Source organism: Triticum aestivum, chromosome 1D (assembly GCF_018294505.1).
Source record: "Triticum aestivum cultivar Chinese Spring chromosome 1D, IWGSC CS RefSeq v2.1, whole genome shotgun sequence".
NCBI classification, from domain to species: Eukaryota; Viridiplantae; Streptophyta; class Magnoliopsida; order Poales; family Poaceae; genus Triticum; species Triticum aestivum.
In genome coordinates, this window is record NC_057796.1 from 478,823,480 (window position 1) to 478,895,568 (window position 72,089).

A 72,089-nucleotide genomic window follows, 5' to 3' on the forward strand; every position below is an offset into this window, starting at 1 on the left:
GGGGGCCAAGAGAGGAGCGCGAGCGCCCTGGGAGAGGCGCCGAGGAGCCTGCATCATCGGTGGCGGGCGGAACAACCGGGGGTACCTGGTGAAACGGAAACACATGCTCATCAAAGTAAACGTGCCGGAAAGTGAACACACGGTGGGAGACGGGATCATAGCACCGATAGCCCTTGGAGTTGGAGGGGTAACCGATGAAGATGCAAGCGACAGAACGAGGTGCGAGTTTGTGAGGAGCGGAGTCGGCAGTGCTAGGATAGCAAAGGCACCCGCAAATACGCAAGCCATCATAAGATGGGGGCGTACCGAAGAGAAGATGGTGAGGTGCATAGTTCCACCGTGGGCGGCAAGGGCGAAGGTTCAGGAGAAGAGAAGCAGTAGCGAGTGCGTCCGGCCAGAAACGAGGCGTCACGTTAGCATGGAACGGGAGCGTGTCGAACGCAGTCGTTCAGAGTGCGAAGGACGCGTTCGGCTCGACCGTTCTACTGGGAAGTATACGGGCATGTGAGACGAAAAACGGTGTCGTGGTGCGACAGAAAAGTGCGAAAAGTAAGGTTGTCGAACTCTTTTCCATTGTCAGTCTGAAGAGCAAGGATGGGACGCCAAAACTGCGTGCTGACATAGGAGTAAAAGGCCGGTAAAGTAGAGAGTGCATCCGACTTTCTGTGCAAAGGAAAAGTCCACACATAATGAGAATAATCATCAAGGATAACCAGATAATATAAATAGCCCGAATTACTAGGAACCGGAGAGGTCCACACATCGCTATGAATCAACTGAAAAGGAAAAGAAGCTATGGTGGTGGAGTTATTAAACGGGAGGCGAACATGTTTGCCGACACGACAGGCATGACAGGTGTGATCCTCTATCTTATGACAACTGAAACTGAAACTCTTAAGAATATGACGAAGTGTGACGGGGTTGGGATGACCCAAACGAGCGTCCCAGAGATCGACGCCGGCGGAGAGAGCAACCGGTGCGGTGGTGGAGGTGGACGGCGAATGCACCGGATAGAGCTCGTCGAGACTGTCACATCGGTGAAGTACCATCCTGGTTCGAGCGTCCTTGACACAAAACCCAAGCTCGTCAAATTCAACAGTAATAGGATTTTCACGAGTTAAACAACGAACGGAAACAAGGTTCTTAATAAAATGAGGTGACACAAGTATGTTAGACAAAGTAATAGACACGGAATTAGAAGAAAAAAAAGTGTGCCCGACATGTGTGATAGGGAGTGTGGAACCGTCGCCGACAATGTGCGGCGGTCGATGGTGACGGGAGTGAAGGAGGCAAGATTACCAGGATGAGCAAACATGTGAGCCGTAGCCCCGGTGTCCATCTACCAATCATCACCTTCAGTGGAGTTGTTCGGCGTAGGAGCGGCGGGCAGCGCGGCGAAGAGCACCGTGTCCCAGGGCGCTGGCGGCAAGGCCGGCGAGGGGGACGGAGACACCATGGTGTAAGCAGGAATGAGACCGGTCCATGGGTGTAGCCGGAGGCCCAAGCTGTGGTTGCTGCTGCTGACGAGGTGCACCGACGTCCTGCTGCTGCGGCTGCTGGCCGCCGTGCCTGCCACCGCGCCGGCCCCCGCGGCGCCTTTCAGCCGGAAGGGCGGGAGGCGGCGCATAAAAAACCGGGGGTGAAGGACCACTCGGCACTACGGACAAAGCCACCTGCTCCGTCGATGCACCGTCGTAGGGCGCTCCGTACGAAGCGGGCGCACCGTAAGGAGACGCAGGCACCGAGGTTGGCGGGTAGGCGTAGGCCAATGGGGCAGCGTGGCCATAGGACTGCTGCAGCGCAGAGGGAGCCGGCTACTGGCTTGCCGGCACGGCGCCGTAGGAGCCGGCCACCGGCGGCTGAGCAGGGGAGTCGCCGAAGACCGGCACGGTGACGCGGCGGAGACCCGGGCAGTGGCTGCCATGGAGGCGCAGGCCAGGGAGAGCAGCGGCGGAGAAGCCAAAAAGACGGGTGTAGTAATTAGAATTAGCGCTAGCGATCCAGCAGCGGCAGTATTTAGCGATCAGCAGCGACGCGGCTTGGCGGGCGGCCTACACATGATGGACAGCAGCAGTAGTACCACAGAGGACAAGTGATTGATTGACTGGGTTTTCACGTGGAGATGTAGCAGCGGCAATGGATATCTCGGCGGATATCTCCTCCTGAGCTGCTGCGTCGCTGATCGTCTCGGGACTGCGGCAACTCGCGGATCCGGCTGCAACCGCGATTTGTACGCTTGAACGCGTACATACAGCAGACCGACTCCCTGTCGATCTTGGACACGGGCGGCGACTTTGGCGGAAACTGCGGTTCGACGGATCGCAAGATGGCGGCGGCTGGCGCGGGAGACGCGCGGGCAGCTGCGGCTGGGTGGCGGCGGCGCGGAGGAGGTGCATGGCGGCGGCGGCGGAGTGGCGGCGGCGGCGGAGTGGCGGCGGCGGCGGCGCGTGGGAGTCACGTGGCGGCGGCGGTGGCGGGGGCGGAAGCTAGGATTAGAACCCGGAAACTGATACCATGTATGTTGTGAGAATTGCACGATGTATTGCTCTCCGTGCATAGGCACGTATATATGATGTACAAAAGGTGGGCCATGGACCTCAACTATACAATGAAGTAGGAGGCGGGCGCAATACACTATATGCACATAACACATATACTCAACAGTGGTTGCATGCATCGAGATGCAGAGGCCTCCTTTTCTAAAAAAAATAAAAAATCCAGAAGTAACAGAAAGAGGGTTTGGTGGGCTGTGCGCAAGATGCATCACTCTCATTTGATGCTCGTGACGCGCTCTCGTTGTAATCAACATCCCCAAAGTCGGAGTGATCAGTGAATGGAGCAGCATTGAAACGCAAAAGGCAGCCTCTACAGCAACCGCGAGAGGAGAGTCAAACGAAGGCGAAGGCGATCGGTCACGGGCCACGCACCGGCGTCCATCGGCGATCGGCATCGGTGTCCATCGGCGATCGAAGATGATCCAACGCAGGGCGGATTCTAGAAGCTTGGACACACGGCACCGATCAAGCAGCGATCACACACGAAGCAGCTACGGCAAGGCTCGTACGTACGTCCCACGAGTTCTATGCCGGAGATTAGCAGCAAGAAGAGTAGTGGTAGTTCAAGGCGGTCAAAACCGATTGACAAGGACGCAGCGCGGCGTTGCCGTCGAGACCCGCGTACGTGTCCGTCAGGAGCACCGCCCGCGGCCGCCCCCGCGCTCGCGACGCGAACAGCGAAGCAGTCGTCGCCGTCGGGCCAGCACGGCGCCGGACACGGCCAATAGAACGCTTTTTCCCTTCCCGACAACGAGTCGCCGGTCACCAGCACCCCTTCCTCACATGGCTCCCCTTGGGCCGCATTTACCAGATCGGACGAGACAGACGCGACGAGGCGATGATGGAACCACCGGCGATACAGGTCACAGGTGTCAGCCGCGCGGCCGAGAGGTCGGCTGCCGCCGCTCTGTGGCTCGGCGTACGTCGGTCTCGGAATGGTGTCTTTGGTCAAAACCGGGGGAAAACGCTGGCGCCGATGGACGCCGATGCCGATGCCGATCGCGACCGTGCCGTGCCGCGTCGCCGGGCTGCGCGATCGATCGTCCCGTCAATATGCTCTTCCGTGATTGCTAGCAGCTGTTTGTTGAGAGGAGGCCCGACAATTAAGTCAGCCATTGATGTGCACGCTGCCGCTGCGCGTCGTCTCGGCCGGGACGTACGTGGCGTCCCCGCGGGGAAGAAGTGGGAGTTGCCCGCAAGATTGATGATTGAGCTTTTTTTTTCCTTTAGCAACTGATGATCGAGCTGTGTGTTGCTGTCTTTTCTTTTTTTTGAGCAACTGATGATTTGAGAGTTTTTTAAAAGACGTGACGCGAACACACGTAATATGGATATATACAGTGCTACAAGGAAAAGAATGTGCAAAAAAATCTTATGTCTGTAGAAATATCTCTAAAAAAATAGTCTCGTCAATGTTTTTTTTTGAATTGTTTGAATTGCTTGCCACATGTGTCACATGGTTAGTCAATGTTTTTTAAAAGTATACCGCGACCATTATTAATAAACTAACCAGAGCACATCACACAAACAGCAAATATTACATTATAGGTAAACCTAAAACTTATTTGGCAGATCTTCAAAGTTGTCATCTTTAGTTTCACCTTTTGCATCCAAATGTTAAAAAAAAAATGTAAGGCTTTGTTTGGATTATCACTTTCCCTCTAAATACACTTGTAAAAAATACATGTGTCCACCTGTTGTTTTAGTTTCCAGCTTGAAATAGCTCTGGACCGGTAAGTTACACCCATAAGTTAAATATACACATGTATTAAATTACATCTATACCAAGGGCGGCTAAAACTCTTCTTTGTTTATTTTTTTCCCGGTGATTTGGCACATGTCAAGAACATTTTTGGCACGAGCTTGTGCTGCAAGGCCGGGAAATAAACAGACCTTGCGAATCAAAAGTATTACCTCTGTATGCTAATACAAATTGTTTACATCACTACTTTGTTTACACAGGCAGTGCTAATGAAAAGCGAGACGGTGAGTGAGTGGGCCTGTGCGTTCTAGAAGCAGGTAGAGCGGTCAAGGAGTGTGTAGGACGATCATACGGACAGACAAGTGTGATTGTGTGAAGTCCAACTCAAAAACAAAGTCCAAGCACGCACGGAAGCATTGATTGAGGTTGAAGAGGCCGTGGGTCATTCCATTGAAAACTACTAAGGTACACGTGCAGTGCATGTAGAAGTTTAGATGACCAAAATATGAACAAATATAGACATACCACACTATAACACGTAAACATGTAGGATTGGAGTCATATATGCACATTGTAGATGTAAATTTCATTCTCGTAGTTCATCCCATTGAAAATCATAGTACAGCTATAAAATATTCAAGGATTGCATGGTATAATACTACATGAATCTCATGTGAAATATATCGAACATATTTGTCTAGGTATCTCGTATTGCAGTGTTTGGTGGCTAGTGTTGCTTCTTCAAAGAAATGAAATTTATGAAGGTGTTGGCGTAGCCTTGAAAAAACATAATATAGTAAAAGTGAATGGTAATTCTTTTTGAAGAATTGTTTTGGGGGAATTAAAGTATAAAAAGCGTAAAACAAATAAGAAGTTCATGTGACGTGAGGTTTTTGTATAAAAGGAATGGTAATTCACTTACGAAAAAAAATGTTGGATAATTCAAGTAGGATGATTCTAGAACAAAGGAGAAGTGCTTATATTTTGGTGCTTGTGCATTGTGCTTATGCTCAAGCTCAAGTGCTCAACCATGGAATCTTCTAGATATGCCTATGTCTCGCTTCAAACAAGACAGTTGGATGTCCCCCTAAAGGCCTGATTGTGCCGGTCAAGCATAGACACAGGCTTTCAGTGCTTTTTTCTTTCATTTTTTCAATTTTTTGCATTCGTTTTTGTTTTATTTTATTACTTTTACTTATATTTCGAAATATTCTGAGTATGTTTTATTATAAAAATAAATATATATACAAAATTTTAAAAATGTTAGTCGTGCATTAAAAAATATTAATTGTGTATAAAAACAATATTTCTGGCGTATCCAAAAAATGTACAATGCGTATGGAAAAAAGTGGAAATATAAAAAACAATCTTTTTTTCTAAAAACGTTGATCATGCACTTAAAAATGTCAATGGTGTATAGAAAACATGTTTCCGATGTATACGAAAAATGTACAATGTGTATGCAAAAAAGTAGGCATAAAGAAATATAAGTGTTCAAAAATGTTAATCATGCAATTGGATGATGTTAAATGTGCATATACAAAATGTTCCCAATGTATACAATAAATTTAGAATGTGTATGGAAAAGGTAGACATAAAAAATATGTGTTTTAAATTATTTTAATAATGAATTGTAAAATGTTAAATGTGTATACCTAAAATGTTGCTGATGTATAAAAAAATGTACAATATTTGTGGAAAAATTAGATATAAAAAATAAATGCTTTTTTAAATCTTAAACATGTATTTTCAAAACGCTAAACTTGTATATAAAAATGTTTCTTGTGTATACCAAAAAATATACAATTTGTATGAAAAAGTAGATATCAAAAAATATAAATTGTCAAGCATGTTAATCACGTATTTGAAAAAATTAAACGTGTATATGAAAATTGTTCCTGGTGTATATGAAAATGTTCAAAGAATAAAAAGGAAAACAATAAAAACTGAAAAGGACGGACAAAAAAGGAAACCAAGAAAGGAAGGGAAAATACCAATAAAAATTGAAAAATAAAGTTACAATAAAAACCAACAAAAACTGTGAAATATACAAAGAAAAATGATAAAAAAAACTGAAGAATACCGATGAATAAGAAAAGGAAATTGAAAGAGTAAAAAATAAGTAAAAAAATGAAACCATACATAAAACGAGCGAGCGAGCGAACAGACTAATGAGAGCAAAATGGACTAACGCGCTGGCGCATATGCGCTAGCCCTTCAAGCGAGATATTTCATTTGCAGAGAGCGGCGTGCTTATGGGATATCTTGCCTTCAGCGAGACCTAAGGGACGCTCGCTGAAGGGGAGCGAGATGGACCAGCCCAGGAGCGCGGGAGGCCACATCCTCCTTTTTTATTCTTTAAACTGTTTTAATCTATATATTAGAAAAAACGCTATCTAAAACGTTTGTAAAACGGTAATGTTTGTAAATAAAATGTTTATCACATATATATGAAATGTTTATAAATATTTTGATCATTTATCTAAAAAATCTTAATCAAGCATTTGAAATTTTGTTGAACAAGTATTTCAAAAATGTTGATCAACCATTTGAAAAATGTGATATGTGTATAGTAAAAATGCTGACCATGTAAAAAATATAGACCTAGTATTTGAAAAATCTTACTCAAGCATTCAAAAAAATGTGCATAGAAGAAAAGTTGACCATATAAAAAAATGTAGATGTGGTGTTTCAAAAAGTAACTCAAGCATTTGAAAAAAATATTAAATGTGTATGGGAAAAATGTTGACCATGTATTAAAAAAATATAGATATGGTTTTTGAAAAATGATACTCGAGCATCTGAAAATTGTTAAATGCATATAGAACTTTTTGGACCATATATTAAAAATATTGTAGATCTGGTATTTGAAAAAATGTTATTCAAGCATTTGAAAAAATTTAAATGTGTATAAAATATATAGACCATGTATTAAAAAAAAGTTAATCTTGTATTTGAATAATGTTAATCAAGCAATTGAAAAATTCAAAACGTATATCAAAAAAATGTTGATCGTGTATTCAATAAATGTTAATCTTCTATTTGAGAAATATTAAACCTGAATTAGAACAATGTATTAGATATATAACGAAAATGTATATAGAAAAACAATAAAAACCCAAGAGAAAACAAAAGAAAACCAATGTAAATGAGGAAAAACCAAAGAAAAATGAAGAGAAAAGAAAAAGGCTAGTGTAAATTGAGAAAAGAAATAAAGATAACCAACGAGAAAGAATGTTAAAGGAAGAAAATAAAAAAATATGTGAAAATAGAGAAAAAACATCAAAAAACAAAAGAAAATGCGTAAACAAAAAACCCAGAAAAACCTGTGGTAAGTCGCCTTATTTTGCCTCAAGTACAAGGCGCCTGTATGGTTCATGATGAACTCAAGCCTATCTTAGTGGCTAAGAGCATCTCTAGCAGATCCCGCAAACCGGCAGTTACGGAGGTCGTTTTGCCGACCCGAAAAGATTCCCCAAATTCGGGCTTTCTGAATTTTTCTTTGTGGGATCCCGAATTCGGATGCTCATCTCCTTCATATCTACAGGATTTGAGCTCTTTTTTGCAAGTACCTGAAAACATAGAAATGGTTGGCGGGAGGGATTTACAGCTCCCGCCACGGTCTTCCCCGAGCACGACCTTGGCGAAACGCATCGACGCCGGCGACACCGGACGCTAGCTGTTGCCCCGCGAGCTGTTGCCGATGTTGGAGCTGCCCCACGAGGTGTCGCCGCTGCTCGAGCCGCGAGCTGCGGCCGCAAGAGCGCCCGAGCTGTGGCCACGGGCTACACGAGCTAGCTACCTGTCGTCCCCGCCGCTAGTTAGCTGCTGCTGCTGCTGCCTGCTCCTCACGTCAGGCCCCGCGCTCCTTGTCCTGCTCCATGACGGTGACGTCACCGACAAGACACGCGCTCCTCCTTGCGCTACGGCACCTCCGGCCCAGCCCGTGCTTCGTCTGCGGATGGGGAGACGCGGCGAGGAAGATGTACCCAATTGTAATTTAGCAGACATTTTTGTGGGGGATTGGTGCAGTTTAGTTGGGACCATGAAATATTTTTATGGGATCTGTTCTGTCGAAGCAAAATTCATATCGAAAAAATGTTTTGCGGTATCCTCACTGCCCGGTCGTTTCTATTTTCCTTTATAAGCGTGTGTGAGTGGACCGGCCTGTTACCGTATCCTCGTGCAGCGAGAGTTGATTCCGTCACTTTTTTTTCGGAAAGATTCCGTCTCGTTTAATGCAAGATATAGTCGCCGCCCTCCTATAAGGCGTCTCCTGCGCCGTGAAACCAGCTAGCACTCACTGCAGCGCTCAGTTCGGCCGGCCCATGAAAAGCAAGTGCAGCGAACTTACAGCGCGTGAAAAGCGCAATTATTTTTAGCTTTGTCCAGGATTCAAACTCGAATGGTTGGATTCCCGTACAAGTTCTACAAACCACTAGAGACACTGAATTGCACTGATTGAAAAGAGCGCCAATAGTATAAGAACTACTATGGTCGCACTATCTATACTGTATCGCTTAGATTTTGATATTATTAGAAAAATGAATTTAAAAAAGTTCATCGATTTGGAAGAAGGTTCATCATTTTATAAGAAATAAGTTCATTAATTTCTAAAAATAACAAATTGAAAAAAGTTCAACGAATTGCAAAAAATGTTCACCGACTTTCAAAAAAAGTTTACCACTTTGAAAAAAGTTTATCAATTTTTCAAATAAGTCATCCCTTTTAAAGTAAAACTTTGACATTTTTAAAACAAGTTCATAGATTTTGACCAAAAAAATCATTCAGATTTGGAACAAAATCATAGATTTTTAAAAAATATCATTGATTTGAAAAAAGTTCATCCATTTTGAAAAAAAGTTCACCAATTTTGAAAAACATATCATTGTTTTGAAAATATTTTGTTCAATTTTGAAAAAAAATCATACAATTGAGGAAAAATAAAAACCAACATAACTGTTCCAATAAAAAATTAACAAGAAAAAGAAAAAAGAAGAAACGGAGGAAAAAGATGGAACTTTACACATCAGGTGTGGGTGGTGGGGTGGTTAGGGCAGTTTAAGCAAGAGCAGGAGGCTGCTCGAAACTTACCCGTCGCATAGTATTTTCATGTTAAAAATAGAAAAAGCAAGGGGAGGATGGGCCAGCCCAGCACGGAGGATAGGGTGTGCGCCCGTTTGCGAGCTAGGAAGGAATGTGCGCTTAAGGCGTCGTTTAGGATTTGCCTTCATTCGCAGAGAGCGGCCGCTTCAGGTAGTGAACTTGGCTAGCGTGGGCCGTGACCAATAGCAAGCGAATGGCCTGGGCGGCTTGCTCGCTCGACCGGTTTTTTATAGATAAACAATTGGTACATTCAAAAAATGTTTGCACATTTAAAAAAAAATCATGAATTGAAAAGGTGTTTGCTAATCTGAAAACATTTTGCTGTAGGTATTTGGTTAGTCTATCCCCCCCCCCCTATTTTGGTTGTTAGTTTCTCCTAGGTAATTCTCCATGCATTACAATGTGATATAAATATTCTAGTGCGTTAGACAGTGATTTGTGTACCAATTTAATGTGATTTGTTAATAAATATTTATCAAATCAACTCATGAATTACCTACCTAAATAAATTTTAGGATCTACCTAGTAACCCTTGGGTAAGAATTTATTGGCTCACTCAAGGAAAAGTATTTTTTATTTGATAATTCAATAATTTGTTGGATAGTTTATTTGATAATTAAAAGAATACTATGAAAGAAACAAAGATAGGAGAATAGGAGGAAAAAACGTCAAAACAAAGAGAGAACGAGGGAAAATAAGGTTGGACAATTTGCTTTGCCACCCAAGAAAAGGAACATACTCTCTTTTTTATGTAGTAGTATATCTAATTACTCGTAAAAAAATCGGCCATTTCGATGATTTATTGGTCGATTTTTCACTACTCGGGGGTCCGGGGGCGGCAATATTATTATGTCGATTTATCACTACTCGGGGTCACTATTAATCGGTTGGGCCAATTTATCGCTACGACAAACGGTTAATCAAGAATCTAGTGATTAATCGGTTGTACTGCTATTTGCTAACAATTTACTTTAGTTGTGATAACCTCGGATTTTAGTGATATACAAGCATTCAAATTTAAAGAATCGGGGTAATACTTCTATCCAATATTGTTTTGTGATGAATATAGTATATTTTAGTGTTGGGAACTTGGGATCTGCAAAAACAAAGACCGATTAATAGTCGACCGATAGAATCGATTAATCTCCCAATTTCTGATTAATCTCTAAGTTCCAACCGACCGGAACGCTAATGATAACTGATATGCTGAACATTTATATCTACTACTACCTATAAAAGCACGAGTTTGGTGAATCCAAATGATCCGAGACATCCAACCACCTATATCCAACGTTTCATTCTGCTTCAGTGATGTATCCATCCTATCATCAATAATTTAGAGATATATTAATTGCATTAATTCTAATATGCACAACATATTGTATTAAATGCAATTAACCTTGAAATCAACATTAATCTTGAAATCAACATTACTATAAAACGGACGTGCATGCACGTACAAAATTACCAATACCACATTTGTCCTTGTTTACTACTCCCCCTTGTATTTTGAGACATATTTTTGGTCATTGTTCTAACTAATAAAATGTAAGTTATACATTGCAAAAAAAATTATCATTGGATACTACATTTAAATACAAATTCAACAATATATATTTTTTTTAGAAGCATTAACATTTTACTAGTCAAATATATGGTCAAATTTGATCCAAAATATGATGGGGACTAATAAACATGGGTGGAGGTAGTAGAGATAAAGAAGACACTATGGTTGTGGTTTTTGTTAGAGCAACCACTATGGTTGTGGTATTATTAGTCCCCATCGGACACTAATGTCTTCTTTATCTCTACTACCTTTGAAATTAGAGAAATTATGAAAGAAATCAAGTTGAGATCAGAGAAGCTTTGGGCAAATTATCAAAGAAATCAAGTTGAGATCAGAGAATTTCGGTTGCACCTTTTGTAATGAAGACGAGCTTCTAACTTTGAAGCTCATTCATTAGCCAAGTTCTCTTTAAAGCTTGAGGCCACCATGTATTGGCTCGTGCAACCCCACGATATCTTTTGTACTCCAAACTATGTAACATTTGAGAAATAAAGACTTGGCTTTCCTCAAAATCTAGCTGGTTTCTGGAACTTTTACTAGTTCTTTTCACCGGTTTTCTGATTTTTTTTCTTTTGTTCTTTTCATCGATTTCTTTGCCTGGTCTCTAGATTTTGAGAAGTTTTGTTTTCTTCAAACATTTTGAGCTGGTTTCTAGAATCTTCCATTTGTTTTTTTCACTGGTTTTCTTTGTCTAGTTTTCTGGTTTCTTGATCGTTTTTTTATTTTCCTCTGTATCTTCGCATAGTTGTTTTTTCATAAAATGTTTAGCTTGCATTTTAATATTATGCGTTGTGTATTAGAAAAAAGTTCATCGTGTATTAAAAATGTTCAATCATACATAGTAAATGTATATAAAAGATTGTACATCATATATTTATTTTTTTAGTTCTGTGTGTATTTGATAAAAAGTTCACCACATATTAAATTTTTTGTTCAGTGTGTATTTCAGAAAATATTCACCATATACTGAAAATATGTTGAGTGTGTATTTGAAAAAAAATTCATGGTATATTAAAAAATCGATGTGTATTTTTGGATCAATGTGTATTTTTGGAAAATGTTTCACCATATATTAGAAATATGTATGCACTACAGAAAACTATATAAAAAAATTAAGATTACCAAAGAAAACGGTACCTAGAAGAGAAATTTTAAAATATAAAAAAAGGATAAAACCCAAAAATTATACATATACTCAAGTTTGGAGACACCTCGCGTGCGGAACAAAGCCCATGTTGCCGCTTGCAATATGAGCGACGGGACACTTGTTGCTCGAGTCAAGTGATACATATCATGGCCCGAGGACGTCGCCCACAAGACCTCCTAAATTTTCAAAATAGTCATGAATTAATTCTTTTGTGAATTAAAAATATCTTCATGAATTCAAGATAATATTTGTGAATTTTAAAAAATGTAGAGTGGTGGGGTGGAGACCGAACGCACACCTGTCCCCGCGGAACGCTAAACTGGGACGGTCCAAATAAGATAGCGAGCACTTTGTCTGGTATTTTTTATCACCTTTTACAAAACAATTAATATGGGTTTCCACTCGGTTTGATTTTGATAGGTTTTCTATTATGTACTTTTAAAAAATTATGTCAACTAAAAAAATCATGAATTCAAAAAAATGTTCACCAATTTACAAAAATGTTCCAAATTTCTCTTTTTATTGCTGATTCCAAAATATGTTTGCTCAAAAAATGGTTGTAAATATTAAAAAAAATTGAATTTGTAGAGCAACTCACAGATTCAAAAAAAATTAGAAATTTATAAAATGATCTGAATTTAGAAACAATTCTTAGATTAAAGTTTTTTTGCAAAGGTTAAAAAATATTCTTGAAAACAAAATTGTTTAAGAAAAATGAAAAATGCTTGAAATTTTTTGAAAAATCTTGAGATTCAAAAAATGTTCACAAATTTTAAAAATGATAAAATACATAAAAAGGAAAAACTAAAAATGAAAGGAAACCAATAGTAAACTAGAAAAACCCGATAAAGACCAGGGAGATAAAAGGCAGAAACCCGCAAACGGGCCGGTCCATATTGCACACGTAGCGTTCTTAGAGGTGTGCGTATATGTAGTGCGGTACACACGGAATAGGAATCAAGTCGCCAACTCCCTGAGTATCTTGAATCCGAAGCACTCCTACTATACAATTAGTGAATCTTTTTTGGGCGAATGTATTATACATATCGTGAATCACATGCCATTGCCCAACTATCGTGAAGCTATCGAGAGCTTTCCTTTGGACAAGTATGGATAAAGTTTATGGTGGCCAATGCAAGATAAATCGGCACCTAGTTTGTAGGTCAACCAACCTTGGGTGGCAGGGAATCCTTGATCTCGACAAATACTCAACGGCACTTTGATTGAGATAGACATGGCTCAAATGTAGAGACGCAACAAGATCGTGGGTCTTTTTAGAAAATCCATGTGGCGAGACAGGCATAGACATTTTTCTCTCTGTTGACATCAGTAACCCTTGATGATGGTCAAATTGGCAAATTCTGGCATATTCCATGGCTCGAGAGGTGCAGGCCAAAGGACATCGCCTTGACCATTGTCGTTGTCTCAAAGGCCACCAATGGTAATGTTAAGAAGGCTCTCCCGGAGGATGTTTGGATAAGCAACATAAATACCTTTGATGATATTAGCGTGGCTCAATTGCAAGAATTCTCATCCTTTCGACGATGCTTCAGCATGTGAACCTAAATGAAGATGTAGGCTCTATCTAATGGAAGCCTACTTCTAGTGACAACTACTCGACTTCATTGGCTTACCATGCACAATTTGAAGGCACTACTTTGGTTGTCATGATGCCAGTTATTTGAAAGAACAAGGCTAGTTATAGGATCTACGATCCGGGATGTGGCTACATCTCACAAGACACAAGTTTGACCACTCACACTTGGGCAAACTACAACTCTCTCTTTGAATGGTTGTTTTCTGTGACTCCTTTGGCCGGAGTAAAGTTATGACAACTTTAGTCATGCTGGTCTGGTGGGAGATTTGGAATAAAAAAAAGTGCGGGTATTTTGGAATCACTTTACAGTGCCGCCTATGCTTGTTTCTAAGATTAAAGAAGAAGCCGGAGATTGGTCCACTGACGAGGCCAAACACATGAGTTACATTACTATCCTGCGAGAGTAGGGCCTTGTTCGATTTGGAGGAAATGAAAACGTAGGATTTAGAAATAATACAGAAAGTTGATATGATGACACTTGTCATTTTAAAGAATTGCATTGCCTCGTTCTTATGCATAAAATGACCTTTGAGTGGATGTGTAGATTCCTCAAAAAATATAGAAAATGGATAGTATTCATACGAAATATTCGCACGGCTTTCCTGCAAACCGGATGCATTATAGGAAATTAAATTTTCCTCTGGAATATTTGTTCCTATGCTTTTCCTGTAAAAAATCCTTCAAAACGAATGAGGCCCTAGGCTTTTGCTGTTTCCGCTGCCTTTGGGGTTTGGGCGTTGCTATGTTCATCAGTTCATGTCTAAACTCATTTATTAATAATCAATGAGAAGTGACAAAGCTTTTGCCCCCCAAAAAAAAGTTCTTATAATTGTTATCGTCGCCGTCATCCTCGATTCTGTAGGCGACGGCCGAAAATCTTTTCCCGGCCTCGCAGTCCTGAATAAATGTCGCCGGAGATCCCCTACTGCGCACGTGCATGCCTACAGCTTGCGAGTAGTTTTCAATTTTTGAACTCAAAACCGGGGCCAGTCGCTTCCTCTCCTCTCACCGTGAGAACATCCCTGCTGCTCCCTGAGCATCGACTACAGCTTTGTATAAATAAAACTAGCGAAAAACACTGGACAATTTTCTTTCACACCCACTCATCTTCACCGTCATCGATCCCCGGAGTTGAAGCCCCACGGTGACCGGCCGGAGATCTTTTCCCGGCCCGAATAAATGTCGCCGTAATGTACAGACTACTTACTAGCTAGTGCACGCGCGCGTGCCTACGGAATCTAAATTACTCCTACATCTGCACCTCGCTGCCGATGGCCGCACGACGCCCTACCCTGCTCTTGAGCCGCTTCAGCTCGACCACGACGACGCTGATGTTGTCCTTGCTGCCGCGGGTGATGGCGAGCTCGGCCAGCAGCGCGGCGGCGTCGGCGGCGCTGCGCCCGGACACGGACTCCGGGAAGGCGGCGGCGGCGCGGCCGGTGAGGCAGCTCCGCGCCACACGGCACGCCTCCTGGTTGGACACCACGTCCCACAGGCCGTCGCTGGCCAGCACCAGGAACTCGTCCTTGCCCGTCCTCTCCACCGCCATCACCTCCGGCTCCGCGCTCACGTACGGCTTCAGGTAGTAGTCCCCTGCAAACGAGGAATCCAGATCACAATGTCACTCATTTGATAGAGATGAAAACAGAGGCAATAAATGCTGCTAGCGCTTGAGATGATACTTCTCCCTTCGTTCCTAAATATAAGTCTTTCCGGAGATTCTAACACGAACTACGTATGAATATATATATAGACGCATTTAAGTCTTTCTAGAGATTCTAATAAGCACTACATACCAAGCAAAATGAGTGAATCTACGCTCTAAACTGCGTCTATATATATTCATATGTAGTCCGTGTTAAAATCTCTAGAAAAACTTATATCTAGAAAGACTTATATTTAGCAATGGAGGAAGTATATCGGAGTGGAAATGGAGGAAGTACCTATGGATCTGGAGGTGGATAGAACCCCTAGGACACGGGACCCGTTCCAGTTGATCACCCTGCCGCCAGCCGCTTCCACTCTCTGCAGCTCGTCCGGTCGATCTGGCTGCCATGGCAAAGTAAACTCTCATTAGAACATGATGGTAAATCTTTTGTTGAACATTGGAGTACGCTAGATCACAAACAAAACAAAAATCACTGGAGCGATGCTTGTTAATTTGCTGGGTTCAGAGCTCATAGCCAAAGTGGCACTGTACATTGCTGCAAAAGAAAATAGTATAATTTTGTTGCATTTAGCACACAGTTGCGTGCAAAAACATTTTCTTTATCAAGAAGAATAAAGTTGCATCTTTAGCACAATAAAGAACAACAAAGTTGCATCTTTAGCACTAGTCAGTCACAAAATAATGTTTGCACCCCCAAGGTGCAGCAGGCAGTTCATTTCTGGACACAAGTTTCACTGAACGACACGATCCAGAAGTTAAACGACCACGATTTCTCATGGTGTTTCACCATGATACCAGATCCGAGGACAGATAAGATCATGTGGAGTGTAGCATTTGAACACACGAGGGACACATGGCCACCGATATTATTCTGCATTGGGTAGCTAAACTAGTTTGCGTCCGAGGTAGGGGGGTCCTAGTAAAGAGATTCCGTACGTGTGGACGTGTGGTGTACCTTGTGGTCAGTGGAGAGCGGCACGGCCACGCCACCGCGGGACAGCACGGCGCGCGAGTCGCCGCAGTTGGCCACCACGATGCGGCGGCGCCCCACCACGGCCACCACGGCGGTGGACCCCACGGTGCGGGAGCGCGACTCCTCGCCGTCGTCGGCGCCCGCGCCCGCCACGACCTCGCCGTCCACCCTCGCGAAGCTGGCCTCCAGGGCCTCCTTCCAGCCGCGCGCGCCGGGGCGGCACCGCAGCCGCCCCACCTCCTCGGCCAGCACCACGTGCATCCGCTCCCGGCACGCCTCCGCCACCCGCGCCCCGCCGTGCCCGTCGTACACCGCGAAGAAGTCCTCCTCCCCGCCGCCGCCCTCGTCGCCTCCCTCGCACGAGGACGGCGAGGCCAGGAAGGTGCGCTCGACGGCCACGGCGTCCTCCATCTCCCGGCGCCGGCCGATCACGGACACCGCGCCGTGCGACAGGGACGCCGGCAGCCAGATCCCGCGGCCCACGTCCGCGGAGGACTCGGACTCGGACCCGTCCGTCGCCTTCCTCGCCGGCTCGACCTCGCCCGACGCCACCTTCCTCCCGTGCCGGCGGCGACGGCGCGCGGCCGTCGCCCCGTCGGCGTCCCCAGCCGCCACGACGACCTTCCGCGACAGCCCCTCCTCACCGGCGCCCACCGCCTGCCTCATAGCAGCATGCCCCTGGCTCGCTCGACCGACCGGACCGGAGATGAGTAGCCTAGGCGGCCACGGAGGAGGGCTCGGCGGCTTTAATACGGCGAGGGGTGATGGGAGGTGAAAGCTCGGAGACGCCGGTGGATGGGGAACGGACGGGCGGATGCGCGACAGCGCCGCGCGGGTGGTACCGGGACGTGGACGGGGGAGATCGTCGGTGGCGCGTGGCGTGGAGCCCCGGATGCGCTGCTTCAGATACCGGGGACCGAGGGGGCGCGCCCCTGCGCCCGGTCCATGCACCCGAATGCCATGGCACGGTCGCTTCGGAGACGCGGGCGTTAGTGGGGGGACGCGGCTTGCCTGCGGCCGCTGCGTGCGACCATCCGTGCGGCGTGTCCATCGCACGGCCCTGGCTCCACGGATGCCCCGCTCCACGCACGCAACGATTGATCCTGATTTTAAGTGAAAAAAAAACAAAATACACATCGTAATACTGAATGCCTTCTTCAATACACTTCTATCCACATCTTTCCCCTTCTGTCTGAACAGAGCTCGAGCTGAAGCCTTACAACCTACCATATCTCATCCCGTCCCCGCTCGGCTGGTCGCCGCCCGCGTGCGCTTGCCGGACCTGACCGTGCAGCAGCTTGGCCGGCACCGAAGCCCCCATCGGGGTCGGCCGGACCTGCGTCGCTTGGCTGGCCGCGGCCCATGTGCGCTTGCCGGACCTAGCCGTGCTGCAGCTTGGCCAGAATCGGCGCCTAAATCGACGTCGAGCGGACGGCGGACCAGCGTCGCCACCTAGTGGCGCGGAGGTTGGTGAGCCAGCACGGGGCGACTACACAAGAGGGCGGCGCCTCGGCCTTGTGGAGGAGCTTGGAGGAGGGGTCGAGGGAGCGAGATGAAGGACGTCGAGGACCGCAGCTAGAGCGCCATGGATTTGATATGCCCTTGGAGAGGAAGAAGGGGGACGGGGATGCTTGGAGGGGGAGAGGGACTGCAATCTTTGTCTCCAGCTCGGGTCGTCAATTCCGTCCTCAAGAAAGCCGCCGGGCTGCAGTTCGTGTACTCAACATCACCTACACAGGACACAGGTAAATCTCGTTTTCTTTTTGTGTTGCTCCCATCTAATGCAAATTGAATTGGGATAAAGCTGAGAGCAAATCCAAATTGATCTGTTCTCTGCTTGCTCTATGCCTCTAGGTTTGACATTTGGATAGATGGTTATGTCTGCACTTTTGTCAATAGAATTAAAATTGATTCCTGCCATCCCTATCATCATACGTAAACTGAAGGATAGCTGACAGGTCAGATGCGCATGATGCATGTGGACATTGTGCATAGATAATTCTGTGAACGATTATATTTGACTGGGGAGATGGAGTAGCATTCAAAAAGAAAAAAAACTGGTTCATACAAGTTCAAATAAAAATCACTTGTAGCTTGGAAGTCTAACACACATGCGATAAAACTATTCCTTTTACAGAATAGATTAGGTTGGCTTCGGTTGATTGAGAAAGAATTGATTTTGTCCTGTCATCAAACTAGAGTCAGAGGTCCCAATGCTCCCTTGCAGTGAGGAATTCAGCGTGGAATGTTGCTGTTGTAAATATGTATACATGTAATTTGTTGGATGACCCTGTGCAAAAAATTAGAGAAGTTTAGTTTCATTGAAGTTCTAAAACTATACTTGAAATGAAAGTGTGGACTGCTTATACCACTGGAGTATTGCCGTGTTCTTGGATCTGCGGTGGCATTGGGATGGTATGACCACTGGATTGCAGCATTGAAGCATTTAGGATAGATGTTGGATTCGGTTGATGGAGGAAGTCTTGATTTTCTCCTGTCATCAAACCAGAGTTAGAGGCCCCAACGTACCCTGCAGCGAGGTGTACATGTTATTTGTCGGATGGCCCTGTAGAGAAAGCAAAGTTCAGTTGCACTGAAGTTTAAAAAAATAGGAAAAATGAAAGTGTGGACTGCTTCTACCATTGCTGTATTGTATGGTTGGAATCCAGCCAACAGTTGTTGGGTCTGTGGTGGCATAGGGATGGCATTACCAATTGATGGTTGCATTGAAGCACTTAGCATAGCATTATAGTGTAATTGATATGCAGCCATTTGATTTGTGAAAAATTCCTTAGGACCCTATAGAAAATGATAGAGAAAGGTCAGTACAGTTGAGGTTTTATAAGAAACAAGCAACATTGTATTATTACCGTCGGCGGGTCATGAGGCTGTAGTTGTATAATATCATTTGTGTTCTTTTTCTTCTTTAAAGTTGCTTTCTTCAAAGGACCCTATCGAAAATGATAGAGAAAGGTCAACACATTAAATATTTTATACGAATCGAGTGACTAAATATTATACCGTTGAGGGGCCACGAGGCTCTAGATGCACAGTATCATTTGTGTTCTTTTTCTTCTTTGAAGTTGCTTTCTCAAATCCACCAACGGGTCTTTTTGATCCTTTCACAGTCTTCTCCTTGACCTTCATACCTTTTGGTTTTGCAAGCCCCTCACCGTGTTTTGAAATTCTACTAGAGGCGATGTTCGTTCCTGCCAGTATAATGCCAAATATCAGTCGTTGTTCAACAATAGTGTAGGTAATTATTGTTAGTATAGTTTGTACCTTCTTTAGTACTGGAGTTACCCAAATCTGGATTAGCACTAACCAAATCTGGATCAGCGCGAACCAAATCCGGATCAACATGAACCAAATGTGGATCGACGCTAACCAAATCTGGATCAGCTCTAATCTTCAAGCATTTCTCCACATCTTGTGCTAATTGCTCTGCACACTTAGCAGCCTTATAGTATGATTCTTCAGACTCAGCGGCACGAGCAGCTATTTTCACAAATATTCTGCATAGTTCCTTGTAGCGGTTAGACATTCTTGCTTTTAGGTTATCACGCGGGTTGCATTTGCTTGTTATATCTAGAACTTTGGCATCAATTGTCCATCTTTTCAAGATATATTCCCCAGGGATATGCTTGATATTGTTAATATCAAGTACCTTTAAGCAATGAGAGCAAAGAATTCCAGCAAACTCAAACCTTTTGCAACTGCAGCTAACCTTTTCTTCTTTTGGAATGAATCTAACAACATGTTCACGTTGTGTGCCATGAAATTTTACTACATAAATCTTCACCTTTGTGTCACTTTCATCACAAAGCATTGTGTCATAGTTCAGAGTCCGAAGCACTTGATCTTGAACCATCTTGAATATTGCTGGAGTATATGTAGCTGCAGCTTGTTTTAACATATAGCTAGATTCAGCCTTCAACTTGGGAGTAGTCTGTGTTGCTTTAAAGTCATACTTCACCTCTTCACATCTTTTATCCGAAACTAGCCGTTCAAAATGCTTAAAGAAAGTAAGCATGTCATATTTAATACTAATGTATCTCTTCAGTTCATTGTTCATGCTTTCACTTCTTTGGGTAGTGCTCATGTGGGCAGAGAACGTATTTTTACCGTACACTAGTGCCCAGTGTTCCTTTTTCTCAAATAGCCTTTGCAGCCATTCATTGTCACGCAGTCCATACTTGTCAATCATTTTATCCCATGCACCTACAAATTCATCCTCCTCTTCTATATCATATATACAGTGCTGAAAATCAACATTAAACTTCTTATATTCGTCAACAACTCCGGCGAGGTGCTTGCAAGCATTTTGATTCATATGCCACACACAAAGTCTATGGTGAGAGTGAGGAAAGACTTCACAAATTGCCTTCGCCATTGCTGCATCTTCATCGGTGAGAATTGTACGTGGATGTTTTCCTGACATAACTTTTAGGAAAGTTCTGAAAAGCCAAGCAAAACTAGCAGCGGTTTCATCATACAGAAGTGCAGCACCAAAGACAATAGTTTTCTTATGATTATTCACCCCGACAATCAAACCAAATGGACGTCCATCATCTAGTTTTCTGTATGTGGTGTCAAAGCATATAACATCGCCGAACATTGCATAGTCTGAAACCATTTTGGAGTCGGCCCAAAAAATATTAGTTATCAACTCATCCTCATCCACTTGAATTGAATAGAAGAAGTTGACATCTTCTGAGACCTTTTTCTCCATGTATTCTAATACCCCCCCTGTGTCACCTACCTTTGCTTTTATTGTTCTCTTTGAGTACAAACAATTTTTCATATCTTGAGGTGTAAAGCCAAGGTTTTCACTTCCACCTGCTTCTTTAGCCATCAAATCGATTGTTGCTTTATTTGAAATGCCAACTGACTTTGCAACCTCTGCGTTTGCTATCTGTGCTTCTGTCACTTTTCTCTGGGATCTCAAGTATTGGGCCATGAGTCCATTAGCAAGAGTGTGGTTATGTGACGCCTCGAATTCATACACATAATAAAATCCATCTCTAAGGCTAATCTTCATACGGGCATCACAACCACATCGTGTTTCAGGCCTACTGTAAGTGAATGTCTCCTCTCTTTTATCTTCCCGGCGATGGCCTATAAGTTGTTGTAATTGTCTTAGAGCATAAATAAATGATTATAATTTTTAAAAATGAAAATAACCCATACCTTGACGAGAGCATGTAAATGTCCGTTGCTGAAATGTAGAAGAGTTCATCACTTTATGACCACTGCTTCTTCTGATGCTAAAACCGATGGTTTTAGCATACTTGTTATAAAATAAATAAGCTTCCTCTTCAGATAAAAATTTCATGCCATGCTTTGGTACCCTTTCATCGGTGTGATCTACTGTAGTTTCTTGATCCTATATCAGTTAGGATTCAATTTAGTTAATACACACATATAGCAATCATATTTGCCTATCATGAGTTTTTATGAACTGCATCATAAATCATATTTATATCTCTTGCAATCGTATTTGTCTTAAGAAACATGGAGTGCATTGAGACATCAGGAGTCTTAAGTTTTAGAGAAGAAATCATGATGCACTCTAGAATCCTTGTTCTGTTTATATTTCATATCTGTACACGGTTTGTGCAAGTATATTCAACTATCTCTTATGTTTGTCCATGAACTATATGTATTGTAAAAAGAATAGAAAAAACTGTAGTGCATGTTTTCCAAAACCTGAAATCAGAGATGGTACAAGAACGTCTGAAATTGGCTACTGTACATGACACTGCTTTGTTTTTCTAAATTAAAAAAAAAACTAACTTTCCATTGTTGTTTGGCTTTTGCAGAATGCGGTCACAGATTCCTGTAGAAGTTCTACAAGGGTGCAGCACACTGCTTTTTCCCGGCCAACACTCTGGATCGTGTCACAGTTGATGGAAAGTGGATCTTTTAGGCAAACATATTTGTGTGCACTGCTGGATGAGAAGTCTCCCGCAATGGTTCAAAACAAAGAAATTAGAGAATTTGCCGCAGATTCATCGTCAGAACCGAATGAGATTTCTTACTTTTGGTGCATGAGATTGTTCGTCAGTGTCCTGGTTCCCTGGAACACTCCTCGGAGAAGTCATCAGGGATGCAAGACTCTGAGAAGCCATCAGGGACGCGGATTCCTTTGCTGCTCAATTGAAGAGAAGAGTTTCCTGATTCCTGGTTAAGCCGCTATTGATAATTGTGCGCTTTAAGGCTGTAAGGTCACTTCCGCCTCATATGAGATGTAGATCTTGCATTTTGGCGCCTTTTTGTGTATTCTGTGGTTCTTTTGGCGGGTATTGAAGAAGGAATCAGTATTACGATGTGTATTTTGTTTTTTTTTTAAACTTAAAATCAGGATCAATCGTTGCGTGCGTGGAGCGGGGCATCCGTGGAGCCAGGGCCGTGCGATGGACACGCCGCACGGATGGTCGCACGCAGCGGCCGCAGGCAAGCCGCGTCCTTAGTGGGGAGGGTGCAGGGCGGGTTGAAAGGGTTGTTTGGACCGTTCGGTAGGCGTGGGGCCCGGGGGGCGTGGGGCAGGGGGGTTACGTGGAGGGGGCGAGGGGACGGGTGGGGCATGGCCTGCGGTGCCGTGCGATTTGACTGCTCCCGGGCGCACAAACCTTACGTGCAACTGCAAGGAAGCACGTAGTACTACTCCATAGCCAGAGAGAGAGAGATTGTGGCGAAACTCTACAAGTTGTCCGTGTAATATTTTTCAAGCTATGGTGAGACAGATGTGACACGGCGGCGCGTGCGAGCGTGCGTGATTTTATTCGCGCTCAAAGGTAACCGGGGCGACGCCGCAACCATCTGGTCCATGGAAAAGAGAGAGAGAGATGAATAGAGAATGCCACGCGTAGGTGCCGGTGGTGACCCCCTTCCATGCCCATGTCCATGTCCATGGCCGAGAAAAGATCTCCGTGTGACACACCAGAGTGCGCGCAGAGCGCCGGGGCGGGCTGGCCACCGGGGCATGGGAGCCGGCGGGCGGAGGGGGGCGCGTGGCGCGGCACCAGTAGTCGGCGCTGTCCGAGTGGAAGAGCCGCCTCGGGGCGCGGGCTGGCTCTGCGTCCGGCCACTTCATGGGTCACTGACTGACTGCTCTGCTCTGCCTCTGCGCGGCGTGCGCTACGAACGTCGACGTGGAGCGCTGCGCCGTGATCGCGGAGGCATGTCCCTATCAAAAACCGAGAGCTAATAGCACTCCAGGTACCCTAACTTGCACACAATGTGATGATTTAGTCTTAAAGTTGCAAAACTTAACTCCACCATATCCCAACTTGTTGCATCTCATGTGATGATTTAGTCCCAGGCCAATCATAGCTCGCCAATTGGCTGGACCAGTCAGCGCACGCAGTTTTGCACGAAACCTCCTGCCGTTTCCTTTTCTAAAACCACACCGCCACTTGAGAAGATACTACCACACCCCTGTCCTCTGCCTCAAATGGATCACGGCGGAGGAGGTCGTGGGATGGCAGGGTACGAGGCGGCTGCGGCGGCGGCTTCCACCAACCAGAGGACCGAAAGCTTCGGAGGCTGATGTGGGGTAGCTGCGCAAGGTTAGGCAGAATTTGTGTTACGGTGGATAATACTGCAACACAAATAGGTTGGAGTTAAGCCGGCGTACACTGAAAGCAAGCGGTTAGCATTCCCTATTGAATGGCCAGCTGATAAGGTTTTCCCTTTCTGGATGTTAGTTACACTACTTTCTCTGTCTCTTTCATCTCGCTTCACTGGAAAGAGATGGCAGTTGACATTTCGTAGCAGATAGCACCTCCAACTTTATTTCTAAGGTGCTGCGTGCATGTAAATAGGCCTATACTAGGTTGGTCATACACAAGGTTACACCGGAGAAAGTCAATTTGGTAACTGGGATTAATCGTTCATGGTCTAGATGACATATTACAACATTGAGAGGTTAACCAAAATATCTTGCGGTATAAGATGTTGGATAGAAATTCATGTAAATATGTAGAGATGTTGAGGTACATGAACCTGGCGCATGTAGCAACCTGAAATTGTATTCGATAGATATATGGATTTATTTTTTTCTTTTCGAAAAGGGGATTGCCCGGTCTCTGCATCATAGGATGCACACAGCCATATACTAGATATGGAGTTGTATGCATGTGAAATTGGCAAGGTGTAGTTCCGATGCCTGCCATTCAGTTTTTCCATATCTCAAACATGCATAAAACTTATTTAGCCAAAAGGTAAATAGCCCAAAACTGGTTGAAAAGCTGGAATATCATAATAATACACCGCAATGCCGGATGCGGCCTTACCTTGATCAGAATTATTGGACATGTTCGGAAATTGGATCATTAAAAGAGACTGAAAAGCTAGTGTGGTGGCTGAACGAAATGAGAAAATCATTTGTCAAGTAGGAAAACTAGTGCATTTAAGTCTGGGCCTCCACCTCACATTGTGAGTTTCATATTGGTTCTGTAAAACTGGTTTCCAGTTTTGCTTGGTAGGAATATTTTTAGAACTCTTAAATAAAGTACCGACCAAAATGGGAGAGTGGGAGTGATGAATCACACTTGTTTTACTTGTAAGTGCTGATAGATACTCTTGCTTCTCACAGATAGAGAATATTTTGTGTTGGCTATTTGATCGGTTAATGCTCTGTTATGTGCAAATAAAATTTAGGTTTGTAATATCTCATACTATAATGCTATTGTTTAGTTCCAGCTCCAACAGCGTGAAGAAAATTTACCCCATTGACAGTCCAATTAAGAAAAAGAAAGTCACAGTATGACCTCAGTGACACAAGGCTGTTATCGCTGAAATACAAGTTTCAGGACCGACGAACTTCACAGGAGGATGAGACTGCAAGAGCAGAAAGCTTAGGAGGTGATGACATTTTCATCAACAAGAACTGTAATGTGGACATGGCCAATGTTTACAAGGAATTGGACTCGTGTGAGAATACTCAAAGCCTTTTAGGTGGTTGCATCGAAGTTGACTCCATAAATGCCAGGTAACGAGAGCGCCATGGTGGCCTCGCCGGGGTGGCGGAGCACGGACTGCGAGAGGTAGGCCTCGGCGCGCGCGGCCAGGTTGTCCTCGGAGTGCTCCTCCGTCATCTCCAGGTACTCGGCCGCGCACCGCAGCGGGGCGACGTTCCAGGGCGTGAGCTCGACGCGGACGCCGTAGCAGAACTTGGCCGCCGCCTCGAAGGTGCCCGGCCCGCCGGGAAAGTCCGAGAAGGTGATGCGGTACGACTTGCCGTCATGCATCCTAACATGCTGCTGCTCCTCGTCCCCGTCCTCCTCCTCTGCTTCCTCAATCTCTGTTTCCGCCGCAGCATGCTCTTCGACATTGCCTTCAGAACTCCCACGCCGACGCCGCCGCTGGCCCGCTGGACGCTGCTCGTCCTGCTTGGCAAGCATACGGCTGATCTTGCGGCTCTTGGACATGAGCGGGAACTGCGCGCGCAAGCGCCAACTTCTCAGCGGAATTTCGTCGAGCACAGATTTAATTCAAGTGTGCTATACTGCGGGTTGATTCAGGGAAACAACAGGGGGTTTTGTGCAAAACTGCGTGCGCTGACCGGTCCAGCCAATTGGCGAGCTGTGATTGGCCTGTGACTAAATCATCACATGAGATGCAAGTTGGGGTATGATGGAGTCAAGTTTTGCAACTTTGGGACCAAATCATCACATTGTGTGCAAGTTAGGATACCTGGTTGCTATTACCTCAAAACCCCGTAGCTCCGGCCCATCCCCGTCTCCATCTCTTCGCTCGCTCCTAGGACTAGGTGGTCTGCGGTGGCCACGACTGGTCCGCTGTACGCACCCGCGCCGGCGAGACGCGTGCCACCGCGTGTCCCGGCTCTGAACTCCAAGCCGGGGCCGACCTGCCCCGGTCACGGCGGAGCGATCGAGAGGCTCATCCGCTCGCAACACGACGTTGCACATCTTTTACTCTACCGGCGACGGAGGACGTGACTGCATCGTTTCGCACATGTTCTGACTGTGAGCCGCTCGCGTCGAAACACCGGCGACCGCGTGTCCGTCCTCCGGTCCTCCCCGGCGCGCGGCCCGGCTCTGACGTTTCGACCGGGGACCGGGCTGTGTGTGTTGCTGGTGGCTTGCCGCGATTGGTGTGTGTGTCGACTGGTCCACCGAACGTGGTGCAAGTGCAACAACCGGCAGCGTACGTGCATGGGGTGCGTGGCCTGCAGTGCAGCACAGTAGTGAGTAGTTCATTGCCCTGCAGAAGATCGGTCACGGCAGAGGGACGGACTGACCCACTGAACTTGGTGCGTGGCAAGTGTTGCCCCCCTCCATTCCGGGAACGGACCCCCTGCCACGGGGGAGAGAAGTTACGTAAGCTACAGTGCAACCTAGTGCAAAACAGAGAAGGAAATTCAGAGTTACTGTAGAAAGCAGGTATAGTAGGCAGTTACTGTTGACAGGAATAAATCTGAAATTTTTATTGCACCACAATTTTATTTGTATGTAGTTTTAGTAAATGTATACAGTAGATTTGTAATTTGCAAATTAATTCAAGTCATTTTAGCATTAATCATATGGATGTGAAGGAGGGAAGTCAGGGTTAGTGTAGCTTATCTGACTTCTCTTCTTCATGTTAGAGGATCCGGTTCCCTTCATTTCATAATCATAATGTAGTGCGCCCACGTTTTTCGAGATTTAACTTTGATCATAAATTTAACTAATATGGATGACTGCGACGGGAGCACGACAGATACCTTTAAATTCTTATTCGAAAGAAGTTTTCAAAGGTATAATTTTTCAGTGAAATGATTTATATATTATTGGCCAAATTTATGTTCAAAGTTGAATCTCAAAAAGTATTGGCGCACTACATTATGGAATGGAGGAAGTACTAAACAAATTATGTTGAAAATGTGGTTTTTAGACTACAAGCAGGGGTGTTACTCAAATGAAATCAGAGTGACTTCCCATTTACGATACTACTCAGGCCCTGTTTGGTTAAAAAGTCCTAGGACTTTTTCTAGTTCCAACTAAAAAGTCCCTAGTCCCTACCTGTTTGGTTCCAGGGACTAAACATGGACTAGAGGTTATTAAATAACATGCTAAAAGACCATGTTCCCCCTAGTAATGAACTAGAGGTTATTAATTTAGCAAGTGGGCAGGGGCAACTGTTGAAAAAAGTCTCCAAAAGACTCTCCCTCAGGGTCTTCTTTCTTTAGTCCCAAATGCCCACTTTTAGTCCCTAAAAATCTCTCATATTTGCTTTAGATGGGACTAAAAGGGACTTTTTTTAGTCCCTACACCAAAAAGTCCTTGTAAACAAACACCCTCTCACTCACGTAAGGTATAGCATTGTAGATTCCTTTATTTATTGCCATGCATGTAGTACACCATTTAATACGATATCACATTTTTTCCTCATTTAATTATATGCCACATCATTAAAAAAACTAGTTGACATGCATCCACTTAGGATATTCTCATTACGGTAGCCTTACTTATTCCCAGCCACGGAGCCATTTGTTAGTAACTTTTTTTTTTCTTAAAACACGGTGCAAGGATACATACAGTCATCTCAATTAACACGTACTAGTACGCCCTACCTCTACTTAATTTGGTATAGTGATTTGATACGTACGGTACTGGAGTACGGTGGACTTGGATTGTCTTGCGACGCATGTGCTCCACAAACACAAAGATATTAATACCAAATTAATAATACGCTCCTATACGGCTAGCTGCACTTGTGTGGTCGTGATGGAGTAGAGAAGAGGAGGATAATGTATAAAGCTCCCAATCGATCCACGTAGAAATGCCCATGCCTAAACAACCTGGTTGTGCAATTACCTATGCTCCTCATAGTGCGTACCTTTTATTTGAGTAGACATATATAGAGTGCGTGCGTGCATGAAAGGAAAGTCCGGGCGCTCATGCATGGGCGTGTACGTCTCGATCGCATCTTTTTCCTCTGCTCATGCATAGCTAGCACCAGCAAACATAGCATGCAGTGCACGTTCGGTCGACCGCGCGCATGCACACGCGTCTTTTCACATTGTGTTCGCGCATCATCATCCTAGTCGTGTCGTAGCGCCAAATAGGTGGGCATCCACTATGGATCATGCCTCTTTCTTTCTTTTTTAGCGAAATCGCTATGCTTTCTTCTTCTTTTTTTTGCGAAATCACTATGGATCATGCATGGAGCTCTTTTCATCGGTTCAAGGATACTTCCATGCCTCTTTTTTTGAGGGGAGGATACTTCCATGCCTAGAGTTAGAGACGAACTTAAGACATGCTCAATGGAGATTTACTGCATAAAACTCACTACTCTTTCTTTTACGGGGTTAAAAGGGATTTCATTGCTCAAGCTGGAGGGAGATCCTCCGAACATAGTTGTGGTACATTATCAAGGCTAGACTGAAGCCAAACTGCCATCTTAGCTTCTACATGACCAAAAGAGGCTAATCTATGACTGGCAACATTTTGGTGCCTACTAACATGAGCAATAGGGCTATCCCTTTCACCCAGAAGTAACTTGACTTCATTGATCATCATCGCGTTTTGTGATCTATGAAGGGATAGCTAAATTGGACCGTGCCTCAGCTTGTCGAATGAGAACATCTGGAGATGATACGTTTGCTTGTAGTACCCGATGATTAACACTTTGAAGGAAGTCGTGTATTCTGGCAAGGGTAGTCTCTCCTGCCCCTTCTTGCAGCAGTCCGCAGCGGTTAGAATGGCATAGCAGGTCACGATATACCCTGCAGCCGGCCACGAGAACGGGGGAGCATGTCGCACGTGGCGGCGAGCGGATTGCACACGGCCCACTGGGCGCCATCGTGTTGGGCACGCAGGAGGAGGAGGCCGCGGCGTGAGGGAAAAACGAGCGGAGGAGGCGACGGTCGGTGCCAAGCGGCGATCGTGGCGTCGGAACCAAGACGGGGGCAAGAGAGTACAGTCGCCGACAGATGAATCCGGCTAGAAAGGAGTTGGGTGCACCCTCCGGCCAGCGCACTTGCATGCATGTGTTCGACCCGCCCGTGTTGGCTAATCAGCCCCCGCTTTTGCATGGCCTGGTGGTCAATCGATCGGGGCAGTCAAACGCCCGCAGGATCGTGTGGTTGACGTTCCCGCGGATACGTAAGTGTCGGCCGGGGTGCATGGTGATTTCTTCGATGCAAGCGCGCTCACATGCATGTGTCCGACCCGCTTGTGTTGGTTAATCGCCTCCGGTTTTGCATGGCCTGGCAGTCGATCGGTCGGTGCAGTCAAAGGTCCGCTGGACTATGGAACAGTGTACATGTGATCAGACCGTAGGCACATGCATGCAGCTGCTGCGAAAGGCCCATCCCTGAACGATACATGCCGCCTAGACGCTAGGCGCTACACTGTATAGAGTGGGCGTTGCATACTGACTTAGCAATTTTTCGACAGACTGAGGTGCGATGCTTATCAGGTGTGTAGCGCCTTTCAGTCAGGCGCTGCACAGTGTTGTGTGACGCCTGGATGTCGGGAGCTATACGAAAGGGTCGGCGGAGTGGAATTCTTTTAAGAACAGTTCACTCTGTGAATTCATTTCAGCCACAGGTCAAATTTGTCGTTTTTGCCCACGTCGTGGCACAACGGAAAATTGTGGCGGCATCGTCGACGCGGCCGAGGTGTTAAATAATTAGGCATAATTTCCATGATTAATTCATGGGTATTAAGCATGACGAAAACTACTATTAACATGTGAATCTCAAGCATACTAGAAGCACTAAGCAACATGAACAGCGGCAGCACAACATCGCAAAACATGACACTGACAAACATGTTTAACCAAGGAGAGGAACACTGCAGTTATACCGATCGTTTGCAGATGAGGTAGTCGTTGGAGCAGCGATGTTGTTGATGACGACGTTGGCGACGACCGGTCGCAGAAGACGACGAGCAAGATCGCCCGACCTGGACGGTAGGCGAGCCGTACTTGAACCGACTAGGCTGTGACGCGTCCGTCACGACTCAATTTTCCTAAGCAGCAAAAATAAAGATAGAATTTGTCTCGTGCCGTGCGAGAGGAGGAGGAGGAGGAGGAGTGCGCGAGAGACTCTCTTATTCTCACTCACTTACAAGTGCTACAACATTCCACCTTATAAGGTGGTGTGCAACTCCTTCAACTTTCGTGGTGGGACTAAACTTCCCACTCCCACCCCTTGCTCGCACACATGGGTTTTTGAGATTTCAGAAATTGCTTATTGGGCTGCCCCATAAATGAGCCTAATATTCTAACACGAGGATCTCCAGGACGATGTCGTTCGGGAGCGCGGCGGCGAGATTGACCGATTCGGGAGAGACCTCGCAACGATCAGCGTCACTTGGCGAGCTCTCAGCCATTCGCCACGTGTCGCGCTCTGAACGCTCCCTCCGGATTTTTTTTATTTTTCCGCACGCGTTTTCGGCTTTTTAAACGGGGTTTCCCGGGTTTTTTCGACGTTTTGGTTTTTCCCCTGTCTTTCTTAGCTTTTCGATAAAAAACAAAATTGAAAATATTTTTTTCGCGAAAAACGCGTTTTCTTTTTTTTTTCTTTCGCAAAAGTCACGGTTTTTTCTTCCGCGAGAGGCACTGTTGTGCTTTAGCGAGAGTCACGGCCGTGCCTTTCAGAAACGGAAAAACAAAACACGTTTTCTGTTTTTTTTTTCTTTCACGGGAGTCACGGTTTTGCTTCCGCGAGAGGCACGGTTGTGTTTTCGCGAGGGTCACGTCCGTGCCTCTTGGAAAGGGAAAAACAAAACGCGTTTTCTGTTTTTTTTTCTTTCGTGAGAGTCACGGTTTTGCTTCCGCGAGAGGCACGGTTGTGCTTTCGCGAGAGTCACGGCCGTGTCTCTTAGAAAGGGAAAAAATACGCGTTTTCTGTTTTTTTTTCTTTCGCGAGAGTCACGGTTTTGCTTTCGCGAGAGGCACGGTTGTGTTTTCGCGAGAGGCATGGGCGTGAGGCATGGGCGTGCCTCTTTCGGAAAGGAAAAAAAAAACATGCTCTAGTTCGGTTTTTTCGCCCGATTTTTTTGTCCGGTTTTTTTCGTGAAAAAAAGTTCATCAAAACCTAACAACATGGGATCTAGTTTTGAAGATCTCGACGCGAGAAATCAAATGGTGAAAACGGTTCGAGATTTGGACGCACGGTTTAAGAGATAAAACATTTTGAATAAACGGATCTACGAAAAAAAAGAAAAACTCTCAGGTTGCGACAAGTGGCGCGCTGCATGTGCACCACTTGTCGCGAACTAGAAAAGTGAAGTATTCTTTGCAACGAGTACTCTTTAATTAGTGATTTCGCCGATTCGGCCATGCAGGTTTCCATCCTCCCTCCGGGGGCGATTGATCTGAGCGGCGTACGTGTTAATTCGTTGGGCCCGATGGACGTAGGTGCGCGCGTCCGTTTTGTGTTGGAGTCGCGGAAGTGGACTTTGCTACTTTAGTATGAGCCGATCGAGCAACGACGCACCTAATTAAACATAGGCGACTCCGTCAAAAACTAAAACTACGCGAACTCATCTGTGGTTGAATGGTTAGAGGGACAATGGTAATCCTAGTCCACCAGAGTTCAAGTCTTGATGCTCGCACTATTCCTGAATTTATTTCAGGATTTCTGGCGATGCGTTTTCAGTTGGGGGAGACGTTCCCATCGACAACGAGACATCTACGGTGACTTCGTAAATCTCAAGATGATATATCGGCTCAGTCTTTTCAAAGGTGCTCATAGGAGTAGGGTGTGCGTGTGTGCGTTCATAGGAATGAATGTATGTGCGTGTATATGAGCGGTTGTGTCTGTACTGATGTTAAAAAAGAAACTAAAACTATGTTACATCATTGATTTCTTGCACAAGAAAAGAGTCACGAAATAATTCTCGACAATCAAACTGCTCCCAATTGATACTTTCTCCATCTTGCCCTGCTTTGAAAAAGTGTTCACAACTTTGAAAAAGTTTGCAAAATCAAAAAAATGTTCCATGATTTGAAAGATGACCATGATTTTTCATTTTTTGGGAATTTGAAAAAAAGTTAAAGAATCCATAAAAACAAGCTCGTGGATTCAAAAAACACTGTTCACAAATTTGGGAAAATTTTCCCAATTAAAGAAAATGTTGACGAATTCTATAAAATGTTCATGAATTTTAAATAAGTCCATGATTTTTTTTTGGTAAATACGAATACTTGTTCAAGTATTCTTGAAATGTCCACAATTTTTTGAGAAATGCAAAGTTTAAGAAAAGTCATGATTCCAAAAAAAAATCACGGATCTTATTTTTTGTGAATTAGTAAAATGTATGAGAATTGAAAAATTGTTCACATATTTAAAAAAATCACTTCTTTGAGATATTTCGTGAGAAAAATGTTCACAGGTTCAGAAAAATATTCATGGATTTGAAAAACATTGATGAAATTTAGAAAGTTCATGAATTTGATTCGTTTCGTGAAATCAAATTAATATTTATTAACTTTAAAAAGTTCAAGAATTTTAAAATGAGGAAAATTGAAAAGAAAAACCTATATTAAAAAGAATCCGAAAAAAACAGAAGAAAAGGGCAATAAAACCCCGCCGAAAAATCTGGACTAGAGCCTTGCCAAAACCAGGACTTGGTGGTAGAGAAAGACGGAGGCAAGGCCAAATAGGGAATTCCTTGCTTAATTCTAGTCGGACACGGACTGGTTGACAGCGTGGCCGGCCCGTCGCCCGGAGCTATAAAGTGCTTGGCGCGGCATGGAAGGAACACGCCCAGTTGATTGAATCCAATACCGCAGAGGAAGCCACGATAGCTCGCTCGCCCTCTCGCCATCTTTCCCAGACGCTGATCGCTCTTGCTCGAACCTCCGTATAAACCACCGGCACACCCCCGTCTCCGGCGACCGTCCACGCGCGCGGCGACCCTCTTCGTCGATCGCGCCACGCTCTCTAGTGGTGACAACAGCTCGATCGTCTTCTGTTTTCCTGCAGCTCGTCAATCTCATAATCATGTTTGTTACCATATTTTCTTTTCAGTTTCAAACATGGCGGCCGGAGGATTAATGGAGCAGGACCTAAGAAATCTTGATGTCACAAAGCTCCACCCTTTGTCACCTCAAGTTATCTCACGCCAAGCCACCATCAACATTGGTACTGAGTACTGACACCACCACTCTTTCCCTTTTGGCACCGTTTTTTTGATCTTCACTACTTTTACTTCATGTTAACCCCCAGGTACAGTTGGTCATGTGGCCCACGGGAAGTCTACCGTTGTGAAAGCTATAGCCGGAGTTCAGGTATATATATACCATCATTCGTTATGTTTGCAACAGTTTCTTTTCAAGTTCTTAACCTGAATTCTGTATATATATGCCTGACAAGTGACAAGCATATATCACAGTTATCAGTGACTGCTTGTGAGTTTGTGCTATTACTTACTTAGTTGTGCCATGCATATATTATTTTTTGGTATATGAACGAGTAAACTACACATATACTTTATTTATGCTAGGAATACATTGCAGATGTCTTTAAACCTGATTCACAAAAGTTTGACCTGACCTGGTGGGAACTCATTTTGTTGGCTTTTGATGTGTGTTTCCATCCGTAGTTTATTTTGTATAATATTCTAACGAATGCCTTTATTTTGTTTTGTAGACTGTTCGCTTCAAGAATGAGCTTGAACGTAACATCACTATCAAGCTGGGTTATGCTAATGCAAAAATCTATAAATGCGAGGACGACAGGTGTCCACGACCAATGTGCTGCAAGTATGTTGAATTTTCAAATCATGCACCGAAAATTATGATTTCATTACTCTAGATTTTATTACTTTCACCTTCTTTACAGTTTAAAGCAAAGAACTTGAGGGGCACTGTTCTATACTCATATATATTATTGAACCTGTCTGTGCATATGATTATTTTCTATTGAATATATGGTAGTATACTCATGATTGGAGTATCAAATTTGATCTCCAGATATTAAATAGCGTACGATTATTTACCACACACACTCACAATTACTGCTCTGTTTTTTAAGCTCTTGTACACTATTTGACTTCTGTTCAATTATGTAAAGGGCTTAGAGCATCTCCAGCCGTTGGCCCCCCCAGGACGCATAAAAATCGCCCCCTGGGGGCGAGCCGGCGATTCGTTCGGCGCTGGGGGCGGTTTTGCGCCCAGTCGTCGGCCCCAGTCGCCGATTTTGGCCCACTTTTGAAGCCCCATTTCGGCGAAAAAGGCCCATATGGGCGAGAATAGGCCCATATTCTGCGTGGTTCGCCGTGGCTCGGCGTTCAAGTATCAACATAAATATTTCCAATGCATGCAGTCGATGCTTCCAAGCATCCCAGGAAATCCTCTTGCTGCATTCTGTGCTAGGATCCGAGCAGGTGTCTTCCGCATTGGGTGTTCTCAAGTATTGCGGTCCAAACATTGCCACCACTGCCCGACAGAACTTGTAGAAACACTCTATGCTGGTGGACTCGGCCATGCGCCCATAGTCGTCCTGTGAGTCACCGGGAGCTCCGTATGCAAGCATCCTCATCGCTGTCGTGCATTTCTGGATGGAGGTGAATCCAAGTTTGCCGGTGCAATCCATCTTGCATTTGAAGTAGTTGTCGAACTCCCGGATGGAATTCACAATCCTGAGAAAAAGCTTTCTGCTCATCCGATAACGGCGCCGAAATGTTCTGTCGCCGTGAAGTGGAGCATCGGCGAAGTAGTCGGAGTAGAGCATGCAGTAGCCTTCGAGACGATGCCGGTTCTTTGCTTTCACCCGCCCCGGCGCCGAGCCACCTCGCCGCGGCTTTTCATTGCTCGCCAGCAGCTGGGCGAGCACCATGAGATGCTCTTCTTCCTGGACGCCGGCCTCGGCTTCCTCCTCCAGCAGCGCGGCGAGCACTTCCTCGTCATCCGAGTCCATCGCCGAGGCAGGCAAATCGCCGAACACCTTGCGCGCGGTGGGCGTGCACCCGCCGCTAAACTGCCCCTCCGCGGCAGGAAACGGCGGCCGGAAACACCCAGCTGGTGTCGGAGGGGCTGCCGCGGCGAACCTCTGCTATTTTTCCGGCGGGGAATGGCTATCTACCGGTGAAGGGCGGCGGGGCGGCGCCGGGATATACCTAGTGGCGGCCGAGAGTGCGGGGGGTGGGAGGCGAATCGGGGAAGAAAATCTTGACTTTTCACCTGACGGCGTGGGCCAGCCGCGCTTTTCCCTTGCGCCGGAGCCCCAAGCGCCCCCAGCGCGCCGGGTTCGGCCTGCGGCCGCCGGGCGGAAAAAAGGGCCGAACCGGCGCTTTTCGTCGTCCTGGGGGCGCGACTGGGCTTTTTTTGGCGCCGGCACCGAAAAAGTCGCCTAGGAGGGCCTGTTGAGGGCGCGGCTGGAGATGCTCTAATGGAAGCAGAAAAGAAGATTCTCCTGCCTGTGATGTCCCTGGGTTTGAAAACACTAGGATGAAGCTTCTGAGACATGTTTTCTTTGTTGATTGTCCAGTATGATGAAGCCTCCCCTGCCCTGTTACTGTTATGAATGTTTTTTTTGTATTCTCTCCGTCCGAAAAAACTTGTCCCAAGTTTGTTCCTCAAATGGATGTATCTATCACTAATTTGGTGCTAGATACATCCATTTGAGGGACAAGTTTTTTCGGATGGAGGGAGTACAGTTCTAGTACACTAACATTGTCCTACCCAGGTGATTAGCAACATTGTCGATCAGCTTGTTTGCTGTCAATTATATGTATTTATGATCATAAAGTTTCTCCATCTCTTTGAACAGGGACACGACATTCTCATGGCCACAATGCTTAATGGAGCAGCTATCATGGATGGAGCCTTGCTTTTGATAGCAGCAAATGAGAGCTGCCCACAACCCCAGACATCCGAGCATCTGGCGGCTCTTGCGGGTCTCAAACACCTCATAATTCTGCAGAATAAGATTGATGTTATCCAGGAGAGTGCAGCAATGAATCAGCATGAAGCAATCCAAAAATTCATCCAGGTAACTACTGTTCGTCGTTTCTCTTGTTATAATTAGTACATGTCTTGCCTTTACGGTTTGATCTTTACTCCCATTTGTGTATGTAAGGGCACGAAAGCTGAAGGTGCTCCTGTGGTGCCAATATCCGCCCAGCTCAAGTACAACATTGATGTCATCTGTGAATATATTGTGAAGAAAATCCCCATTCCAGAGAGGAACTTCACATCACCTCCCAACATGATTGTCGTTCGCTCCTTCGATGTCAACAAGCCCGGTTCAGAGGTTAATGAGATCAGGGGTGGGGTGGCAGGTGGCACCATCCTCAGGGTATGTAGATGTAGATGCTCAGTCTCAAGATTGTAGGTGTTGTTTTTTTCTCCTGTGGTGAATAATGTTGATCCTCTTATTTACAGGGAGTCCTGAGGGTGAACCAAAATATCGAAGTTCGCCCTGGCATGGTCTTGAAGGATGCGAGCGGCAAAATCAAATGCTCCCCGATCTACTCGAGGATCGTCTCGCTCTATGCCGAACAGAATGAACTCCAATTTGCTGTGCCCTGCCGGGAGGGCTTATTGGCGTGGGAACGACCATGGATCCGACTTTGAGTCGTGCAGATAGGCTGACTGGGCAGGTCCTGGGAGAAATCGGGTCGCTCCCTGATGTGTTTGTGGAGCTTGAGGTTTGTCAAATCTTTCATTCTTTGTTCCAAAACAGAGATATACTCTAGCTGTTAATGGCATCCTTGGACTACATGGGTTTGTCAAATCTTTCATTCTTTTTTCCAAAACAGAGATATACTCTAGCTGTTAATGGCATCCTTGAGGTTTGTCAAAGTTTTTATTACCTCTGTAACTTAATATAAGATGTTTTTTGACAGTATATCAGTGTCAAAAGCGTCTTATATTTTGATACGGAGGGAGTATAATTTTAGCCAAAAACAGAGATGGATGTTAATAACATTTCCTTGGACTATATTGCTTTGCAGATCAACTTCTTACTTCTCCCAAGTCTTCTGGGTGTGAGATCAAAGGGTGCGGAGAAGGCAGGGAAGGTCGCCAAGCTCAGCAAGCGTGAGATCTTGATGCTTAACATAGGGTCAATGTCGACTGGCGCCCGCGTGGTCGCTGTTAAGCCCCTGTCTGCACAAGCATAGGCGAGAAGGTCGCCCTGAGCCGCCGTGTCGACAAGCATTGGCGCCTCATCGGATGGGGCCAGATCCAAGCTGGCGCAATGCTTGAAATCCCGGTCTGAATGAAACTGCTTTTTGCACAACAAGAGAAGAAATGTGGAAGGATAGAGAGCTCCTCCTAGGTGTTGTTTTTGTACATGAGTTTGAATGTCTTCTAGTCTTTGCGGGTCATCGTCCCAGATTTGTCTATGCAACTACTCCCTCCATTCCTAAATAGTTGTCTTTCTAGAGGTTTCAAATGGTGACTACATACGGAGCAAAATGAGTGAATCTACACTTCAAAATATGTCTATATACATCCGTATGTGGTGACCATTTGAAATCTCTAGAAAGACAAATATTTAGGAACGGAGGGAGTAGATTGCTTTTTTGTGTGTACGAATTGAGGATCTGTTACTTGCCATGTTATCATGCTCGTGGACTCGTGGTTGGTTCAGATTTACATAATCTCTCACTGTGTTACTATTATGCCTTGTGTTGAACATATTTCAATTGGTTTGAAGTATTTTTTTCGGATAAAAGGGGCCACATGGCCCCCATTTTCATTATGGAAATGGTGTCAAACAACATCCAGGCCGAGCCATTACACCCATCTAACAACGCACCAGCCAAAGCAACAACATAGACAACCTACATCCTCAAAAATCTAAACTATACCTACAGGACTGACAACAAGAGCACCAAAAGCTAACCAGCTCTGAATATTACGGGCACATCAAATCTTTTTGATAATTTTGATGAGTTTTAATGCTACAGGGATGCGAGTGGTAAAATCAATGCTCCCCGATCTACAGTGAAATCGGTGTCTATTGCAAACTGCAAACTTCAATATTCACTAAGAACTTATCTAAATTGATGCAACTTTTATTGGGTACAACTCATCACTCATCACTAGGTTACTACCTCAAGACTAGTTTACAGGGCCCATCGTATTCCGGGCCTAACTTTGACCACATCTTTAACCAACAAAATATAAGATTTTTTTTTCTGAAAAGGGGGGTTCGCCCCGGCCTCTGCATCAGAACGATGCATACGGCCATGATTATTAATAAGCAAAAGGTCTTACACAAGTCTTGTTGTCTCAATCAAGGAATAAAAGGCTCACAAAGAGCTAAAAGGAAAAGAGAAGCCACAACCGGCTGGCAAAAACGATAGGAACTAAATGCCTATCCTATTACATGACCGCCATCCAAACCAGTTGAAAATATCCCGAGCTACCATCTCCCATCGGATAGATCCTGTAACCAAACACTCCCTGGCCTCCGTCGGAGCGAGTAGCGACCACATACAGACCAACGCAGTGGCTCGGAAAATAACCTGCAAAAAATGAATATTTGTTGTTCTGTTAAAGACCAAATCATTTCTGCAGTTCCAGACTGCCCATAATAAAGCACATACTCCTACACGAATGTGTCTCGCTGTTGCAAAATCTATCTCATCAAGCCACGTCCCAAATAACGTGTTGATAGAGTTCGGAGGAGTGATGTTGAAAGCTATGTGAACCGACCACCACAGTATTTTTGCCAGAGGGCAATCTAGAAAAAGGTGTTTGATTGACTCATGTTGGTCGCAAAAGCTACATCTTGAAGATCCCGTCCAATTGCGTTTTGCCAAATTATCCTTAGTTAAAATAACTTGTTTATGCACAAACCACATAAACACTTTGATTTTCAAAGGTACTTTGACTTTTCAAACATGCTTTGAACGAGGAATCACGCTAGAGTTGATTACATCCAAGTACATGGATTTGACTGAAAACTCTCCATTCTTAGTTAGCTTCCAGCATAACCGATCGGGCTGTTGAGACAATTGAACATCCATCAATCTTCTCACAAGATTGAGCCAGGCTTCCCAACAGTTTCCCACTAGCGTCCTCCTAAATTGAATATTGAGCGGAATGGACTGGAGTACTGAAGCCACATACGCGTCTCTACGCTGAACAATACTATACAGAGACGGATATTGGAGTGCAAGGGGCGTGTCCCCTAGCCATGTATCCTCCTAGAATCTCGTAGTGGTACCGTTTCCAATTATGAACCTTGTCCTGTTGAAAAAGAGTGATTTGACTCTCATCAATCCCTTCCAAAAAGGCGAATCAGTCGGCCTCACTGTCACCTGGGAAAAGGTCTTGGAGTGAAGGTACTTATTATGCAGCAGTTGAGCCCATGTGGCCTCCGTCTCAATCGAAAGTTTGAACAACCACTTGCTAAGAAGACATTTGTTCTTCACCTCCAAAATTTCAATGCCTAGACCTCCTTGGTCTTTTGGCCGACAAATGATATCCCACTTAGCATGTCTGTACTTTCTTTTTAGTTCATCGCTCTGCCAAAAGAATCGTGATCGATAGAAGTCTAGCCTTTTCCGGACCCCAATAGGTACCTCGAAAAAGGAAAGAAGAAACATGGGCATACTCGTGAGGACCGAATTAATGAGAATTAACCGGCCTCCGTATGACATCAGCTTGCCCTTCCAGCAGCTCAGCTTGTTTTCAAATCGATCCTCAATGCACTTCCATTCTCTGTTTGTCAGCTTACGATGGTGGATTGGTATACCCTAAACAAAATATAAGATACATGCCACAAAAAGTGTACCACTAAATTGAAGTGGCTCCCTCCCAAGACCACCCTCGAAGAAGTAACCAGCTCCATGGGTGGCGAAGTAGGGGATGGAGCAGAGGCCGCCTACCTCGGGCTCCCTCCAAGGATCTCAGCCGAGTGGGTAACCAGCTCCATCACCTCCAAGGTCGTCGACACATGAACCAGTGACCTCGCCGGGGGAAGCGGAGGCGGCTCCTGCTCCGCTGGATCGATCCCTGGTCTCGACCCTGTCCCTGCAGAGGTGGCTAGGCGCCAAAACCACCCCAAAGGAACCAAACCGAACCTGGTGCAGTTCCCTTGTCCAAAGGGGCGTTTGTAGTCTGATTAGGCTGCCCGACGGATTTAGAAACGTCCCCACACTTGTCGTGGTCCATGGTATCATCTTGTCGCTTGGCGTGGTCCATGGTACATAATCTCTCACTGTCACCATTATGCCTTGCGTTGAACATATTTCAATCGGTTTGGACTATCTTTTTTCCGATAAAACGGGCCATTGGCGTCTCATCGGGTTCATCATGAAGGATGAGCCTGAACAGGTACTGAGCTAGAATGTTATACAAGGAAGCCAATCAAAGAGGTAAAAACGTTGGAGTGGGCCAAACATATAAATTTAGAGCATTTTGAGCTAAGAATCTAGGGGTGCTTTTAGGGGAAGAGAGCATCGGGGACCATGACTACGCGTTCAGGTACGGACCAAAATTAGAAAAGAAGTAGGGGAGCATACTTTTGCAATATTAAAAGGTTTAGGGAAGCAAGTTAGCATAGTGGATGAGAGTATAAAAATGTTACAAGAACAATTGGATCTTGTTGAATCATCTCAGTCGAAAATGGCTGACACACAAGCTATGTTGTTAGGAAGAATTTCAGCTGAAAAAGAAATACCGAGGCACAACAAAAAAGCCCACAACCTCCTCATCCTCCTTTATTTATTGGGGATTGGTTAGAAATGCCCTAACCGATCCTCTAAACTTAACTCCCTAAAAAATCATGTGCATCCGAAATCGCCGGCGAAGATACTTCTCCAGATAGGTTGCATCAGGGTTGAAGTAATCTCTCATAATCTTGACATGGCCCTCCGCTCTATCTCGATTGATGTGCATATGGCCGAATTGTGATCTTCCTCTTGGCCACCGCAAATCCTCGTTGAAGATCATGGCAACGACCATTCCCAAGTTGTCATCGTCTTTTTTCTCCTCCTCCGACGAAGAGTCGTCGAAGATCATCTCCCTCAACCTCTTCATCTACGCTACAAATGACTAGGTTCAATTCAATTGCCAAAAGGAAAAATGAGATAAGAAAGCACTAAAGCTCACCTAGGCAATCCATCGAATACTTCAACCCTGATTTGGTGTGTGCTTCTGGCGATGGGATTGACGCGGCGATGGCAGCGATAGAGCTTGATTTCGATAACGACAACAACCGGTGGGTGTCTCGGAATGGGGCAGGAGGGCAACCGAGACATCGGGGTGTTGACGGAGGCAAAGGGTGGTCGCCGGAGGCAACGCCAATGACAATACGGCGTGGGGTGGGGAGGACACATGCGCGGGGTGGGAGGGCAAAACTTTTACTCCAGTGGTGGACAGCCGAGTATATTTGAGAGTCGGGGCGGCTCCGGAGTAAAAGTTCTATTCCTCTACCAGTGATAACGGGTCAGTTAGGTGTGATTTAGAGGAGGAAACCCGATTTTTTTACTGCTCTAACATGTTTCAGGGATTAGAGAACCTATACTTAGTAACTACAGTTGCATAACTGTGGCATTTAAAAATTAATACTAGTACACAGCCGGCCGTGAGTGATGGGAAGTGAATGCTTCTCACACTCAGTCTGTCTGGTGCTTTGTTTATATTACGAGGCCTTGAAAGCAACCTGTCTTATTGAACTTTAAGCTCAAATATTGTACTGTATTGTTTTATTGTAAATCAATTCTTCGTCTGATTGTTGATGAAACATGTTGAAAGTTCAGGTCTGTTTCTCGAACTTTGAAATGGTGTGGATGCTACATGATTTTAAGAGCTGCCTTGACTTGTTTAGCTGGAGTAGGCAGCTTGATGTGGGTAATGACGGGTTCACATGCCAAGTTTATTTTATTGGGTTGACCCATCAAATCTGAGAAGCAATCTCTGTGCAAGAACCTGCAGACTACTTGGCTCCTAAAACTGTCAGGGTGTCACCTGCATGTTTTGACAATAATCCATGATCTGTTGCTTCTCAAGGCGCTGTTTCTAGACTTCATTTCAGAAATGATTCTGATCCAACTTATGGACTTCTACTCGGCATTCTTTTAGTTTGAGCATTGTAGGAATGATTCATTTCTTATTATGTGAAGTATAAGCATGAATAGCTTTGCATCATATATTGAAAAACAGAGCCCAGAGGTGAGATGGCTTAACCTGATATGGTGGCTAACTGTTCGAGAGGCTGGGAGAGGACCTAGCTGCTAGGGCTCGCCAATCATTTGTTGATTCATCCATTCAGGGGAGGCCGTGCCATGGGAGCTGGCCTTCCAGATCCAAGAACAAATATGTATGAGCTTTCGTGCTGAATATGCATCCAGTTATGCAGTATGTGCAGTTTGCATGCTCCAAGTTTTCTCGATGGTGATTTTGAAATAGTCCGGCCATGCTTCACAGTTCCGTTCTGTAGTAGTGGTATTTTTCTCTGGTCCAATTATTGGATCTCTTATCTCTATTTGGTCTCTGAACATTCAGGCAGAACATTTGTTGTCCTTCGGAGGTACCAGGAGGTGATTGATGTCGTCTATCTTAGTTCACTCATTTGTTTTCGTTCCTTGGTTTGAAATACTGACATGAATAGCATGCATATTTGTTTGGTGCGTAAAAGATATCTAGGTTCTCAGCATTCATATAATTATATTCTCTTGGCACAGATCATGCGATTTCCCATCATTTTCTTCACATCAAGATACAAACATCAAACCAAAATTGATGATATTGTGATCCCTTCTCTATCCGTGTATACTAATAGAAAGGTGATTGTGATGCAATGCATCCCTTTATTTAAATTCCTTACCCTACCTACAATATTTCCTTCAGTCTTACAGTCTGTTAAATTTGTATCCTAATAAAAATCTTAACACTGTGGAAAACTTTCTTTTATATTTGTTTGAGAAATTATGTGTCAATTGGTAATCAATCGAGCGTTGAAAATGTCCATTGTCTGCACCTAAACCATTGTGTGTATCTGACACTGGAGCATTCACGCCAATATCAGTTTCGAGTCTGCAAGGTTTGAAAGTACAGTTGCAAAGTAAAGGCCAGCCGAAGCTATAACCGAGCGTGGCAAAGCGCGCCTGTTCTTCTAGTAGTTAATAGTAGAGTAAAATGCATTCGTGGTCACTGAACTTGTGTCGAAAACTCACTTTGGTCATTATACTTAAGAATACGATCAATACGGTCATTATATACGACTTGAGGTGATTATACGGTCACTGTCTCAACGTATAGCTCCGTATTTTACTCTGTTAATTGGTCAAACACCCCAACACCCTCTCTTTTGCCTTTATGCAGGCCCACTTGTCAGTCAAAAAAAAAACAATATGCGTGGCAGGGGAATAGAACCAGTGATCTATTGCAGCACCGCCCAACCTGCTATCCAACTGACCGCAGGATCGAGCTTTGGACAATTAGAGCGACATTATTATGCTTGGTGGTGTCTCCGCTGCGTGTGTGCAGGCATGCATGCTATCGTTCGTGGGCGGGACGAGGCTTCCTGCTTCTTCTGCATGCTACGTCTGTGTTCCTGACCCTTCCTGTCTCCATCCAACAATTCTTGTACTCTGCCACGGGGCCATTTTTATACGGCAATCCTATTCTTACGTGCAAGTTCTACAAAAAGTCTTACGTACTAGTGTAGTTTGAGCCGGTCCGTAACACGTTCTGTTGTAGGCAGTTTTTCCCCCCTCTCACATTACTCAGATTTTGTAAGAGTTGTACGTAGGAGGATTTCTGTTTTTATACCTCTGTATATACATATATTACGTAACTATACATATATAGGACGTTTGCCGTCTTCTCCCATAGGCGCATCCCTCAGGGCACGCCGCTCCACTCCATGCTGCACGCCATCGCCACTTGCACTCCGACGAGCCCAGGCACCATCGCCGCATGCATTGCGCACCTCCAGGCTGAGAAGCAGGTATACTAGCTAGTATAGTATCCTCTCAGCTACCTTCCCTCCTTAACCATCTTCTTGAGCTCCACGCGCATGCATATTCATGCAGCCAACAGTGAGGAATAACGTGTTCTCGACCAGCGTCTAGGGCACAAGCAGTTGAGCGCGGTGTCCTCACTTGAACATGGCCATGTACCTGTTCATCAGCATGCACGCGCAGCCACACATGCCTTAGCTCGACATCGTGGACACTACTAGGAAAACGGTTTTTAACGACGGTATATGTGGTCGCTAAAACTTGAATTGTGGTTGTTAATGGTCATTAACGACCACAATTTGCTGGTCGTAATAGGCTCCCTCGTTAAAAGTATAACAACCACTGTGGTCGTTACTAATGTAACGACGGGGTAGTGTGTTGTCGTCAATCCCGTGGAAATAACGACCACACTCAGTATGAACGACCACCTTTTTCATCGCTAATAATATTCCTATGGTTACCAAAGTATCCTTAACAACCTCTTTATAGTATCAACAACCACTCTCTTCACTATTATGATATCCTTCGAATAACTTATATTCAGTAATAACTTTTCGTTCAGTGATCACTTTATGAATCTTTCGACATTTGAATAGTAACATCCACATTAACATAGAAACATAAGTATATGAATTGAAAGATAACCACTTTTCTTAATAGAAATCAGGTAAATTAACAAAATTCTGACATGCGATTCTGGAATTAAAATATACAATATCTGATTCAAAAGCATTGCTTATATGAGCAATGTACTTTCTCATGTCTAACTGGAAAACGAGAAACTAGAAAAGATAATATTTAATAATCTTCAATCGAGGGACACCATCGTGTTGCTTGAATGGATATCATTCTTCATTGGCGGTTACAATTCCTTCGAATGCTTCTAAATATTTACGATGGACCATCAGTCCTACAAAACGTTGAGTACTTTATGAAAGTCAATCCATGTAAATAAATTGACAGAACGCATGGCATATAAAATATATGTATAAGAACTACTTACTTGTTCATGCTGGCTTTCATGAGAACTATCACTTAGAGATGTACCAAACATAAGCCACTTAATTTCTGACACTTCTTGTACCACGCCATTGGACTTTTCTTCAAGTACAAGTTTCACTTGCTAGGGAAAAAAAATGACATTTTTACATAGCATCAAATTCACCCATATCATTTCCTATGTCACTGTCATTGTTAGCATCAACTTCATCTTTCATAGCTACAATATATTATGAGTAACTTGAAAACAATTAAATGTAGAAACAAATTCTCCATACAGTACAAACTAGTAAGAAACTCACTTTCGGAATCATCTGCATCCCAATTTGCACTGAACAAGAGTATTTGTCGGCGCATCATTTGTATCTAGGAAAGCAAGCAACCACGTTATATCTTGAATGATATTTTTAGGTTTGTGTAGTACCTTTTGTAGCTAACTCATATTTTTTTTCCATAGTTGCTCTTCTCGCATATGAGCCTCATTGTGATAACCTATAGTGTTAGTTTGAAGTGTGTGGAAAGTCTGTGCGAAGTAAAATTAAATTAAATAAGTGAATGTTTGATGTACTGAACGCTAAGAAAAGGTAAGTACAAGACTTCTTGTGTCACTGTTTATGAATAAGGTAATAGCTGAAATAGGAAGCATATGGATAACTACAGATTAAGTCTTACATAAACTAGTGGCATCATGTTGTTCTCTTACTATAGATTAAGATTTGCATAAGTACAGAACCAAATTTTGAAGCAAGTCGTCTTTGGTTGTACATTATCAGAATGTCCGTGTGGTACATTATAAGCATGCCGTGATGGATTTTGCACAACTGTGTGACATCCCTTAAAAAGATTGTCCTTATCTGTTCGAAAACTTGACTAGCCAGAATGAAAGCTCATCGGTTTGAAATAAACACTGCAGGTTAAGACTAACAATTTCATGCTTGTTGTCTTTCTTCATCCATGCTCTTTGTTAACTACGTCAATCCATTTGCAACGGAATAATGTCACACGCCTTAGTGCCTTACACCTAAATTTTGTAGCTCATCTATCTCTCTCAATATGTTATAATATCGTACTACTGTATTATCATGATCCCCTTCTTAAAGTATAGCCACCCCACTGTTCTGCATACAGGAAGGACCCACAACAACAACAAAAAGGGGAAGGAGGAAACCAACCAATGTAGCGTTGGCGAATGGCGATATGCAGGCGGTAGCTCGGGCGCACTGGGGCGAGGCAACCGGCCATGTGCAGGCGGCAGTGCAGACACGACGGGGTCAAGGCGACTGGCGACTTGCAGGCAGCAGCGCGGACGCGTAGGGGTGGAGGCGACCGGCAAGGTGCAGGCTGCAGCGCGGACGCCATGTGTCGAGGCAACCGGCGACTTGCAGGCAGCAGCGTGGACGGGTCGACGCGACCGGTGAGGTGCAGGCGGCAGTGAGGACGCGACGGGGTCGAGGCGGCCGCCTACTTGCAGGCAGCAGCGCGGACGCGCCAGGGTCAAGGCGAACGGCGAGGTGTAGGCTTCAGCGCGGATAGCCATAGGAGAAGAGAAGGGAGATGCGATCTGGAGGTAAGAAGGAAGGAGAGAAGAAAGCTGCGTAGGGAGATGAACGGGATCCTATAATAATGGATTAAAAAACTGGCTGTTACGGAGGGTTATCCAATGAAAGTCCGATTTACTTTTTAATCGAGCACCAAATATTTGTGAAAAAGGTTGGATATGCGTGTGCTGCTGGGTAGCTATTAGGCAGAGGTGTTGGAAATATGCCCTAGAGGCAATAATAAATTGGTTATTATTATATTTCCTTGTCATGATAATCGTTTATTATCCATGCTAGAATTGTATTGATAGGAAACTCAGATACATGTGTGGATACATAGACAACACCATGTCCCTAGTAAGCCTCTAGTTGACTAGCTCGTTGATCAATAGATGGTTACGGTTTCCTGACCATGGACATTGGATGTCGTTGATAACGGGATCACATCATTAGGAGAATGATGTGATGAACAAGACCCAATCCTAAGCCTAGCACAAGATCGTGTAGTTCGTTTGCTCAGAGCTTTTCTAATGTCAAGTATCATTTCCTTAGTCCATGAGATTGTGCAACTCCCGGATACCGTAGGAATGCTTTGGGTGTACCAAACGTCACAACGTAACTGGGTGGCTATAAAGGTGCCATGTAAATTACTTTACTTTATTGCTAAGCGCGTTAGCCATAGAAGTAGAAGTAATCGTTGGTGTGACAACTTCATAAAGACACAATGATGGAGATCATGATGATGGAGATCATGGTGTCATGCCGGTGACGAAGATGATCATGGTGCCCCGAAGATGGAGATCAAAGGAGCAAAATGATATTGGCCATATCATGTCACTATTTGATTGCATGTGATATTTATCATGTTTTGCATCTTATATGCTTAGAACGACGGTAGTAAGTAAGATGATCCCTCACTAAAATTTCAAGAGACGTGTTCCCCCTAACTGTGCACCGTTGTGAAGGTTCGTTGTTTCGAAGCACCACGTGATGATCGGGTGTGATAGATTCTAACGTTCGAATACAACGGGTGTTGACGAGCCTAGCATGTACAGACATGGCCTCGGAACACATGCGAAACACTTAGGTTGACTTGACGAGCCTAGCATGTACAGACATGGCCTCGGAACACAAGAGACCGAAAGGTCGAACATGAGTCGTATAGTAGATGCGATCAACATGGAGATGTTCACCGATGATGACTAGTCCGTCTCACGTGATGATCGGACACGGCCTAGTTTGACTCGGATCATGTATCACTTAGATGACTAGAGGGATGTCTATCTGAGTGGGAGTTCAATAATCAGATGAACTTCATTATCATGAACATAGTCAAAAGGTCTTTGCAAATTATGTCATAGCTTGCGCTTTAGTTCTACTGTTTAAGATATGTTCCTAGAGAAAATTTAGTTGAAAGTTGATAGTAGCAATTATGTGGACTGGGTCCGTAAACTGAGGATTGTCCTCATTGCTTCACAGAAGGCTTATGTCCTTAATGCACCGCTCGGTGAGCCGAACCTCAGCGTCGTCTGTAGATGTTGCGGAACATCTGACATACACGTTTTGATAACTACGTGATAGTTCAGTGCGTAATGCTAACGGTTTAGAATTGTGGCACCAAAGACGGTTTTTGAAACGTCGCAGAACATATGAGATGTTCCGAAGACTGAAATTGGGATTTCAGACTAGTGCCCACGTCAAGAGGTATGAGACCTCTGACAAGTTTCTTAAGCCTGCAAACTAAGGGAGAAAAGCTCAATAGTTGAGCATGTGCTCAGATTGTCTGAGTACTACAATCACTTGAATCGAGTGGGAGTTAATCTTCCAGATGAGATAGTGATGGTTCTCCATAGTCACTGCCACCAAGCTATTAGAGCTTCGTGATGAACTATAACATATCAGGCATAGACATGATGATCTTTGAGCTATTCGCGATGTTTGACACCGCGAAAGTAGAAATCAAGAAGGAGCATCAATTGTTGATGGTTAGTAAAACCACTAGTTTCTAGAAGGGCAAGGGCAAGAAGGGATACTTCATGAAACGGCAAATCAGTTGCTGCTCTAGTGAAGAAACCCAAGGTTGAACCCAAACCCGAGACTAAGTGCTTCTGTAATGAGGGGAACGGTGACTGAAGCGGAACTACCCTAGATACTTGGTAGATGAGAAGGCAGGCAAGGTCGACAGAAGTATATTGGATATACATTATATGAATGTGTACTTTACTAGTACTCCTAGCAGCACCAGGGTATTAGATACCGGTTCGGTTGCTAAGTGTTAGTAACTCGAAATAAAAGCTGCGGAATAAATGGAGACTAGCTAAAGGTGAGATGACGATGTGTGTTGGAAGTGTTTCCAAGGTTGATGTGATCAAGCATCGCATGCTCCCTCTACCATCGAGATTGGTGTTTGCGTTGAGCATAAACATGATTGGATTATGTTTATCGCAATACGGTTATTCATTTAGGGAGAATAATGGTTACTCTGTTTATTTGAATAATACCTTCAATGGTCTTGCACCTAAAATGAATCTCGATCGTAGTGATACACATGTTCGTGCCAAAAGATATAAAATAGTAATGATAGTACCACATTCTTGTGGAGCTGCCATTTGAGTCATATTGGTATAGAATGCATGAAGAAGCTCCATGTAGATGGATCTTTGGACTCACTCGTTTTTGAAAAGATTGAGACATGCGAACCATGTCTATTGGTATATATGCATGAAGAAACTCCATGCAAATGGATCGTTTGGACTCACTTGATTTTGAATCACTTGAGACATGCAAATCATACCACATGGGCAAGATGACTGAAAGGCCTCGTTTTCAGTAAGATGGAACAAGAGAGCAACTTATTGGAAGTAATACATTTTGATATATGCAGTCCAATGAGTGCTGAGGCATGCAGTGGATATCGTTGTGTTCTTACTTCACAGATGATTTGAGTAGATGCTGAGTGTATTTACTTGATGAAACACAAGTCTGAATTATTGAAAGGTTCAAGTAATTTCAGAGTGAAGTTGAAGATCGCCGTGACAAGAGGATAAAATGTCTGTGATATGATCATAGAGATGAGTATCTGAGTTACGAGTTCGGCACATAATTAAGACATTGTGGAAAGTGTTTCACAATTAATACCGCCTGGAACACCACAGTGTGATGGTGTGTCCGAACATCATAACTGCACCCTATTGGATATGGTGCATACCATGATGTCTCTTATCGAATTACCACTATCGTTTATGGGTTAGGCATTAGAGACAACCGCATTCACTTTAAAAGGGGCACCACGCAATTTCGTTGAGACGACACCGTTTAGAGAAACCTAAGTTGTCGTTTCTTAAAAGTTTGGGGCTGCGATGCTTATGTGAAAAAGTTTCAGGCTGATAAGCTCGAACCCAAAGCGGATAAATGCATCTTCATAGAATACCCAAAACAGTTGGGTATACCTCCTATTTCAGATCTGGAAGCAAAAGTAGTTGCTTCTAGAAACGGGTCCTTTCTCGAGGAAAAGTTTCTCTCGAAAGAATTGAGTGGGAGGATGGTGGAGACTTGATAAGGTTATTGAACCGTCACTTCAACTAGTGTGTAGCAGGGCACAGGAAGTTGTTCCTGTGGCACCTACACCAATTGAAGTGGAAGCTTATGATAGTGATCACGAAACTTCGGATCAAGTCACCACCAAACCTCGTAGGACGACGAGGATGCGTGCTACTTCAGAGTGGTACGTGATCCTGTCTGAGATATCATGTTGTTGGACAATACTGAACCTACAAGCTATGGAGAAGCGATGGTGGGCCCATATTCCGACAAATGGTTAGAAGCCATGAAATCCGAGATAAATGGATTTTTGAGAAGAAGACGGACGTGGACGGTAATGTTACCGTCTATGAAGCTCGACTTGTGGCAAAGAGTATTTCCACAAGTTCAAGGAGTTGACTACGATGAGATTTTCTCATCCGTAGCGATGCTTAAGTCCGTCGGAATCATGTTAGCATTAGTTGCATTTATGAAATCTGGCAGATGGATGTCAAAAACAAGTTTCCTTACCAGTTTTCGTAAGGAAAGGTTGTATGTGATACAATCAGAAAGGTTTTGTCGATCCTAAGGATGCTAAAAGGTATGCTAGCTCCAGCGATCCTTCCATGGACTAGAGCAAGCATCTCAGAGTCAGAATATACGCTTTGATGGAGTGATCAAAGTTTTTGGGTTTATACAAAGTTTGTTGAAAACTTGTATTTACAATAAAGTGAGTGGGAGCGCTACAACATTTCTGATAAGTATATGCGAATGACATATTGTTGATCCGAAATGATGTAATATTTCTGGAAAGCATAAAGGGTTGTTTGAAAGGAGTTTTTCAAAGGAAGACCTGGATAAAAGCTGCTTACATATTGGGCATCAAGATCTATAGAGATAGATCAAGACGCCCGATGATACTTTCAAAGAACGCACACCTTGACATGATTTTGAAAGAGTTCAAAATAGATCAGCAAAGAAGGAGTTCTTGGCTGTGTTACAAGGTGTGAGTATTGAGTAAGACTCAAGACCTGACCACAGCAGAAGAGAGAGAAAGGACGAAGGTCGTCCCCTATGCTTTAGACGTAGGCTCTACAGTATGCTATGCTGTGTACCGCACATGAAGTGTGCCTTGCCATGAGTTGGTCAAGGGGTACAATAGTGATCCGGGAATGGATCACATGACAGCGGTCGAACTTATCCTTAGTATCTAGTGGACTAAGGAATTTTCTCGATTATGGAGGTGAAAAGGGGTTCGTCGTAAAGGGTTACGTCGATGCGAACCTTGACACTAATCCAGATGACTCTGAGTAGTAAACCGGATTCGTATAGTAGAGCAGTTATTTGAAATGGCTCCAAGTAGCGCGTGGTAGCATCCACAAGATGACATAATATTCGTAAAGCACGCACGGATCTGAAAGGTTCAGACCCGTTGACTAATAACCTCTCTCACAAGCATAACATGATCAAACCAGAACTCATTGAGTGTTAATCACATACTGATGTGAACTAGATTGTTGACTCTAGTAAACTCTTTGGATGTTGGTCACATGGTGATGTGACCTGTCAGTGTTAATCACATGGTGATGTGAACTAGATTATTGACTCTAGTGCAAGTGGGAGACTGTTGGAAATATGCCCTAGAGGCAATAATAAATTGGTTATTATTATATTTCCTTGTTCATGATAATCGTTTATTATCCATGCTAGAATTGTATTGATAGGAAACTCAGATACATGTGTGGATACATAGACAACACCATGTCCCTAGTAAGCCTCTAGTTGACTAGCTCGTTGATCAATAGATGGTTACGGTTTCCTGACCATGGACATTGGATGTCGTTGATAACGGGATCACATCATTAGGAGAATGATGTGATGGACAAGACCCAATCCTAAGCCTAGCACAAGATCGTGTAGTTCGTTTGCTCAGAGCTTTTCTAATGTCAAGTATCATTTCCTTAGACCATGAGATTGTGCAACTCCCGGATACCGTAGGAATGCTTTGGGTGTACCAAACGTCACAACGTAACTGGGTGGCTATAAAGGTGCACTACAGGTATCTCCGAAAGTGTCTGTTGGGTTGGCACGAATCGAGACTGGGATTTGTCACTCCGTGTAAACGGAGAGGTATCTCTGGGCCCACTCGGTAGGACATCATCATAATGTGCACAATGTGACCAAGGAGTTGATCACGGGATGATGTGAGTTACGGAACGAGTAAAGAGACTTGCCGGTAACGAGATTGAACAAGGTATCGGGATACCGACGATCGAATCTCGGGCAAGTAGCATACCGATAGACAAAGGGAATTGAATACGGGATTGATTGAATCCCCGACATCGTGGTTCATCCGATGAGATCATCGTGGAACATGTGGGAGCCAACATGGGTATCCAGATCCCGCTGTTGGTTATTGACCGGAGAACGTCTCGGTCATGTCTGCATGGTTCCCGAACCCGTAGGGTCTACACACTTAAGGTTCAATGACGCTAGGGTTATAGGGAATAGATATACGTGGTTACCGAATGTTGTTCGGAGTCCCGGATGAGATCCCGGACGTCACGAGGAGTTCCGGAATGGTCCGGAGGTAAAGATTTATATATGGGAAGTCCTGTTTTGGTCACCGGAAAAGTTTCGGGTGCTATCAGTAACGTACCGGGACCACCGGGAGGGTCCCGGGGCTCCACCAGGTGGGGCCACCAGCCCCAGAAGGCTGCGTGGGCCAAGTGTGGGAGGGGACCAGCTCCAGGTGGGCTGGTGCGCCCCCCCACCAAGGCCCAAGGCGCAGGGATAGTGGGAGGGGGCAAACCCTAGGTCCAGATGGGCCTTAAGGCCCACCCTAGTGGCGCCCCCCTCTCTCCTCCCCTTGGCCGCACCCTAGATGGGTTTGGGGGCTGCCGCCACCCCTGGGGAGGGAACCCTAGATGGGGGCGCAGCCCCTCCCCTTCCCCTATATATACTTGAGGTATTTGGGGCTGCAAACATACGAGATGGTCTCTCTCTTGGCGCAGCCCTACCTCTCTCCCTCCTCCTCTCCCGCGGTGCTTGGCGAAGCCCTGCGGGATTGCCACGCTCCTCCATCACCACCACGCCGTCGTGCTGGTGCTGGATGGAGTCTTCCCCAACCTCTCCCTCTCTCCTTGCTGGATCAAGGCGTGGAAGACGTCACCGGGCTGCACGTGTGTTGAACGCGGAGGCACCGTTCTTCGGTGCTTAGATCGGAATCAACCGCGATCTGAATCGCTACGAGTACGACTCCTTCATCCGCGTTCTTGCAACGCTTCCGCATCGCGATCTACAATGGTATGTAGATGCACTCCCCTTCCCCTCGTTGCTAGATTACTCCATAGATTGATCTTGGTGATGCGTAGAAAATTTTGAATTTCTGCTACGTTCCCCAACAAGAGGCTGATTTTACCTGCGGGGACTCAACTTATACTAATGTTTAACGACCAAGCGTTTATGGGACATCGTCGTTAATGCTAGTTTTCCTAGTAGTGGGACACCATGATGAGCTCGACGACGGTTCACACGTTTAGGCTTTGCCCAGCGTCCGCCTTGCCACAGGCGACGCGTAAAGGATACCACGATGGTGACGATGCCGACGACATGCACCGCCAGAAGGATGGCAACGACGTCGAGGACATGCACCGCCAGAAGGATGGCGACGCCAACGTAGAACTGCGACAATACGACGTCGCGCCTCGACCTCTATCGACTGTCATATAAGTAGTCTGACGACGGCTGGAAAAGTTTTGCATGCATGAGTGTAAAGTGTGTTCTGTGCTAATTAAACATGGGTGGCTCTACACATGTTTGTCATGAACTTGTGTGGGCGCAGTAGTTGGTGTACGTGAGCATCAGCGGGAAGATCGCAGGCTCGATCCTCCTTCGACGCTGCATATTCTTTTTTGTTTCACTGACTGGTTGGATCCACATAGGTAGAGAGAGAGGGTGCTGCCATGTTCATGTTTGACCAGTCAAGAAAGTAAAATAAAGAGCTATACGGTAAGACAGTGACCGTATAATTACCTCTAGTCATATATAATGACTGCATTGACCGTATTTTTAAGTATAATAACCAAAGTGAGCTTTTGGCACAAGTTCAATGACCTCGAATGCATTTTACTCTTGATAGTACACGGCCGGCCGTGAGGCACGAGCAATGCAGTTCATCTCTCCAAATAGTTCCATGGACGATCTAGCTGACCTTGTCGTGTGCACGTACGCAGGAGCAGAGGGAAACATAGCCGACCGTCAGACCGCTCGGATGCGAAGGCTGGTGATCCGGAGAGCGATACGCCCTTACGTCACGATGGCTAATTAACCTGGGGTGGCCACCGCGCTCATGAACTCCTCGTCGGCGACCAGCCTCGCGAGCGCCTCCGGCGCGAGGCACACCTCCAGCGCCATGCTCCCTTGGCCGCCTCGCCCCTCGTACACCGTCGCCTTCCCGTCCAGCTTGTTGGCCGGGCCGCTGCGGACGGCCACCGGCGCGCCCCAGCCGAAGTCGTTCCCGTACACGTCGAACCTCGGCGAGCTCCCCGTCAGCACCATGGCGTGCGCGGTCGCCACCAGAGCGGGCAGGGACGAGAAGCTGGGCTCCAGGGGCCAGCGCGCGAGCTTCTCCCTCGCGCTCGCCTCCGCAAACGACGCCACGGCCCTGTTAAGGAGCCACGCCGCCCAGCCCAGCCCCCTGCCGAGGATCTCGCCGGCGGGCGATGCCGTGCTCGCGTGCGCCACCACGGCATTGCCCGCGTACGACGCGCGTATGCCGTCGACGCGGCCACGGCATCCGACGAGGAGGTAGTACGCCATCTTCTGCTCCGGCGCGAGCCGCCGGGCTCGGCACACCGCGCGCCACAGGTGCGCGAGCAGGGCCTGCAGCGAGGAGATTGTGGTGGTGGCGGTGCCGGCCATCTCCGCGTTCGCCTTCGCCTTGAGCTCTTTTACTCTCTCCGCCGGGAAATGGAGAAAGCACTCATGCACCGGCGGGAACTTGGGTACGCGCTTACCGACCATGTCCTCCACCGTGCCGAAGGGCAGAGGGATGGGGACGGGGACGGGGCAGCTGTCCAGGAACCACTGCCTGTCGAAAACCGGCGACGGCGCCGAGATTACTACAGCATCATCAGAGGAGCCACCGACACTCCGGCGACTTAGCTCGGACCAGGTGTTGAAGAAGTGCCAGAAGGTGGTTCCGTCGGCGACGCCGTGGTTGAGCGACATGGCGATGAAGACGCCGTCGGCGAGCTCGGTGACCTGCGCGGCCAGCACCGGGCGGGAGCCCGCGACGGCGTCCGCCCCGAGCAGCCCATCGAGCGGGAAGAAGGACCAGACCACGCGCGGGATGTAGAGCGAAGGGGTAGAAGCGTCCCAGAGCGCGCGCCAAGGACGACGCTACGCGCTCCACGACTCCTCCGGCGGCGGTGGCGTTGGGCAGCAGGACGCCCTTCTGGATGTACTCCAGGGTGATCATCCGAAGGTCCCATGGCGTCAGGTGGATGCTCTCCGGCTCCGGCTCAGGCTCAGGCCTCTGCTCTGGCGGCAGCGACGGCCGTATCATGCGCCGGGACACGATCCGGACATTGCCCGTCGATCTTGGTTCAGACATTATAGAGTATGGCTAACTTGCAGACGGGCAGAGCACATGAGCGCATGCATGGTTGCACGCCCACCTTATCTTCTTTGCAGGCACGTCGTATACGAGCAAGGCTGCCCCTTGCCCACCTTATCTTGTTTTGAAGCAATTGAGCTGATGGTAGAACCAGGGATCCTACCGGACCTGCTCCGTAGGTTGTAGGGGAAGGATGAAGCGGGGCGAGGCGATGAGCGGGCGCGCCGGCGGCTGGGCGCCGTCGCGTCGGAGGGAGATGACGGCGGCGGCTAGGGTTAGAGACGGCTAGGGTTCCGGCTCCTCTGGGAGCCGGGCAATAGGGATAATAATATTTTTATTGCTTAACTTCAAAAAGAGTCTTACAGCCTATATTTATAACCTAGATAACTTGCATAAGAATTAACCTAAGATAGAATTAACCTAAGATAACTTGTGGGTTAAGATTGCCCGGTGGGCCTAGCTAAACCGGCCATAACACTTCTCCCCGCCTGCACAAACAGCTCGTCCTCGAGCTGTAAGGTGGGGAAGCGCTTGCGGAACTCCTCGAGGCGATCAACCAGCGTCAAACACCTTCTCGACGGCTGGGGCGGCCAGGTCGGCGGCGACGGCGTCCTCCGGAATGTAGTATGCAACCTCCAGGTAGAAGAGCCGCGGGCAGGCATGGCCGGGTGTGTAGGGCTCGTCGCAGTTGAAGCACAACCCTTGGCGGCGACGCTCGAGTAGCTCGGCTGAGGTGAGCCGGCAGAACGGGCGCGCCGCGGTCGCGGCGAGGGGTGCCGCAGAAGCCTGCGCAGGCCGACCCTGCGTGGAATCCGGCCCGGGTAGCGACCCGGCGGTCCGGAACGGTGATTCCTGCTGGATGGCCACTGCGCGGCGCTCGAACGTGCGGGCGTAGTACATGGCCGACTGGAGATCCTGGGGTCCCCGAAGCTCCACGTCCACGCGGATGTGATCCGGAAGTCCATCGACAAAGAGGTCGGCCCGCTGCTGCGCCGTCACGCCCGACGCATGGCATGCCAGGGCCTGGAAACGGTCGGCGAAGTCCTGCACCGTGGAGGTGAAGGGAAGGCGGCCGAGCTCTGTCAGGCGGCTCCCGCGAACCGGAGGCTCAAAGCGAAGGAGGCAGAGCTCGCGAAAGCGCTCCCAAGGGGGCATGCTGCCCTCGTCCTGCTCGAGATCGTAGTACCAGGTCTGGGCTGCACCGCGGAGGTGGTAGGATGCTAGCCAAGTGCGCTCCGACGCGAGCGTGCGCTGGCCATGGAAAAACTGCTCACACTAGTTGAGCCAGTTAAGCGGGTCCTCCGTGCCGTCATAAGTGGCGAAATCGATCTTGGCGAACCGTGGCGGCGTCTGGGTCGGCGCGCCATGGCCGACCGGCTCGGCGGTGCAGTGCAGTGATGATGACGGCGCCCGGTGAACGGTGGGGAGGCCGTCGTAGGCCCCCGCGGAGCCGGACGAGGCCCCAGACTGCAGCGTGGGTACCGGTGGGTCCCCGGCCTCTGTGTAAACTGGCGGTGGCGACGTCCCGGTTAGCAAGGCCGGGATCGGGGATGGTGACGGCGAAAACCGGACCTGCTGGATCGGAAGTCCTCCCGGTGTGGACTGGCCCAGTCCGGAGCTGGGCGGCGGCGGTGGGAGCTGGACTGGCGCGGGCGGCGCGGCTGGGGCCGGCGCTGGCCAGTGCGGCCACTGCGGCGCTGGGGCGGGCGCGGGAGGCGCGGGTGGCGCCGCGAGAACCGGCGCGGGCCAGTGCGGCCAGGACGGCGTTGGGGCGGGCGGCGGCTGGAGCGACGGATGGGCCCCGGCGATCGCCGCGGGTACCGAGTACCAGGGCAGGTGCAGCAGCGGTGGGGGCCCGCCGGTGTAACCCACCTGGAACGGCAGCAGGGGCATCCCGCTTGGGCCCGACACGTTCTGGATCGGCCAGTGCGTCGCCGGGTGGCTGTAGGCGGGGGGCGCAGCCGGCGGGGTGGTGTGCGGGCCGGCCAAGTACAGGGAGATGCCCTGGACGGCCGTCACGAGGTCCCGCAGGGTGCTGGTCATCTCCTTCGGCGTGAAGACAGAGGTTGTCGGCGGCGCGGAAGTGACGGGGGCCGGCGGCGCGGAGGTGATCAGGGCCGGCGGCGTTGGGGACCCGGCATTGGTCATCGAGGCGGTGGTGATGATGGGCAGCGGCGGCGTGGGTGTTGATGACGACATGATCGAACCCGAGTCTCTGAATACCAAATTGGTAGAACCAGGGATCCTACCGGACCTGCTCCGTAGGTTGTAGGGGAAGGATGAAGCGGGGCAAGGCGATGAGCGGGCGCGCCGGCGGCTGGGCGCCGTCGCGTCGGAGGGAGATGGCGGCGGCGGCTAGGGTTAGAGACGGCTAGGGTTTCGGCTCCTCTGGGAGCCGGGCAATAGGGATAATAATATTTTTATTGCTTAACTCCAAAAAGAGTCTTACAGCCTATATTTATAACCTAGATAACTTGCATAAGAATTAACCTAAGATAACTTGCATAAGAATTAACCTAAGATAACTTGTGGGTTAAGATTGCCCGGTGGGCCTAGCTAAACCGGCCATAACAGCTGAAGATGACATGTACAGTTGAGAATTTTTGCAACAAAATGCGTGTCTTGTTGGATCGCAAGAAAATTTGTGATGCGGAAACTTTGAGCTAGGATTGATTTACATTCCATACGAATCTCCATTTCTAGACGATTCGTAGTAGAGGAGCATTTTCTCTTCTCTCTGCATCCTCACTTCTAATAACACTTTTTACAACCCGCTCGGCCAGAGGATTTAACCGATTTTTTGTAGGAAAAAAAGTACCCAGCAATGATATCATGTGTAGGCTCACATGTCAATGTGTGGTTTGGTCAAACCAAAAGCTCTCAAGAATCGGGAACCTGATACATAAAAATTATTCCCTCTGGATATATGGGGGGAGACCTGAAAGAAGGAACATCACAACAGTTCAGACAAAAGGAGCGACGAAGAAATGAAGTTGCAAAGAGCAAAGGGAAAACCAGCAAACCTGGGATGATCAACGGCGGGAATGTAGGCTTGAGCGACACCGCCAGCAAGGGGATCTGCTGCAAGATGGGAGCAGGGCGACGGGCAGAGCTCGTGCGGAGGAAGAGGAAAACCATGCTTGCTAGTAGAAAACCTCCAGAGAGAAAAGGGTTGTTGCTGTTGAAAAACAACATGCAGAAGCAATAAGCCGTGCACTGTGTATGCTTGAGCAGATATCCTTGTGGTGTTTTTTTACTTGAACCTAGGCGACAACTTCTGCCAGTAGGAAACAGAACTCACCTGGAGCATCATGCAGCAGGCAACAAATGAGTTGCTGTCGCTAACTTTTTAGATTACTGGTCCAAACGATGAGCAATATAAATGATATTGGCAAGTTAAGGAAAAACATTATTTGCAAAAAAACAAGTTAACTTCTCCAGATCAAAATGAACAGCTCTACAAATTCTGTAGAAATAGACATCTAGCCAGACACATCTATTGACAAAGTTCATCATCCAGTTAATGTCCAGTGTGTAGGAAAAAATGCTAATTGTAGAACATTATAGGTGTATGTATGTAAAACTAAACGTTATATATATAGTGCAAAGAAATATAAGATCGTTTAGGTCACTACTTTAGTGATCTAAATGATCCTATATTTCTTTACAGAGGGAGTATATCTGATCAACTACATGATCAAAGATAGTGAACAGAGACATTGTTGCAGTGGTAACATTCACACAATTTACAGGCGAATTCCTGATGTGTTTCCGTCTCTATTCGGTCAAGCAAATTGACTTTTTCAGTTACAAAAATCCTTAAAATATTTACAGATTCTAACCTTGGCTCTAGAAAATAAGATGACATGCCATGTTGATGTCCATAACAACACATATGCTCTGGAGCTTCTGACAACCAAGGTGTGGATCACCAATAGTCATCACATGAACATACTCCATCCTCTATACAATGAAACCGAACAGTATCTCTTATAACTATTCTTCTTCTTGTTACAAGAGAGATGAGTTTGATAGCAACATGGCAATCATCGCATATCCTGAGATTTTTCATTATGCGGATAGTTGCTCCTTCGGGGCTGTGAATAAGGCCAAACGCAAGGGCCATTTTCTCACTGTGATACATAAGATGCTCTTCCTTTTGTTCATCCTCAACATCATGTAGGACAACCGCAAAATTCGGAGCATATCCGATCACTTTGATCTGGTCTATCAACTCTTTGAGCTTTATGGTGATCTGGTTTATCCATTGGTGATTCTTGTCGTCTGATGTGAAAACCTGGACCTCACTTCCTACTTGAATCCAACTAACACCAGGCTCTTTCCTAACACCCCTCTCTCTCATCAGCTTCCGGACCTTCACAACGCCATCCCATCGGTTTGCTTTTGCATACATGTTAGAAAGCAAAACATAGGTTCCTACATCATTGGGTTTCAACTCAAGGATCTGCTCAGCTACTCGATGACCCAGGCCATAGTTTTTATATACCTGGCAAGAACCTAAAAGCGATTTCCACGCAACAACGTCAGTGCCAATACAGTTGCTCAATATGAACTGTTCCGCCTCATCTAGCCGTCCAGCTCTGCAGAGCAAACCAACCATGCAAGTGTAATGTTCTCTTCCAGGTTTTATACCCATTTCCTTCATCATAATGTTCAAGTAGTACAATCCTTCATCGACAAGACCCAACTGTGCACAAGCTGACAGCACCCCAACAAAGGTCACATAGGATGGGGCTTCTTCAGCAGACAACATATCATGAAATACACGCATGGCTTCTCTTGCAAGGCCATGATGAGCATAGCCTATTATGATCGAATTCCACGAGACCACGTCGCGACATGGCATAGAAAGGAAGACTCTCCATGCATCACTAATGCTGCCACTTTTTGCATACATATTAATGAGGGCATTACAGACAGACAGAGCACCCCAATGCCCAGTTTTCACAGCAGAGGCACTAAGTGCATTGCCATTTTTCAAGGCTGCAAGACCAGCACAACTGTTGAGAGCCACGGCATAAGTGAACTCATTTGGCCGAATTCCTTCCATTTCCAAATCTAAGAACAACTGCAATGCCTCTTCAAACAGCTCATTCTGGGTATAGGCAGTCATAACAGCTGTCCAAGAAACAACATTCTTTTCTGGCAAAACCTCAAATGCGGAATGAGCATCACAGGCGCACTCACATTTCCCGTACATATCAACCAGAGCGCTGCCCACATACACATTCAGCTCGAGCCTCCTCTTCAACGCCTGGGAATGCACTTGACGACCAAGCAGCAGCTCTTTGGTGCTAGCACAATGCCCAAGAACTGCGACATACGACACATGGTCCCATTGCTCAACTTGTCCGACCATGCTTCTGACAACCCTGACCGAACCATCAAACTTGCCCTTGTCAAGAAACCCATTGATCATCGAGTTGAACGCGAACGCGTCGAAACCAGGCACCATCTCAAACACCTTGACCGCATCCTCCACATGAGCACACTGGCAGTACATATGCAGCAACGCGTTGCAGACATAGTGGTGCTCCGCCAGCCCAGACTTGACGGCATGCCCATGGCACTGCCTCCCCATGTCTTAGCTACGGACCTGGGCCGTGGCGGACACGGCGGTGGACAGAACGTACTCGTTGAGGTCGAAGTCGGCCGCCCTGAGCAGCGCAAGCGCGTCCCCGTGGCGACCGGAGGAGGCGTAGCCGGACATGAGGAGGCTCCCGGAGACCGGGTTGCGGGAGGGCATTGCGTCGAACACCCGGCGGGCAAGGCCGAGGCAGCCGCACTTGGCGTAGAAGGCGATGAGGTGGTTGTGCAGGACGACGTGGAAATGGGACGCTCTGAGCATATGCGCGTGGACTGCCTTGCCTGCGGACAGCTTGCCGGCGGCCGCCGCAGTGCGAAGCACGGCCACGGCCGCGTGCAGCTGGAGAGCGGCGCCGCCGAGGCCAGCCATGGGAATACTACCAGTTTTGGACAGCTCGGGTCAAGGGACGGTCGACCTAATGCCCAGTTTTCTTTCACTCGATGGACCATTTGGGGGCCCACTTCGGCCCATGAGACGGTAGGTGCAGCCCGTACCTCCAAAGAGGCCGAAATAACTGTTTTAACCTTTTTCTAAAAAAACCTTTTTTGTCTCAAAAACAAAAAAATGTTTTAACCTTTTAAACGAAGTTTGGCACGATTGGATCCCTATTTGAAAGTTTTGCACAATCTGATCCTCGGACCGGTACACAGCATATGGGCTACCACTATAGTCAATGGCAGTAGCATAGGGTCCACACTCACCCCTAAAAAAAAAATCTCCGGTGCATCGCAGTAAAGTATTGATGCAGTCTGGGTGTCCACATAAGTATTTTTTTTGTTTTGTCTTTAACAAAAAAGAACAATTTGTCCAAATAATTGTAGAATGGAGTTTAAAAAATAATCATGTTTACTTATCTGTAACTATCTTTAGAAATTCCCCAAAAAATACAAACATTTATGATGTCTAGGTTAAGAGGCATATAGTCTATTAACCATCTCAATTTATTTATGCACTTCAGTTCGATGTAAAAAAAGGTGATAAAGTTAATAAGTACCTTAAGGTTAAAAAATATGTAATAAAATATTTAAAGGTAAGTAAAAAATATGTTTTCTTGAAAATAATCCATATCCAATATTAATTGGAAAATTTGTTTTTTTGTTGGGCAAAAAGAAATGAACTAAAAAATGCAATATTACTCCCTCCGTCCCGTAATATAAGTAGTAGTGTCAAAAACGTTCTTGCATTATGGGACGGAGGGAGCATAAACAAGTACAGAACGGTGCCACTAAAATACTGCATTCATTCACTAGTAACATAAAACTAGCAAGAAATAGCATTCATATTTCTTCTAGTGGTACCAGCGTATTACATTCTCTAGTGGTCACCTCAGCGAAATCTATCCAAAAAGCTAAGCGAAAAAAAAAACTCTTCAAGAAAGACACAAGAGAAAAATATAGGCGTCGATATAGACATCAGACCGGCGGCTAATCTTTCCAGCCATCCTTGGTCGACCTCCTCGAAGCCAGACCTTTCGACGACAGGTTGGGCATGGAGTTCGACGGTGTTGACGGCGCCTCCTCGTCGTCCCAGTCATCTCCCCAGTTGTCATCCCACTGGTCAGGCTGATCAGCTTCTTTCTTCCCTCCAATGGAGACTGGTAGCTCTGGTGCGTCGAGCTTCTGGTATGCTGGCCCACCATCTTGCTTCCGCGCCCTCCGGAGTTTGACGCATAGTCCTGCCAGCCCAAGGAGAACAAATACGGGCACCAGCATGTAGGTTGGAGTAAGCCGCATTGGTATCACCCGGCCTGTGTTCCTTGTGACTGCGGTCTCAAGATTGATTTTACAGGTTTCTTCTGCGACTTTGAGAACTATCGCCATGTCATTCACGGTATCGCTGACAGAAACACTCACCTGCGTCTGAATTAATAATGACAGAAGAAGAGAAGATCAGTATAACATTCAGATAGCACTAAAATCAGAATGCCAAGGACCCAGTTTCCATATTGAAGTTGATAAGAGCAAAGATAGTGTATTAAACATTAGGCAAACATGATAGTATATCACATTAACACCCGCAATCAATCATGTAACAGCAGACAAATATTTTGAATTTTGCATTCACGGGCATGGGAAGTCCAATAGGACACTCATATGCTTGTTCGAACAAACTTTCACAGCAAAAGGGAAAATAAATGGCATTTTCTTCAGAACACTCCATGCAAAAGCAAAATACCGAGACATTTTACACGAAACAATTAAGACATAAAACCAACAATATAATTATCTTCAAAGATTAATTATCGTGCACAGTAGCATACCTCATTGTGACCGTTTGCTTCAACATGAACTGTATCTTCTGCTAAGATGACATAATCTGGAGCCGTTATGCTAACATCAAGTGGGTTTGTGCCTTTGTTGTCCATCAAAAGGGATAGAGCTGACGAATCTGGTTTCAATTGTAACAGGTCACTTATGTGCAAAAATGGGGAAAAGGGCTGGAAAGAACTAAGATGAGTACATGAAAAAACTTCAGAGAGATCACAGGAAGAATATCTTGGCGAATATTCCACTCGAGAAGAAATAATGGATAGTAGGTGTTCTTGAGGCAACACTCAAAAAGTTCTACAGGGACTCCATTTGCACTTTAGCAAAAATAAATTATATCTGATATAGCACTAGTTGTAAGTATGCTAGTCTTTGTTTGTGGCCCCACCTAGACCAAAACTGTAGCCAGGGTATATCATATCATGACCAAAACCAAGGTCTACAACTGATAGCACTAGTTTTAGCGACACACTGATAGAGAAACTAACTATGATTGGCAACTTATTAATGTCATGTCAGTTGTGCCAACCGTCCAATTCCATCATTGGCATATTATGGTAGCAGCAATTGATAGCACTAGTTTTGGCTACACGTTGACAGAGAACTTAACTATAATTGGCAACTTATTAATGTCACAAGGCCAAACCATAAATTGCATCATGTGCTTTGGTATATCTAAATTTTTGCTTGATGGCGCCAATTACATCCAACCGTTATTTGACAGACAACAAAAGAGATGTGGGAAACATCTTAGTGGCATGGTTGACCAAGTTTCAGATTCCCAACATGGATGAGCCCGTCAGTTTTATCTTCCAACTTTTGAATACTACATTGATACTTGATGAGAAAAACATCAGTTTAGCTGCCATAAGACCATGGCAAGCATTCAAAAGGAATGAAATAATGTTTGATCTAGCAGGTTTATATGCATGATAGAAGCAAAGCATATAATATCGTAAGCAACTAGACACAACCAGAGAGTAAGGAAGAACAAATGACTAGAAAATCACCTCCGGAAACTTTCAAGCAGGCGATGAACTTCTGTTTTTCAATGAGACATCTATGGGATGGATCACATTCGCCGATCAGTGGATCCTGCAAGAAGTCCATCGAGGATGTTGTTGTGTTGCCATCTTTGTCCTTTGGTTTCTGTACTGGCTCATCTTTCCCGGTGCTAGTTCCTTTGACGGAATTATCCGTGTTAGTGTTCTCAGTAATGACGTTCTTGAGCTCCCCCTCCCCGTGTACTTTCTGTTGCGTGTTAGGATCTGCCTCGCCGTTCTGCCCTGTCCTCCCAACACCTGGATCCGCTATATCGGTACCATTGTTTCCTCCTGCTGGTAGGATACCAGTGGTACTATCCTGAATTCAAAAGAAAACGTGTCAATCAAAGACAAAAAGGGAAAAACATCGCCTTGTATGTTAGTCGTTTGATTTTTTTTGAAAAAGTGTTAGTCGTTCGATTGCTGCTGTATTGATTTAGCTGTCTGAACTTAAGTTTGCATGGCAAGTGCCTCACTGGATCACTGCTGCAGTGCTTTAAGCTGTCTGAAATTGAGCTTGCATGGGAGTGCTTCAGCAGCCCCCCAATCTGACCCAGCACTACTGATGCGGAATTCATACCATCGGAGGTAACGCAACGCCGAATCTCACAACCTAAATACAGAGGAGTGAATAGTGGTATGTAGTACGAAATTTAAATCAAGCTCTCTGCGTCGTCTCATCGCGGAAGCAGAGCTCCCCAGATCGCACCAACTCTAGCGCACGGTGCGGCCGGGGGCAACCGGGCAGACGACTCTCTGGAGGTTCAGCGAGGGAGGGGGGCAGGGAGGGAGGGGACCTTCACCTCGGCTGCTGCTGCGACGGCGGCGGCGGCCGAGAAGGCGAGCAGGAGGAGGAGCGCCGCTGCCCGCCGCATCACCGCCGACCGAGTGAGCCCGGAGCGGGGCGGTTCCGGCCGAATGGCGCCGGACTGGGGCCTCCGCGTCGCCGGGCGGAGATCTGGAGGCGAGGAGAGGCGAGGCGATTTGGTGGGAGACGGCGAGGATCCCCGGGAGCGGAGGAGACCCGAGGGGAACTAGACGGCAACTCGAGGAGGCGTGGTGGAATAAAAATAAGGGGAAGAAGCATAAAAAAACATGCGAAAAGAAAACGAAGGCGGCCGGCACATGCGACATCACCGATCCTGCTGCTCGGCGAGTATGCCATTTGGGCTTCAAGCGGCCGCACTCAAAAGTCTGAAATATTCTGCGCCTCCGCAGTCTGCAGCAAGAGCATCTATAATCGGACCTAGCAAAATCCGGCCTCGAAACGTTCATGTGTATTTATGAAAAGTGGCCGATGAAGAGACGAATATTCCATTGTACAAGGAGTACCTCATTTTAAATCATCAAATCCATATAATTTCATGCAACGTAAAACTAGTTTAAATCTTAGCCGGCGATCGTCCTTGTTGTTCTCTCTGTTCCCCATGTTTGGTCGCCAGCGAGGTAGAGCAGGACATGGGACACAGACTGGCCCATATGGGACACGAGGCGCCGCCGTCTCCCATGCCTTACTCTTTCTCGTCGGAGCCCGTTGCCTGGACATCGACGTGAGATCGATGATGGACATGCATGAGTTGTCCTCGTGGTTGCGACGACAAAGGGGTGCCGCCCACCCGTTGTGACTCCGCCTCCGCGGCATCAGCCGTGAGGGCTGTCGCGGCTGATGCACCACGTGCCTTGTATGGCGGGCACACCTTGTGTCTGCAGCGTATTGGTCATAAACCATGTGGGTGTTTAACTTCGACTCGAAGCCCGACGCAGCGGGGACAAGCGTGCCACCCAAGGGGTTAGGGCGCCAGATGGACCGCACCTCATCCGGCGAGGCCGTGGGCACGATCCTGGCACCAGATCCAAGCGTCATTTGTGCGGACACAATGGGTTCCCGCGGAGAGAGTCTAACTCCGATCGGGCACACTCGTCCCGGGAGCAGTAGAGAGCCAAGTGGACGGCCATCTCCTCCTCGTCCCCACATGGAATGAGGTCCCAGTCAACAGATCAGGAGATCTTGAAGTCGGATCCATTGCCCGCCATGCCGGAGAAGACCGGAGTTCGCCGGGTAGGAGCTAGGGGCGGAGGGAACTAGAGGGGAGTGGAGTGGTTAGGGTTTGGCTCGGAGTGCGAATAGGGATAAATCTATGTGGGATTGGAGTGCGAATAGGGGAGTTGTCGGAATTGAAGCCACTTTCCACAATCTCCCACATATCATTGGAGGAACTCTTCATATGAACATGCATCTCAATTTTCCCTTTGTATCATATAGAGGGGTTTGCCTTGAAAGTTAAATTTAGATTCTCTAGGTGGTGGTATTGGGTAGTTCCAAGCATACTCAGTGGGATTGCTCCTCGACGATAGGGTGAGAGGGTCACGGGACATGACCACCAGTGGGTGCAACCACTGTTGCATTAATTCTAGAGGCACCACTGAGGTTTCCCAATGTCACTCTCCCTCCATCGCTTTATCAACTAGAGCTTGGAGGTTGATTGGTTGAGGTTTTGTGTGGATAATAATCTAGTTAAATTCGCGGAGCTATAAATCTTCTCATCTTATCCTGAGTCATCCACCTCTCTATTATCTTGCTTCATGGGGTTTAGCTAAATCTTTCTCCCCATCTTGGGACATCTCTCTTTAGGATGATTAAGCCGCAAAATAGAGCATGCGACTCGGATATTAATTGAAACGGTCGAGATGGATCTTGTTCGCACACGAACACGTCACCGTGTACCTCCAACGCCGAGGGTGATGCACCACAGCTCACGTCGAAGGAGACCCGCCGGGAGTGCGGTACGCAAGACAATCCGGCGGGCGCTTTTGTAGACCCGAAACCCCACACGCCCGGGAGGGACCCCGTCAGGGCGCGCGGCGGCTATGGGCTGCCCTAGGTCGGCCTGACCACCCCTAGGGCCTTGAGGTTCGCCGCCCTGCAACAAGAAGAACGAACGAATAACGAGGAAGAAGAAGAACTAGGGTTAAGGAGAAAGATAAAAAGTGGTAGATGATTTGATCGATTGTGTGTTGTTCAATCGGCCGTCACTTCTCATCTATTTATGAGGCGGCTGGACTTACCGTACAAGAAAAGGACTAAAAAGTCCATCCAAAACATCAAAAACCCTAACCTAACTCGGACATGAATTTTTGGCAATTTTCCGGATCAACTCGGTCTCACCGATTCGTTTGCTTCGGTCCCACCGAGTGAACATGGCCAACTCTCTGTAACTTTCTGTAATTTCCCGGATCAACTCGGTCTCACCGATTAGTTTGCTTCGGTCCCACCGAGTGAACGTTGCCAACTTTCTGTAATTTTCCGAATCAACTCGGTCTCACCGAGTCAATCAACTTGGGCGAAATCTTCTCAACTTCATTAACAATCCGGTGATAAAATTCCATAGATATGTATCTCAAAACCATCCTCTGAACTATATTATTCACCCTTTTGCTAGGATTTTGCAGATAATCAAGAATGAACTTCCTCCAATCGTTGCTTTGCCTGCATAAAAGTTTCATTAGTGTCCGAGGTGGTGAGCTCCAATTCGTCCTTACCTATGTTGGCAAGAATAAGCATCGGCTATTGATAGATGTGCAATACACCATGACGGACATGGTAGCCAGATGCTTGCTATGCCAACTCTCTCCAATTGTCATGTCTAAATATATGAACAATTTTAATGCAACCCAAGGTAAATTTTGCATCTAGACATACCCCAAGATAAACTATAAGTGATTCGTCAAAACATTGATAACCCTTGGATATTTGTTGCACTACTCATAATGAATCACCGAAAGCCTCAATATGTATAGCACCTATAGCAAGTAAAAGAGTCAATCCAAATAACAATGCATATTCGACCTTGATTAATCATGCATAAAAATATTCTAAGCGGCATGAGTCTTCAAAAATAGTACCAGAAAGAGATATATAAACAACACCAACACTTTGGCCATTGCTATGAATTGAACCATCAAAACATAATCTCCATAGTACTAGAGAGACAAGGCTAATATTAATATTATGCATGTCATTAATCCGATGTTCAGTAATAAAATCAGCTATTATTTGGCCTCTTATAGATCTCAAAGATGCATAAGCCAAATCATATCCAAACAAAGTATAAGCCCACTAGCCAATTCTGCAGCTATGAATTGGTCTATGCAGCATATATTCAATGACATCGGTCATGATGTCTCAACTCTATTCAATCATAATATAGGCATCCATATAAATTTCCATGAGCACGTACCTTGTTTCGCTCTCCAATCAAACTAAGGACGATGTTAGAATACTACACCGGCCATGCATTGACATATTCTTAGGACGATAGATAAATATCGACCATTACCATGTAAACTTCATTCAAAGCACATATAGCTGAAATAAACAAATGAAATGACAAATCAAGTATTTCGGCCCTTTGGATCAGCAACAAACTTGTAGCTAATCAAATGTATAGTGACTTGGTAATACCCTTTTATGACGTAAGAAATTATATTACATCCATGGATTAAAACAAGCCCATTGAGGGTTACCAATCATACTTGATAACGAATTCCATTGCATAGGCGTTAATGGCATAGTTGAAGAATATGGATAATGTGTAGACCAAAGATGTTAAAACCTTCGGCTTGGTCCTTCATAGTTTTCACTCTTTTCCTTCTTCACCTTTGCCGCACTTCTTGTAATGGAAGCTTGCACATAATTCTTATTTTGAGCACTTCCTTTGGGAACCCATGCCATGTTCCTTTCTTCAAGTTCTTGTGCACTAAGTTTTTGTAATTTCTTCTTTTGCCAATACGATTAGCCGAGCGGGCATCTCGGCTGTGATTCTGTTTTGACCAATGGTAATTCCTTTTTGGCCTTGTGCACTCTCAACTTCTTTTTTCAGATTTGGAACTTCAGCTCTCAATAATTGGTTGCTTTGTCTCATTGCCTTTAGTAGCCAATGTCAACACTTTAATTGGCTCTTTTTCATTTGAGATCAAATCTGAAGTTGCACTCTTACGACCATCTCTTTTAACACGGTAAACTTGCTTGACCACCTCTTTCTTCTTCCTTGAGCTCTGGACCGATTCCTTCTGATTGAAACGGTCTTTAACATGTGATTGTTCAAATGTTGATCTTCTCGGAGCTGCATAATATTGGTGAGATGGTCTAAAATCAGATGGAGAATGTGCCCTTGTATCATACCTGTCACATGATGGATATAGATCTATAGGAGCATAGGGAGGCATCCACGGCATTGGCATTGGCGGCCCAAAATAAGGATATGAATATGTTGCATTAAAATTCTCACTTTGCCAGTACCAATCCTCATATTTGCGCTTTGGGGGTGATCGTGGTTTCTTTGTATGATTTGGCCGATAAGTATTCTTCTCTTCACTCTTCTTTTGATATTTATCCAATAGTTCAACGAAGGTGATTTTTTATCTCTTACACTTGCGCTTATTTCGGCCTTTGTTTTCTTTTGGTTTGCTTTCGTCGATCATTGGATCTGCTTGATGCCCCCCAGTCCTTGGCGTCTCCATTGTAGCTTCGATGGAATTCTCGCCCTCAAGATTATGTTCATTATGCTCTTCAGCAACTTCTTTACTTGAAAGCTTGATCTCATCACCTGCAGTTTTTACCTTCTCTTTAAGTGGATCGGCTTGAAGCAGCCGATGCAAAAACTTTCTGCCATCGGGACCAATCGGAATAGACTGGTCATCTCTTGGTGTCTCAACAAATTTTAATCGTCCTTTATCTGTTGGGGAACGTAGCAGAAATTCAAAATTTTCTACGCATCACCAAGATCAATCTATGGAGTAATCTAGCAACGAGGGGAAGGGGAGTGCATCTACATACCCTTGTAGATCGCGAGCGGAAGCGTTCAAGAGAACGGGGTTGATGGAGTCGTACTCGTCGTGATCCAAATCACCGATGATCCTAGCGCCGAACGGACGGCACCTCCGCGTTCAACACACGTACAGAGCAGCGACGTCTCCTCCTTCTTGATCCAGCAAGGAGGGAGGAGAGGTTGATGGAGATCCAGCAGCACGACGGCGTGGTGGTGGAAGTAGCGGGATCCCGGCAGGGCTTCGCCAAGCGCAAGCGGGGAGGAAGAGGTGTCACGGGAGGGAGAGGGAGGCGCCAGGGCTTAGATGTTGCTGCCCTCCCTCCCCCCACTATATATAGGGCCAAGGGAGAGGGGGGGGGGCGCAGCCTTGGTCCTTCCTCCAAGGAAGGGTGCGGCCAGGGAGGAGTCCTTCCTCCCCAAGGCACCTCGGAGGTGCCTTCCCCCTTTAGGACTCTCCATTTATCTTATCTCTTGGCGCATGGGCCTCTTGGGGCTGGTTCCCTTGGCCCATATGGGCCAAGGCGCACCCCCTACAGCCCATGTGGCCCCCCGGGGCTGGTGGACCCCCATGGTGGACCCCCGGACCCCTTTCGGCACTCCCGGTACAATACCGATAAAGTGCGAAACTTTTCCGGCGACCAAAATAAGACTTCCCATATATAAATCTTTACCTCCGGACCATTCCGGAACTCCTCGTGACGTCCGGGATCTCATCCGGGACTCCGAACAACTTTCGGGTTACCGCATACTAATATCACTATAACCCTAGCGTCACCGAACCTTAAGTGTGTAGACCCTACGGGTTTGGGAGACATGCAGACATGACCGAGACGACTCTCCGGTCAATAACCAACAGCGGGATCTGGATACCCATGTTGGCTCCCACATGCTCCTCGATGATCTCATCGGATGAACCACGATGTCGAGGATTCAATCAACCCCGTATACAATTCCCTTTGTCTATCGGTATGTTACTTGCCCGAGATTCGATCGTCGGTATCCCTATACCTTGTTCAATCTCATTACCGGCAAGTCTCTTTACTCGTTCCGTAACTCACATCATCCCGTGATCAACTCCTTGGTCACATTGTGCACATTATGATGATGTCCTACCGAGTGGGCCCAGAGATACCTCTCCGTTTACACGGAGTGACAAATCCCAGTCTCGATTCGTGCCAACCCAACAGACACTTTCAGAGATACCTGTAGTGCACCTTTATAGCCACCCAGTTACGTTGTGACGTTTGGTACACCCAAAGCATTCCTACGGTATCCGGGAGTTGCACAATCTCATGGTCTAAGGAACTGATACTTGACATTAGAAAAGCTCTGAGCAAACGAACTACACGATCTTGTGCTAGGCTTAGGATTGGGTCTTGTCCATCACATCATTCTCCTAATGATGTGATCCCGTTATCAACGACATCCAATGTCCATGGTCAGGAAACCGTAACCATCTATTGA

The 72,089-nt window shown here is 46.1% G+C and overlaps 2 protein-coding genes and 4 pseudogenes across 2 annotated transcripts; 1 reads left to right on the plus strand and 5 right to left on the minus strand.

The window, feature by feature from the left end:
• Positions 1 to 14,545: 14,545 nt before the first annotated feature.
• Positions 14,546 to 17,239, minus strand: LOC123177120 (protein phosphatase 2C 51). The gene is made up of 3 exons (XM_044591049.1): positions 16,299 to 17,239; positions 15,618 to 15,723; positions 14,546 to 15,267 (listed from the first exon to the last, which is right to left on the minus strand). The coding sequence occupies exons 1-3, from the start codon at positions 16,980 to 16,982 to the stop codon at positions 14,924 to 14,926; spliced, it is 1,134 nt and encodes a 377-aa protein (XP_044446984.1). The 5' UTR covers positions 16,983 to 17,239; the 3' UTR covers positions 14,546 to 14,923.
• Positions 17,240 to 18,679: 1,440 nt separating this feature from the next.
• LOC123161123 (protein FAR1-RELATED SEQUENCE 9-like) lies at positions 18,680 to 22,632 on the minus strand (annotated as a pseudogene).
• A 10,682-nt stretch (positions 22,633 to 33,314) lies between these two features.
• LOC123161130 (eukaryotic translation initiation factor 2 subunit 3, X-linked-like) lies at positions 33,315 to 37,500 on the plus strand (annotated as a pseudogene).
• A 16,911-nt stretch (positions 37,501 to 54,411) lies between these two features.
• Positions 54,412 to 56,002, minus strand: LOC123177134 (uncharacterized acetyltransferase At3g50280-like; annotated as a pseudogene).
• Positions 56,003 to 58,491: 2,489 nt separating this feature from the next.
• Positions 58,492 to 61,873, minus strand: LOC123183207 (pentatricopeptide repeat-containing protein At5g39680-like; annotated as a pseudogene).
• Positions 61,874 to 62,707: 834 nt separating this feature from the next.
• LOC123183208 (uncharacterized) lies at positions 62,708 to 65,877 on the minus strand. The gene is made up of 4 exons (XM_044595971.1): positions 65,601 to 65,877; positions 64,765 to 65,116; positions 63,748 to 63,875; positions 62,708 to 63,346 (listed from the first exon to the last, which is right to left on the minus strand). Exons 1-4 carry the CDS (start codon positions 65,670 to 65,672, stop codon positions 62,912 to 62,914), a joined length of 987 nt encoding a protein of 328 aa, XP_044451906.1. The 5' UTR covers positions 65,673 to 65,877; the 3' UTR covers positions 62,708 to 62,911.
• Positions 65,878 to 72,089: the final 6,212 nt, after the last annotated feature.

Coding starts and splice junctions, on each gene's coding strand:
- LOC123177120 (XM_044591049.1), bottom strand. CDS start 16,982: ATGAGGCAGGCGGTGGGCGCCGGTGAGGAGGGGCTGTCGCGGAAGGTC. Junction 15,724..16,298: donor CGCTCTCCACTGACCACAAG/GTACACCACACG, acceptor TTGCCATGGCAG/CCAGATCGACCGGACGAGCT. Junction 15,268..15,617: donor ATCCACCTCCAGATCCATAG/GTACTTCCTCCA, acceptor CCTCGTTTGCAG/GGGACTACTACCTGAAGCCG.
- LOC123183208 (XM_044595971.1), bottom strand. CDS start 65,672: ATGCGGCGGGCAGCGGCGCTCCTCCTCCTGCTCGCCTTCTCGGCCGCC. Junction 63,876..64,764: donor CTGCTTGAAAGTTTCCGGAG/GTGATTTTCTAG, acceptor AATTGAAACCAG/ATTCGTCAGCTCTATCCCTT. Junction 63,347..63,747: donor AAGCAAACGGTCACAATGAG/GTATGCTACTGT, acceptor TTATTAATTCAG/ACGCAGGTGAGTGTTTCTGT.